This window comes from Curcuma longa, chromosome 3 (assembly GCF_044706935.1).
Source record: "Curcuma longa cultivar G26 ecotype Majalengka, Jawa Barat chromosome 3, ITB_CL_G26_1.1, whole genome shotgun sequence".
NCBI lineage: Eukaryota > Viridiplantae > Streptophyta > Magnoliopsida > Zingiberales > Zingiberaceae > Curcuma > Curcuma longa.
In genome coordinates this window covers 2,560,280-2,619,999 of record NC_133863.1, presented here as the reverse complement: position 1 = coordinate 2,619,999, position 59,720 = coordinate 2,560,280, and the positions used below count along the sequence as shown (strand labels likewise).

At 37.7% G+C, this 59,720-nt stretch overlaps 5 protein-coding genes across 7 annotated transcripts; 2 read left to right on the top strand and 3 right to left on the bottom strand.

Moving 5' to 3' along the window:
• Positions 1 to 2,692: 2,692 nt before the first annotated feature.
• Positions 2,693 to 16,076, bottom strand: LOC141825572 (uncharacterized). Of its 2 annotated transcripts, none has more exons than XM_074712953.1 (27): positions 16,067 to 16,076; positions 9,438 to 9,576; positions 9,255 to 9,326; positions 9,083 to 9,154; positions 8,846 to 8,917; positions 8,680 to 8,751; positions 8,537 to 8,608; positions 8,322 to 8,393; positions 8,168 to 8,239; positions 8,025 to 8,093; positions 7,858 to 7,929; positions 7,625 to 7,696; positions 7,279 to 7,350; positions 7,132 to 7,203; positions 6,969 to 7,040; positions 6,815 to 6,886; positions 5,722 to 5,793; positions 5,551 to 5,622; positions 5,406 to 5,477; positions 5,236 to 5,307; positions 5,067 to 5,135; positions 4,913 to 4,984; positions 4,674 to 4,744; positions 4,370 to 4,498; positions 3,799 to 4,146; positions 3,289 to 3,659; positions 2,693 to 3,206 (listed from the first exon to the last, which is right to left on the bottom strand). In XM_074712953.1, the coding sequence occupies exons 2-27, from the start codon at positions 9,563 to 9,565 to the stop codon at positions 2,850 to 2,852; spliced, it is 2,838 nt and encodes a 945-aa protein (XP_074569054.1). In that variant the 5' UTR covers positions 9,566 to 9,576; positions 16,067 to 16,076; the 3' UTR covers positions 2,693 to 2,849. The 2 variants fall into 2 exon arrangements, with proteins under 2 accessions (XP_074569054.1, XP_074569053.1); XM_074712952.1 differs by lacking the exon at positions 16,067 to 16,076 and adding an exon at positions 10,406 to 10,524.
• LOC141825571 (E3 ubiquitin-protein ligase KEG) lies at positions 15,631 to 35,981 on the top strand. The gene is made up of 16 exons (XM_074712951.1): positions 15,631 to 16,693; positions 20,682 to 21,050; positions 21,121 to 21,351; positions 21,931 to 22,059; positions 22,152 to 22,485; positions 22,572 to 22,729; positions 24,479 to 24,636; positions 26,463 to 26,584; positions 26,692 to 26,826; positions 32,014 to 32,138; positions 32,456 to 32,560; positions 32,710 to 32,952; positions 33,303 to 33,636; positions 33,748 to 33,936; positions 34,029 to 34,334; positions 34,409 to 35,981. The coding sequence occupies exons 1-16, from the start codon at positions 15,903 to 15,905 to the stop codon at positions 35,627 to 35,629; spliced, it is 4,950 nt and encodes a 1,649-aa protein (XP_074569052.1). The 5' UTR covers positions 15,631 to 15,902; the 3' UTR covers positions 35,630 to 35,981.
• A 3,271-nt stretch (positions 35,982 to 39,252) lies between these two features.
• LOC141825568 (leucine-rich repeat receptor-like serine/threonine/tyrosine-protein kinase SOBIR1) lies at positions 39,253 to 40,522 on the top strand. Its single transcript, XM_074712948.1, has one exon. It carries the CDS (start codon positions 39,253 to 39,255, stop codon positions 40,483 to 40,485), a length of 1,233 nt encoding a protein of 410 aa, XP_074569049.1. The 3' UTR covers positions 40,486 to 40,522.
• A 746-nt stretch (positions 40,523 to 41,268) lies between these two features.
• Positions 41,269 to 53,950, bottom strand: LOC141823365 (lysine-specific demethylase JMJ29-like). 2 transcript variants are annotated; one of them, XM_074710641.1, is made up of 12 exons: positions 53,709 to 53,950; positions 53,523 to 53,623; positions 53,332 to 53,431; positions 53,090 to 53,222; positions 52,962 to 53,025; positions 52,144 to 52,843; positions 51,692 to 52,021; positions 49,387 to 49,710; positions 49,229 to 49,301; positions 49,062 to 49,147; positions 48,857 to 48,976; positions 41,269 to 41,631 (listed from the first exon to the last, which is right to left on the bottom strand). In XM_074710641.1, the coding sequence occupies exons 1-12, from the start codon at positions 53,772 to 53,774 to the stop codon at positions 41,566 to 41,568; spliced, it is 2,163 nt and encodes a 720-aa protein (XP_074566742.1). In that variant the 5' UTR covers positions 53,775 to 53,950; the 3' UTR covers positions 41,269 to 41,565. The 2 variants fall into 2 exon arrangements, with proteins under 2 accessions (XP_074566742.1, XP_074566743.1); XM_074710642.1 differs by lacking the exon at positions 41,269 to 41,631 and adding an exon at positions 44,315 to 44,802.
• Positions 53,951 to 56,849: 2,899 nt separating this feature from the next.
• On the bottom strand, positions 56,850 to 58,523 carry LOC141823366 (homeobox-leucine zipper protein HOX11-like). The gene is given in 5 exon segments (XM_074710643.1): positions 56,850 to 57,175; positions 57,177 to 57,396; positions 57,474 to 57,553; positions 57,636 to 57,931; positions 58,064 to 58,523. Coding segments are annotated over 5 exon segments (1,056 nt in total). The 5' UTR covers positions 58,392 to 58,523; the 3' UTR covers positions 56,850 to 57,043.
• Between the last annotated feature and the right edge of the window lie 1,197 nt (positions 58,524 to 59,720).

Below are 59,720 nucleotides of genomic sequence, written 5' to 3'. Positions count from 1 at the left end.
TCGTATGAGTGTGCAAAATGATAAAAGAAATGGGTATTTAGCAGTTTGTATGTGCACCGATGTTGTCTTTGAATTAACTTGTCTTTGAATTACTAACTAGCGTAGTAGAAAGAATTTTAAGTAGGAAGATTTTGCTTTTACCGTTATGAAAATATTGATATTTTTTTCACAATGGGATGATCACTAGAGTGATTCACAACGCAGAGTTGACTTGCGTAGCATATAACAATAGGCCAACTTTAGCTAGACAATGGCATTATTTTGAAGAAAAAGAGAAAGCTAAAAGCAAAAAAATAGAGGAACAAAAGATTCAACAGAGGGTAATCCCACCTAAATTGTTGTTTGGACGAAACATCAGTCTCATTAATCTGCTATATATTTCTCTAGACCAAATATTGACTTCCTCTGTTCTGGAATCAATCTAACATTTGGATTCATACTAGTGTCATTAGGTCAATACTGAATATACTAGCCTCTTTTTGCCTCCCTGTATATTTTCCATGCGAATCTACTTCTGTCGCTTGCAATGGATTATCTCTATATTTCTCAACATCCTCTCCTATTCTGGAAATGCAAGTAAATTTTAAGCTAAATAAATCTTCACTCTACACAGACTCTTTATAACAGTTTGACAAAAGATTGATCACTTGCATTGCCTATTGCCTGTTCAGATAGATAATTAAAATGATATTTTATGCACACCATTTATCTTCTATTTGAATGGTGTCACATTTGCTTACTCAGCTTGTCTTTATATTCAAAAATATCATAGGTGTGCCGGCCCAATATCGTGGATGATCAAGTTATCGACCAACAAATTGCTGACATACACGCTCCTTGAAGATAAGGAGACAAAGGAACCTAAAAAATATTCAAAAAAGAAGAGTTAGAATAACGCCAGGATAGATTCCAGCAAACTACTTCGATGCTCAAGTTAGGGTATTGCGTAAGGAAAAAGTTTAAGGACTTAGAGAAGTTAGGGTTTTGTGTACATACTTGTACCCATAGACATGAGTAATCTTTTTTAGAGTTGTTAATATTAGTTTAAAATATGTTCCAAAACACACGTTCCAATTTAAAAAGGTTCTGAAATATATACTTCTGTTCCGATATACTTGTTCCAATTGTCTATGTCTTCCAGGATATTTTTTTATTTCTTCGAGAGAAACAGTCTTAGAGTTTCCTGATCTTACGACAAATCGGTTCGTTGGACTCAACTTGAGATTGGTACGGAGTCAACGTGAGAGATCAAAGTTGAAACTCGAAGCTAAGATAAGATCGACACCGGAGGCCAAGTAAACGCCTAGGTCGGAACCCAAGGTCGAGAGCCGAGGCTGGGATGAGGTTGCACTTGAGGCCCAGTAAACGCCTAGGTCGGAACCCGAGGTTGAGACCCGAGACTGGGATGAAGTCGACACTTGAGGTCGAGTAAGCCTAGGTCCTAGGTTGGGATGAGGTTGGCACCTGAGAGAGTCGAGACCCAAGGTTAGGATGAGAGGTTGACACCTAAGGTCAAGTAAGCACCTAGGTCGAGTAACTCGAGGTTGAGACTCAAGACTGGAATGAGGTTGGCACGTGAGGCCGAATAAACGCCTGAGTTGGAACTCGAAGTCGAAATCAGAGGCTGAGATGATGTCGGCACTTGAAGTTACGTAAGCGCCTAGGTCAAAATCCGAGGTCGAGATTCGACGTTGAGATGAGATCAGTATTTGAGACCAAGTAAACGGCAAGGTCAAAATCCGAAATCAAGATTCAAGGCTGAAATGAGATCTAACACTTGAGTTGATTGGTGATCGACCCCTTTTATCTAATCTTTCTTGATCTAATTGATCCTATTATTCCTCTTTAGAAGGTCATGTGGTGGTTACATAGCAGCCACGTGGTAGCTCCACAATTCCGCCGTGTCAATGTGATAGATTGTTATGTTCATCATGCGTTTACAATTTGAATGGTACTTCATTCAATTTTTTTTTCTAGTGTATTAATTATTCCAAGTGTTTTACAGGCACATTTTTTATACTGCAGAGGCTAAAGAGATATAGATTTGCAGGAATACTCCCCTAGGAGCTACTTAACACCATATACTACTATCTCACAACATTTTTGTTGGTCTGGTGAGTTTTTCGTTATTTTCATACCCAGACTTGCATACTTTGTAAACTGTGCTTGACAAGTGTGATTTATACACAAGGTAAACGGAGCACGTAGGCTTTTTCCCTCTCTCCTATTCAAAATTCACCGAAACTCCATCATGTTTACTTGTAGCCCGTCGGCAAGACCTTCCAAATCATCGTTTCCTATTGCTTTTCAATTAGCAGCATTCTAGAAAACGGCATCGATGGAAGAGCAGTACAGAACAAGCCAATCAGTCTTCACTGGCGTTTTTGAAGCTAGCGTCGCCTGTCAACATTTTCCCGGCTATCGCATCGCAATCAAGGAGCTGGTCCCCCTGCGCCAGCCGTACACACCCCCCCTAAAGCGCATTGCGCTTCCCGATAAGAGCAGCGGCGGCCATCACGACGCAATAACTCAGAGCTCACGAGAATCCACCGTCTGCAAGGACGCCTGTCATGCCGCCCCGGACCCATACGCCTTGCCACACAGCTCATCCGTCCTCACTTTGCTCAGTGAATGATTAACTTGTTCCTGCGTTGGAACGGCAAGAAGGCCCACATCCCACTCCAGTGTCAGTTATATTTATCTTTATCTAGCATTTTTGGTTCTTCACATCTCCAGAGCTAACAAAACATAGCAGCCATCATCATACAACCTCCTAATTCTGAGCTCTACTCCACTATATTGTGGTCACCTTGTGTCAAAACATAATACATAATGTAACTCTAACATATTCAAATGGAATTTTGCGATATCACCTCGCCAAACTTGAGGAAGAGCTGCGCGTCAGACGTGCTCTGTGAGGTAACACAACTCAGCGCGTTCTGGGTCTTGATGTTAGCATACTGATCGACGTAGCTGGGCACCAGCGGCGGCTGCAGCTGGGCCTGCTTTGGGGTTGGGTCTGGCTGCACGAGGCATCTGAGCACGCGGCTCACCTCGTGCATGGTCGGCCGGTCTGAGGGTTGCCTTTTGGTGCAGAGGAGCGCCAGTTGAAACACCTTTTTCACGTCCCCGAGATCTTTGCATGTTGAGGAAACGTCCGGATCCACCGTCTCCATGACAGCATTACTAGAGGCCTTGCACAATATCTGTTAGAGAAACACAAATGGATGATAAGTTTTAGATTAGATGAATTTAGCGACCATGGACTGACTGTAATAAGATGATTACCAACTGATGAAGATTAGACTCATTGTCGACGGCCTTCCTCCCAGTCAGAAGCTCAAGTAGGACAATGCCAAAGCTATAAACATCAGACTTCTCATTCAATCTAGAAGTCCGAGCATACTCCGGATCAATGTATCCGATTGTGCCCATCACATAGGTGGACGTATGAGTCTTGGAGACACAAAGGCTCTTTGCAATGCCAAAATCTGTGAGATGAGGTTCATAATCTTTGTCCAGGAGTATGTTTGAAGACTTAACATCTCGATGAATGATGCGGGGGCTACAGTCATGGTGGAGGTAAGCCAGACCTTGTGCCGAACCGAGGGCGATATGAAGCCGAGCATCCCAATCCAGCTTTTTCTTTTTTGCAGGACCTGTAAGTTGAAAAAAACAAGACATTGTCATCATCTAGCTTCTCCAATAAGAAAGGAATGCTACAGTTTGTCTGGAAACGGGCATTTCCAAAGAGAATAGCTTTATAATCAAACATGAAATTATAGAAAGAATGCATACCGTGTAGGATATCCCATAGGCTACCATTCTCCATGTAATCATAAAAGAGGAGGTTGCCGAAGGGGGACAAGGAGTATCCTTGGAGGCTGACCAGATTTCTATGCTTGATACTCCCCACGGTCTCGAGTTCGGTTTCGAATTCCTTCAAATTGTGGGGATGCTGAGAATACAATCTCTTGATAGCTACTGGTTTGCAGCTCTTCAGAACACATTTGTATACTGTGCTTGATGCACCATAACCAATAATATATTTCTCACTGAGGTTTTCTGTCATTCTCATAATATCCTCATACACATGAAGGGCCATATTCATGTGAAGGATCACCAGCTTTGGAGAAATAGTATGAACTGCAATATTACAACCAGATTAAATAGCAAGGAGCCAACGATAAAAAAAAAATAGAAAGAAAATTGAGCTCGAAAACACATTGATTTATGTAACAAAAATTCTTCCAACAAAGAAATCAATATGATAACTAAAACGAGGAATTGATATTTAAATCTATCAGGTTTACATAAAAAGACTTTTAGGATAATTGTAGTTTTATGGCACAATCATCCATAAGGCTACCTGGTTTATGTATTGAGCCATCTGAAAATGGAGATTGTTTGTGCGGTCGACAGGCGAGAACCAAGACCGCCAAGAGGATTAACAAAGCACCCAAGGCACTGCCCCAAATGACAGCTTTTGAGAATGAAGCTGCATAGGAAAAAAAACTCTATTAGCTTATTCGATAATCTATGTTCTGTTGCAATCTAATATAATCAATTAAAACAATTTTGTGAAGGAAATTCATAGATTGTCGTACAAAATACAAACAACAAATAGCAGATGCATCTAGGAAATTCCTAGATTATTGTACAAAGAGTTATACCTCTCTGTGGTGGATGGGAGTGGCAAGGAGAGCTTAGCCAATAGCCACAAAGACCAGGATTTCCTACAAAACTGTGCAAAAAGTAGAAAAAGAATTGATTAAAAAATCCTAATGATCAACCTTAGAAATGGGAACATGAGAGATTTACATGCTATGCAATGAGATTGGTTAATATAGTTTCCAACAGAAGGTGGATTCTTGCTAAGGAACTAAATCATGAATAGTCTACAATTCCTCACCTCTCAGGAGAAAATCGAGAGAAGTTGTAATCTGTGGGAACATCACCAACTAAATTATTATTGGACAGATTCCTGTTTGCCGAAACGGAATCAATTAGATGGTCAAATATTTCATTTTCAAAACACAACATGTGATCTTTCTAGAGTCACTTACAGGGCAATGAGACTTGGACAGTTAGTGAGAGTTGTGATACCACCAGACAAATTGTTGTTTTCCAAATTCCTGCAACAAAGTTTAGCATTCATGAGGCAGAATAAAATTTCTCTAATCTGATTTAGTGGTTTCAAAAGTAAACTGCAAATACATCCACAGAGAGGCATACAGTGTGACCAGATTCTGAAGCAGTCCAAGTTCCTCAGGAATCGTATTGGACAAATAGTTTTTTGACAAATCACTGAAATTTACACCAAGAATAATCAAGATTAATAGAGTTGTATGTAGAAACAAATATTGATATCTATAAAATCCCAGCAAAATGGTAATGTATCTTACATCTCTTCAATACTCCTTAAGTTTCCGAATTCAGCAGGTATGTTACCAGAAATTTGATTGTTGCTCAAATTCCTAGAAATTGATAGACAGAAGCATCAGAGGAAGTTTAGAATGATGAAATATATTTTAGAAAAAAAGAACTCACAATTTCAGGAGGTGTTCTAAACCACCAATAGAGGGTGGTATGGGACCATTCATCTCATTGCACGATATGTCTCTGCAGAAGATCAGTCCATCATGTTATGAAGTGAAGAAAAAAAATGTAGCATGATGCCATAGTCGCTTTTAGTGACTTGAACTCAATAAGATTACTCACAGAGTGTCCAAATTACTGATTTTTGACAATTCAATGGGTATAGATCCCTTTAATCTGTTAGATGAGAGGTTCCTGCATTCCCAAAAAGTTTCTTCTTATTAAGCAATCAATTACATGTTGGTAGTTTAAGGTTTACCAATTGTTGTATATGATATTAGCGAAGCACTGAAGCTAAGCAACTGAAGACTCTTTAACCTTTAAAAATTACAGCCAACGATCTAGTAGACTTTGAATTTTAAAGTCATCAAACTAAACACAGGTATATTCAAATATAACATTAACATGCATAAATGAGAATGCATAGGAGCATAAATGAGATTATATAAGAGCATACGACAAAGCATGAGGCTTCCCATACACATTTTAGCTTGGACAAGAATTAAACAAGAGCCCCTGTTCAAAAGGTCAAAGGGGCATCTTTTTTCCATAAGTTCGAAAGGATGCCTCTATTCCAAGTGTTCTATCATAAGTGATCTTAAATCACCATTACCCATCAATCTAAAGAAATCAAACTAGCCACCCAACAATCTAACATGCATGTCTAAGCAACCTCACGTAGTACACTTTGATCAAAAGTCCTATGAGTTATAAATTTAATATTATATTATATTATATGTATTATATATATATATATATATATATATATATATATATTTATAGCTCAATTTATATTACTTCCATCTCTATTCCCTTTTTAATATAACTCATATAAGAGTTTTGATTAAAATTGCTTAAGTGCACACATTAGACCATTTGGATAGCCAATCGAATTTTTTAGATTGGGTAAGAGTCAAATATTTTAGGAGGGTTGATAAAGGTAAATTGTTTAGGAAACCAAGTGAAACAATCGTACTTTTGATTTTTGCCTTTTAGCTTTTATTTCCTTAGTAATGGAAGTTCTGTGAATGATTGCTTTTATGCTCAAGAAGGAAGCAGTAACAGTCATATTTATCCATGGTCAACTACAATCACAAAAACATTCAATTGGAAATTATGAGATAAAGAAACATGAACAAACAGGAAGCTACACTAAAAATATCAAGAGTTAATATTGACGAAACTTCAAAGTATAAACAAAGTAATAACATCTCACAGGTATGTCATGCTCTCCAGTTTCTTAAATGCTCGGGGAATGGTCCCATGTAGTTTATTGCCACGTGCATTTCTGCAATGCAGTCAAGGAATCAGTTGTATTGAAAACAGTTACAGCGAATAAGACATCTGGATCAATAAAAGAATCTGCTTACAAACTATTTAGATTCACACATGAACTCAAATTTTCAGGGATAGGTCCCTCCAGATTGTTGTTTGCAATATTCCTGCAGAGATTAGATTAACAATCATTAGAAATATATTGTGAAAGTACTAACACAATCCTAACGTCAACGAAATGCTTCCAAATGGACATACAAGTCAAACAAATCAGTGAGGTTTCCAAGCTCAGGTGGAATGTAACCAGTGAACTGATTATCATTCAGCTCCCTGCAAAAATGATTCAATTTAGATGATAGAAAACCAAAAATCCACCATTTTTTTGCAGTGAAAATGTCTGCTTACAAGTAGTGAAGCCTTGTCATGTTACCAAGCTCTGGTGGAATAGACCCAGTCAACTTGTTACCTTGCAGATACCTGTTTTAAGAAAAGCCATCAATGTCTTAAACGAAAGATCTTATCTCAGACCACAAACATTATTGAGCACTTGTCAATTTAGTGGCTGCAGAACCATACGCCATTTAGAAAAAAATGCAACATATAGTCAGACATCAATCTAGGTATGATGTGTATGAAGATTTCGAAGATATGGTCTTAGCAAAGCAGGCCAAACAATCATCTTCAAGAATTTAATACTCTATCAACAATGTACTTGCAAAACAAGATTTGCAACCGACTATTTAAGACTTACAGCTTCTCAGTATAGGTCAAATTACCCAAAATAGGAGGAATTGGTCCACTAAGAAGATTGCAACTCAAATCTCTGCAATATAAGAGTAGTAGCAATTAAACATTGGAATCTTACTATGAACAGAGTTTCAATATTGTGACAGCTAAAACCAAAATTTAACCTAGTGCAATCTAAGCATATGGAGCAGAAAGATCAAAGAAAATAAGTAATGATGAATTAGTCATGTATCTTACAGTACGGCAAGAGCTTGCATCAAGCCAATCACAGGAGGAATGGGTCCAGTAAATTTGTTCCCTTGCAAAGATCTAACATGGATTATATCAATAAGAATCTTGCCATGTTTATGATACAAGAATCAGTCGACTATTCTAGACAATAAATAAGATTACTGCCCCCTTACAGTGTAGCAATTTGCAAAAATCCAATATTAAACGGAATTTCTCCAGAAAGCTGATTGTATGACAAGTCCCTACATTGCAAAAGAGAAGTCATTTCTTGCTATGCAAATGTTAACTTCATTCATAAAATGGAAATGATACGTACAAAACCTGAAAACTGGTGCAATTCCCAATGCTCTCCGGGATATTTCCAGTCAAGCTGTTGTTCTTCACATCACTGATAGAGTTCTTTTTGTAAGAAATAATCATAGAACTTGATTTTCCTGTTGGTCATGAATATCTTAACATTGTTAACTTACAAGTACCACAACCCAGTCAATTGACACATATCAGGGGACAAATTTCCTTCCAACCTATTACCGCGGAGCCCCCTGACAAAAAATCATAATTGAAGTTCACCAGTGGAAAATGCATAATTAAAACTAAAAAAAAGAAAATACAAACTAGGCATCTATTAATAATACTACTAGTAATGTAAAATTGTGGCCAATAAAAAATTCCCAGGGCTGCTTACAAGTACTGTAACACTTCATTCCAGTAGATAAGCCTTGGTATTTCGCCACTCAATTTATTTTGAGCAAGGTCCCTGCAGTTTGGTCAATGGTAGAAGAATAAGATCCTTTGATAAATAGATGAATGAGAAAACAAAATACTTACAATATCTTCAAGTTTGGAATTTGCGACAAAGTTGAAGGAATAGGTCCAACCAATTGATTGTTCTTCAATATCCTACAAGATAGGAGGTGATTATCAGCAAATTATAATGCTGAATACTGACTAATGCTTTTTTACAGCACATGTGTATCAACTAATCAGTTCTTACAAGTTCTCCAATTGCTTCAGCTTTGATATTGAAAAAGGTATGTCCCCAAAGATGTTGTTGTAAGACAAGTCTCTGAGAGTCAAAATTTATTAGCAAACTAACCCAACAAAGAAGGTACACTTGGGTTCACCTCAGTTTAGCAGACATTAATAAACATCTAGGAGGTTTAAAGCCATTTAGCAAAACATCATGATCATGATTGTGATTAAGAAAAGGAATTCATGTGATCATACTCACAATGTTTTCAATGAGGAACAAGCACCAATCTCATCTGGGATTTGTCCAGACAATCGATTTGCCTTCAGATCACTTTTCAGAGACACCAGAGAAACAATAAGCACAACTCTTGGGTAGTTGAGCATACATATATATATCATGCAGATAGAGGAGTGGATTTGAGGTATCTTACATAGAAACGAGGCTCTTTAGGTTTCCAATAGCAGAAGATATCTCCCCATCAAGATTCAAGCCAGATAGATTACTGAAATTTCACAGCAAATGAAAAACAAAAAAAAAAAAACATTAGATGATTCAAGTTTTCAAGACATCTCATCATAAGAATAAACAACAGGCTTTGATTTTGTATTCTTACAGTGCCACAACACTAAATGTTACATTGTCACAAGCGACCCCTCGCCACAAACAATAGTCAGAAGATGGAGCATCCGTCCAATCATACAATATATTGCCTACATTACGGAATGACTTCTTGATCTCCATTAATACGGCACCTAAACCAGGAAAAAAATAGTGGATTGCAGAGTATAGTTAAAAATGGTTGCATATTAATACTTATAAATTCTTGATCCCTATGATCAGCAGTGAAAATATTAAAATATGTTTCGACTAGAACCCATGACCATTAATTAAAAAAAAACAAATAAAGCAACTCTTTTAAGCTAACCATATTGCGATCATATAGCTACTAAAAGATCCACGTAGTTGGGCTGTAGCTGAAATCTTTCTTGAATACCCAAAATTGGAGGATATGTTGGATAGTGTAGCGCGCTTAAACTAAAACTGAGAGGAAAACAAAGATAAGGAGTAAAAGAAAAAATAAAAACTTGATACAAGTGTGTTTTAACTTGACAGGATAGTGCTTATAGATTTGTATGAATATATAATATAGGTTGAATATTCATTGAAAGAAGAAACTCTTGTACCACCTACTGAAAAGACCAAGCAAAGCAAGAAAATCTGGCGTCAAATGAAGATAAAATTGCCGAGCTAGGGAAGCTAAACCACTAACAGAGTAGTAGAATAGAAATAGACATGCGGAAGTTTTAAGTCTTTAGGAGACGCCATTAAAGAAAACGATCCCAGACAAAATAAAAAATCATAGTGGATCAAACAAAAGGAGAAGGAAATTACAGAACCAGAAAGTGTACTTCCATCCCGATAAAATATTAAGCGAAGTAATGTGTGCCTCGAACAGATTATTGGAATAGAATAATAAGGTGAAGATCCGAGAGGCAGTCCTTAATATCCCCCATTCATTCTCTCGGGACACAACAAATAAACAAAAAAAAAAAATCCAAACTTGCAGGATTCATAGCTCACCGTCGCTTGCTTCGCCAGGTACCGAGCTCAAAGCCCCAAGCAGGACCAAGACGGCGAGCCCGCCCCACCGCACGGCCATTGCCGGAAGGCACTACGAGGTGGAGATCCAAGATCCGATCTTTCGTGCCAAACGGAATCGTCCACAGCGGAAAGGAGGCAATGGGAGAGAGGAAGAGGAACAGCGCCGTCTTCTTCGGCGACGCAGCTGTCCTACTTACTGCCGCAGCTGCTGCAGCACTAGGAGGATTCGGCGAACGAAAAGGAGGGAGATTTCATAGAGGAGAGCAAGAAAGAGACGGGAATCACATCACGATGAGGTTGCTCGATGGGTCACATCACTCTGCAGCGCCTCTGAATACAGTTCATCGCTCATTCACCCTCTTTTACTTCCCCTCTGCGGCTGCGCTGCCTCGGAGACAGAGAGAGAGAGAAAGAGAGAGAAGAGATAGAGGCTGGTGCAGGCAGCTTATGGCATCGGCATTGGCAGCGTAGAGGTGGCAGATATACGTACTTTTTCTTGCTCAATTTTTTTGGAATTTTTCCATGGACCTTTTTAAGTAGATCGGCAACTACTAACCATTACTCTCTAACTGAGGAGTGATGATGAGTGCTCCCTCCCTCCCTCCCTCCCTCCCTGGGAGTGTGGTAGCGTAGCAGTAGAGTACAGTGCAGCGGGAGGGGAGGAGTGGAGCCTTACTGTGTGGTGCCTTTCGCCTCAACTCAGCTTCATGCAGACAGAGATGTCATGTGAGGTGTGTAATGGGATTGGGTCACTGACAGGATATGGAAAATCACATGGCATGGAAAGCTCTTTGTTTCCTTCCCCTCCGCCATGGCTGGCCTCGGCTCGGCTCGGCTCGGCTCGGCTCGGCTGATTTACGTCTAATTCGATTGCATTGTCGAAAATATATCAAATATATAAACAATTAGTAAATCACTATTAAAAATGCAGGTGGTTTGATCAGCTCACATGACCAATCACGAGTCAGGCATAGGCTTCCTGATACCTGAGTCTAATTCAAAATAAATAAATAAATATAAAGCAGTAGAAACAAATATTAAAAAAAGTATTTTTTTGCTTGGTCGAATAAAACTAAAAATTGTTGAAGTTTTTTGATTGCCGATATAATTTAAAAAAAAAGTTGTACAGATTTTATCTCGAACAACAAGAATATGTCAATAGAGAAACTAACATGATAAAAACTAAAAATTGTTGAAGTTTTACTTTTATTTTTTAAAATAATAATAAAAATGAAAAAGTTATTTGTCATGTAATAATTAAGGTAGATGGTTAAATTGGTATATTACTTTTGATGTAATTTAGTGAGAATTTTTTTTAAAAAAACATCAATAAAACTTTAAATTTGATTTGAAAGTATAAATAAATGTATAATTATAATATAATAATTAATTTAATGCATATCTTATGTAATTACGTTGACAATGCCCAAGTTTGTTCTACACTCGCTCGGTCAAAGTTTCTACTTGTTTGAATAGTACGTTATTTTTAAAAGACAAACAAGGCGGAGGAAAACCGATTGTGATTTCATCATCATGTGCGATCAAAATCGATTAGTACAAGCAAAAGAAAAACCTCGGTCAAATAAATATTATTATTTAATATGACAAAAAGAATAGGGATCATATATTTCTTTTAGTCCTGACGTACAAATCTTAAAATAAAAAACAAAAGAATTTTTTTCACTCCGTATAAAGACCAAATATAACCCCTTCTTAAAACTCATACATAACAGTGTGACAACAGCTTGAGATGTTTTGTTTTTTAGTTTTTCTTTAAAAATTTATTTACATATGAATCTGATGTTATCTGGCTATACAGATGCATATTCTGCCCTTAGACATCCATTATTGGCATATTAAATGAAGTTGGTGTCCAAAGTTAATTCACTCAGATACATGATAAATGGATAATAAAATCTTCAAGAGATTGAGATCTCTCCCATGTCTCTCAGAAAATGAAGGATCGAACACTAGCAGCATCTCATTCATTCCGAGTGACCCACCTTTGATAATTAACATGTGAAGTTCCAAATGAAGAAGTTTTGAGTGTTTTGATGGTGCCCCGACCGATTATCTGTAATCTAGCAAGCTCAAACATGTCAAAAGTTCAAATAAGGCGATGCTCATATACTTACCTTAATCTGGGCACTATCAATGAAGTATGCATGGAGCTTTATCGACAGATCCAAATGTTAATTCCAGATCTACAAGTCTATGATGATGTAAAGAAATTAAATTAATCAAATATCAAAAAAATTATAACCGAAGTCTCTAGTACCAAGTTTGTCAAACCTATACTTTTTGCCAAACAAAACCAGGCCACTTGGGAGCACCATTTTTCTAACACCACCTCCCCTCTTCTTCCTCCAAAACTGGTTTGCATGAATGTACTGATGAGAACTCACTCAGTGTGTCCGCTGGTTGGCACAAAAAATAGCTCCAAGGCAGAAAGGAACCAAGACTAGGACTAGACAGAGACCTCAAACTTGATTGACATAATATTTATTTTTTGAATTAATTAACATTCTTGCATTTTTGTGATCTAATCATACATTAAACCCTTAAACAATGGCCAGAATATGTCAATAGAGGCGCGAGTAACAAAATATGTCACAAGGTTCATACCCACAAACCTTCTTCTCGATAAATGTATTCAGTGGCTTGCAAAATTCCAGAATATTTTGAAGACCTATACTAGTCTCTTTGACATATGACCCATGGAGATGTTGGCTCTAGCTGAACCTGAAATTGACCAGTAAAAACATTTCTTGGATATCGTCAAGTGCAGAAAAAATGTATAAAAATATGAAAGATAATGATTATCCATTAAGTGAAAAAGTAAAAGTGAAAATATTATATATATATACACATATTGAATCATAAATTAGTGTTATTTCATTCCCAGATGAATAAATTCTTCTTCAATGTAACCCACCCTCCCATAAGAACTATTCATTCTCCAAAGGAAGTTAGTGACGAATTTAGGTGTAAATTGATTAACTATAAATCCAGAACAGTTGCAGTTAATAATCTTGGAGAGTTGCAATTAATAATCTTAGTCCTTTAAACCTGAAAAAGAAATACAAAAAACTAAACATCTTACTCATGTTTATCTACACTAATATATGAAAAAACATTGGCTAAATGGAATATGGAGATCACCAGTCAACAAGGATGAGTCAAATGCATAGCAAAATAATCTAGTACCAATATGGATCGAGCAAGTTGGATAGGTATCAAAAAATGCCAATCAAATCTTTACAAAAATAAAGGCTCAAGCTTTAAAGAAATTAACTAAAATGAGTTAATTCCAGGAAAATAGATTAAGGATTAAATGCCCATCAAAAATCTCGAGTTGTGCTGGAGTTCAAAAACTTGATAGTAGACAGATCAGGTTAATCATCTTTTAGGATTTAAAAGTTTTATTCAATTGATATGCATGAAAATCAATTTATTCTTATAAATTGATTGATGATACTGTTGTTCAGTTTGTGATCATATATAGGATAGTTGTATCGATGTTGTATGCCCATTAACATAGATGTATATGTCAGGAATCTAAGGCTTTCAACCATATTTTGATCTCATTATTTAGCTTCCAAGCCTTATTTTGTTAGTAATTGAACTCAACAATGTTTGGGCTATGCAAGTGTTCAGTAGTCTTACATATGCTAGAGAGCACACATGGTACCACCCCTTTGATTGGTGACGAGAGTAAATGAGAGAACCAGTCTAATCCATATTTACTCTATCATTAATCTTAGTGCCATGGTTTTGGGATAGCATTATGTTTGTTCTAACCTAAAAGGTTACACGCATCAATAGATTAATTGTTCAAATGGCATTATGGGTCAAGGTGTAAAGCATTTAGGAAACAATATGCTGAAAAATAAGTTAACCGGAGATGAAAATACTGAGATGGAGATATAGGAATACTAGAAGTGATTCTCTGTAGCTCCATTGGATTATCAAACATAAAAGGAAATAAATTAAGGTGGTATGGGCATATCCAAAGGCGACCAATTCATGCAGTAATTAGATAAATTGAATTGATTAGGGTTTAAGTGGTGAGGCGAACCAATTCATTCAATAGTTAGATAAATTGAATTGATTGGAGTTTAAGTGGTGATGGCCGATGGGTAGTACAGTTACAAAAAATGATTTAAACAGAGTATATAGTCTCACATGGGTTCAATGGTTGAATAAGGCCCGTGTAGATGACACAAATAGTTGGGACTGACATATCTTATTGCCATTGCCATGCTATCAAAGTTCATGCAGGATTCTTTGCCCCTAAACCTGGCCTTTTCATGCCGAAGATGGTGAAATATCACAAAAATTAATATGGTGTAGCTTCACTATCACCTGAGCTACTATCTTTATCTTTCCCTTGTTATAGTATCCATTACAACACTCCAGACCATCTTAGATGTTAAATATCACAAAATTAATATGATGGCATCAGGATAGAAACCGCATGGGGAGAGTGGTCTTTGGGAAAGAGAGAAAAACTACAAGCTGTCCTACGAAACCAACATCTTTTCTAATAATGTTCGAGAGGATATTTGTTCTACCATGTTATTGCCCTCTACATTATCAGAAATAATTTCATGTTATGATAATTCTTCCGCACTTGACTAACTGTGACCCGCTCCCTTATCCACCAACCATCAAAACCGAACATCGTGAATATGTTTCGACAGAGACTGGTCATTAAAAAAAAAAAAGAGAACAAATCTCAAATCAAGAGAAACAAAGATAGGACCTGAAACTTAATCTTGACCACGCCCAAGGGCGATGTCACTGTCCGTGAGATCCCACCAGCGATTGCGCCGGCCAGGTCATCCCCTTTGCTCGTTGCGCACCGTGGTTTTGTGCGGTGTCCGCCGGAAGTCAAACCGTCGGCGGCGAGGAGAGTAAGTCGACCGACGATTCAGAGCATAGGTGATTGTTTTAGGTCACGTGCCTTAAATCAAAACAAAATAATTTCTTTCAAATTTTAACTCCTCGAAACAAAACAAAACAAAACAAATAATAAATTAAAATTAAGTGATTGCTTTAGAATTATTCTAAATTCGTCCATAAATCTTTTTTTAATTAAGTAAAAAAACATTCAACCATATAATTGTACAGTTAGAAAAGAAAGGTAAATGGAAGAAGCAATGAAATAAAAGAGAGACACCCACCGTGGAAAGTTGGGCAAGCTGCAAGGGAAGACCGTAGTCGTGTTTCGGAGGAAAAAGAAAAGTAAGAGGAGGGCAGGAAGATCGACCAGACGCCAACCCTCTCTCTCTCTCTCTCTCTCTCTAATCCGTCTTGCAGAAGAAAAGTGAAGTGATCAGCTAATTAGCGACTCATCTTCACTTGTCGCCTGTTCCGGGAAGTGATCCGCCTTTCCTCCACCCTGAAACCCTTGTTTGGGCGGAGCGATCGGGGAAATTGAGGCGGAGGAGGCGGAGAGAGGGGATCCATCACCATGAGGGTGCCCTGCTGCTCCCTGTGTCATTCGCGGTACGACGAGGAGGAGCGCGCCCCTCTGCTCCTCCACTGCGGCCATGGCTTCTGCAAGGCCTGCCTCTCCAAGATGTTCGCCGCCTCCGCCGATACCTCCCTTTGCTGTCCCCGATGCCGCCTCCCGACCCTCGTCGGCAACAGCGTCCATGCCCTCCGCAAGAACTTCCCTATCCTCTCCCTTCTTGCCTCCTCGACTTCCTCCCCTTCCTTCGACTACGACTTCACCGACGATGACGAAGAGGGGAATGGTCACGGGGACGAAGATTATGACCTCAACGAAGACGATTGCCTTTCCCATGGGGTTGGTCGCCGCGGGAGGACTGGCTTGCCCTCTCACGCCGGTTGCTGCTCCGCTGCCAGCACTAGCGCGGCCTCCACTACGGCTATTGACCTTGGCCTCCACCACGAACTCAAGCTGCTAAAGAGGCTCGGAGAAGGGCGGCGAGTAGGGCAGGAGGTGTGGTCTGCTGTGCTGTCTAAGGATTCCTCTTCCTCGAGTCAAAATGGTGGGAGATGTCGACACCTAGTCGCGGTGAAGCGCATTGTGCTCACGGAGGGCACCGATGTGGTGTGGTTGAAGAGTCGGCTGGAGAACCTGCGCCAAGCTTCCATGTGGTGCAGGAACATTTGTACCTTTCACGGGGTGAAACAGACGGATGGATACTTGTGCCTCGTTATGGACAGGTTCACCAGCTCCATCCAGTCAGAAATGCAGCAGAACAAAGGCCGTCTTACATTGGAGCAGATACTCAGGTTCTTGTCTTCTTAATATACCATGCTTTGAATGAATCAGTAAGATTGATTAATTAATTTGTAAGTAATGGGTACCATTTACTAGGACATTTGCTCTAGCTAAGAAATGCATGGTTATTGAATGTGTAAAAAGACATGGTTTGTGTAGCTAGGAGCCTAGGATATTTGCCCGTTTGCCCTGTTTTTATTCTTCCATTCGTGAATTGCTCTCTAGCCTAGCCAACTAGACAACAAGTGTAAATCTTCTGTTTACAAATCATAATCCTACTGAAAATTCAAGATGTAGTTTTTGCCCCCTGAAAATAGGAAATTAGGAAAGCCCAGGTCATCTATGTTCAAAGAGTTAAAGTTTCTTCATATAACAAAATTTCCCCAAGTTGTTCAAAATGCCTTGTCGATCAGTCTATAAGCTTTCCAAATTAGTGGGAATGAAGGTGATGCAATGATTTTGAAATTTTACATTTATTACAAATTGTAAAACACTACGTAGGAGGAAATAATATGTATGCCTAATGATCAATAGATTCATGATTCAAAGCAATAAAGTTCAATCAATTGCATACAAGAGCTTTGAAGACTAAACAGTTTAAACACTGTAGAATTAAATGTATGAAATATAGCTTTAATAATAAGAAAACTCTCCTTAACTAAACTAAAAAAGATATTTTTAAGAACTGAATATTTCTAGCAAATAGCAATATATCCTCATAAAGTTTAATGGAAGCAAAAGATATATTTAGCCTACCACAGATAGTTAGGACTCATGGCTTGTTGTTGTTATTTAACCATGCTAAATTTCACATTGCTTGTAGCTCCACATAGTCTTGCAAAAAGGATATAACATCCATGCAGCCAAATGTAGTCATTCCTTGATCAAGTTAAGATTTGGGCCAGTCAGTCTACTTTGTAGGCCATCAAAATTTGAAGGTGTATCATGGTCACCACCATCCTTGGTCACAACCGAGGGTTGGTAAAGTCTTGAGTTCCTTTAAGTTGGTATGGAGTTGACATACAATGTTATAGATTTCTCTGAGTGAAGGAAGTTAAAACAGTCTTATCCCTGGTCCATTGGGAGTTAACCCATTTAACCCACTAATCTATCCAAAGTCAAACACAATTTGATTAGGAAGTAATTTGGGATGATGAAATTCAAAATTGTTGCGGGTGCTAGAGGTGCATTTGTCATTGTTCCAGTTACATCTTTCCTTGTCGCCCTACTGGTTAGGAACACTCCACCATATATAACATCTCGGGCTGAGTTTGCAAAGTAGTTTTCATGATTTTCCTGAATTCAATTAAGAAAGGGTGGGGATTCAATCCCCTTATTTGAAGCATACTTTGGCTTTCTTCAATTTTTTATAATAATGCAATAACTTTGTTGTATGTCTTGATGTTGTTTCACATCCTGCAATAATAAGATAAGGAAAGAAATATGATGATTAGGTCCAGTGAAAAAAAATAAAATACATTTAAGAACCATTTGATTGTGTCATAATATGCCAAAGTATCACGAGCAGTTTACTAAAATAAAAAATCATTCACTTATATGCTCATGCAGTACATTGTGCATCCACTTATGACCACATAGAGATTATGTTAACCAAATCGCCTTGGGCTTGTTAAAGTCCTTGCTAATTCCAAGTTATGATGATTCAATTAGACCAATTTCTACCTAGTAAACAAACAAGAGCATATTCTATGGACTGCTGAGGTCAATGTGATATTAGCTGATAGTGTTAATATAATCAATGCCATTTTTCTAAAAGCGCATGGGCCATATACCATGTACATGATGCAGTGGTTTGACTGCATACCATATTTATATGCTTATTTTTTTTGGGTTAGAATCTGTATATGCTTTTTAAACCTTCACAAGATATTTCTTAAGATAAAACTAATCCAAGGGATGGTTGACTGATAACATATATTTATTTACTCCATCTATTTATTCTGAACAAGTGTCATCATAATTTTGAACATGCTAGTTGAGGAACCAATGTTAATATGGTTAATCTCTACTGCAACTCTCAATCATGAAAACAAAGTTCCTCTATAGAAATGTTAGTAGGATATAGATCAAAGTAGGGCCAACTTCCTACTAAGAACACTCAAAAAGAAAGGTGTCAGGGGAAAAAGTTCTCCCAAGGAGGGAAGAAAGAAGCTCGCCCAGCTTCCTCACAAATTGTTCAAGTTTGATTTGGACAAAAGCAATACTGATAACTTTGACCAGTGATTCTAGTCAAAATAAGACCTACCTAGTTTTTTCTGGGACACTATTGTGTTAATCATTTTTTTAATGTTTGTAAACAAACAGCTTTATAAATTAAAATTTTCCTTCCTGTTTCCTTCCTGGGAAGGAAAGACAAACTAGGGAAAACTTTTCCTTATCTGTTTCTCCCACCTAAATTTCTTTGGGTACCTACTGGCTTTCTTTAACTGCTTTCCTTCCATATAGGTAATTGGCCCCTGAAGACATCAATCTAAGATAGGGTAGGAACCTTCGTTTAGTTTGGTGATCCACCAGTTTACTTAGTCAGCATTTAACTTTAGGAACTCTAATTTTTCATTTAGACCCAAGAAGGTTTCGACCTTTTAAATGCTCTCTACATGCTAACAGATAAGAGTAGAAAAGTAGGGAATGTAATTCCACCCATCTTACCTTGTGGATGTCCTTGCTAGATCATTGGTTCTCTGATTCAAAGAAGGGTAACAAAGAGTTCCCTAGAGCAAGATCAATAAAAAAGTAAAAGACAGGAACAGTTGATCTAATTAAAAAAGAGATGAAAATCATGCTGAGGACACTTATAATGCCCTTTGCTATACTGTAATTTTCTAATTGCAACAGACTGACTCAGGAAAGAGATGACAATGCTCTTGAATGATGCAAATGGTGAACTCCTGTGTAGGTGTTCAGAACTACTTTTTGTGGGATCCATTTGTGCCTTTCTAGCTATTAATGGGTTTTGTGGGAGGCAAGATTAGTATGGCAACGCTAGATCCTTAGAACTATTTGAAATTCAAACTCTGTTTAACAACCTCTCTAATATACTAGAGGGCAGTATCCTTATGATTTTCTGGCCACCATTATATCCTTTTGCCAAAACTTATAGCAAGTGAAGGTGGACCTTTTCTTTTTCCATTTTCACATTGATTTGGGCAACATTAGATCCTTTCTCTTAAGTTTATCCTAAGCCATCTATGGAAATTACTTACAAGGTCCTCTTCATTTGATAAATACACTGGGACTAGTGCTGCATATCCTCATGACCTGAATCATCTCTATTGAAGCCCCCTTCGAAGCACACATTCATGTATGGCATGAAATGTGCCAGGTGAACCAAATAGCACAAGGTTCATTTAACCTTTAGGGTGGACCTATCTAAGGGATCTTGGAAGCCTTTTAACTTTAGGAGAGTCGTTGGTAGGACCACACTAGAATACATTTATTGAGAGAAGAAGCAAGTAGTATGGACATAGTTTTACTGAAAAAAAAAGGGCAGCCCGGTGCACGAGGCTCCCGTCTTGCGGGGTCGGGGAAAGGATCCATTGTACGCAGCCTTACCTTGCCTTTGACAAGAGGCTGTTTCCAGGATTTGAACCCGTGACCTCTAGGCCACAAGGCAGCAACCTTACCGTTGCGCCAAGGCTCCCCTTCATGGACATAGTTTTACTTCTCAGAGAAAATTAGTAAGATATATTACACAATAGGTATACAACCTAGCTAATAACAACTAATTATGTTGCATTCTACTTCTTGGAAAAGGCAGCAATGACTACAAAAAAATATGTGCACTATTAGCTTGATGCATCCATCAAATGCAATTCCAACTTCCTGTGACACCTATGTAATAATTTGTTTTCTCAATTGGAATGATCATTAACTTGATGTCTCTTGTACCCTATAGATAAGTCTTTGTTTGTGAATCTCTCTTCCGTGGCAACTTCTTTAGTATGTTAAGCTTGATATATTGTGTGTTATTTGTTGCAGGTATGGGGCGGATATTGCTCGTGGTGTGGCAGAGCTCCATGCTGCTGGTATTGTTTGCATGAGTTTGAAACCATCAAACCTTCTTTTGGATTCAAATTACCGTGCGGTGGTCTCAGATTATGGGCTTCCGGCTATTCTTAAAAGACCTATGTGCCGAAAAGCCCAATCAGTTGCTGAGGAATGCCCATCAAGTTTGCATTCATGCATGGATTGCACAATGCTAAGCCCTCATTACACAGCTCCTGAGGCATGGGAGCCAGTAAAGAAATCACTAAATTTATTTTGGGATGATGCAATTGGTATATCTTCTGAGTCTGATGCTTGGAGTTTTGGCTGTACTCTTGTGGAAATGTGTACTGGATCTGCCCCGTAGGTCGTCTAAACACTTCACTTGCTTCCTTGAATGTTTTATTATAGTACATTTATAATTTCTATGCAGATGGTCTGGACTAAGTACTGAAGAGATTTATCGGTCTGTTGTCAAGGCGCGGAAATTGCCCCCTCAATATGCAAGCATAGTCGGTGTTGGAATTCCTAGAGATCTATGGAAGATGATTGGTGATTGTCTGCAATTCAAACCTTCAAAGAGGCCAACTTTTCATTCAATGCTAGCAATCTTTCTTCGACATCTACAAGAAATTCCTCGGAGTCCTCCTGCTAGTCCAGAAAAGTAAACTGTTGTGTACTTATGATGTTAGTTAAATGAGCTCATACATATAACTTATTTTGTGTTTTGATGCCAAGATCCTTCTTGAAAATGTAGTAGCAAGCAAGTAGAAAGTTAGAATATCGCTAGGCAATATAGGACGTGTAATATGTTTGCTAATTGACCTTTTTCATCTGCTTTCTCCCTTTATTCATATCCAAATCAAGAAATTATGAATTGTGCACTCATTGTTCTTAAGCTGGAAGCATCAGGATTGACTTCTTTTACTTGCAAAGAATTGAATACCTAATGTCTGCCTAATCTAGAATCTATTTAGCTCCAAAACTAATGGTCACTTATATGTTCACGTCTTTGCTGTATGGTTGTCTTGTGCTGTTTTATATATTACAAAAGGTTTTCACAAGGGATTTGCTACCACTGAACATAGTCCGGAGAATTCTTTTTATGTGTTTATTTTGTGCTATGTCACCCATCTCGATGGTTTCGCTGGCCTCCTTGAGGGTTTGTTACCCTTGTTATCTTTATTATGCATGAATTCTTTATTATGCATTAAAATTTTCTTTTTTTATTTGCTTGCCACAGTGAGTTTCTAAGAGCTACTACAACCAATAATACCTCGGACCCTTCTCCTGTATCTGTGTTAGAGGATTTTCAGTGTAACCCAAATATTTTACATCAACTTATATCTGAAGGAAATTTTTGTGGTGTGAGGTATGTCGGAGGAAATGAGAATGCATTACCACATGCCAATTCTTATAAATCAGTTGGCTCATCATGGATTACTTCTTTCTTGTGTTTGGCAGTGACCTGCTTGCAAAGGCAGTTTCAAACAGGAAGAACTCAATTGGTTCTCTTCTAGAAGCACAAAATGCCGAGGGACATACTGCCCTGCATTTAGCTTGTAGGCGAGGTTCAGTGGAGCTTGTGAAGACTATTTTGTCTTTCAAAGAAGCTGATGTGGATATTTTAGACAGAGATGGTGATCCTCCCATTGTGTTTGCTGTGGTTGCTGGTTCTCCAGAGTGTGTTGGTGCTTTGATTAGCAGATCTGCTAATGTTAGTTCCAGGCTGAGAGATGGCCTTGGCCCTTCTTTAACCCATATATGTGCTTTGCATGGCCAACCAGAGTGCATGAAGGTAGGCATATTTGTTATTATTATTTTTAGGACATTGCCTTTTGGTTGTGTTCATTTTCCTAAATTCGTCCATTTGAATTTTCACAGGAATTACTGTTGGCAGGAGCTGATCCAAATGCAGTCGATGATGAGGGCGAATCAGTTTTGCATATAGCCATTTCAAAACGATACTCTGATTGTGCTATTGTTATTCTGGAAAATGGAGGATGTAGATCAATGAGAATACTGAATGCACAGAGAAAAACGTAAGACTATGTAACTGCATTTATTAGTAAACATGTGAATTCAAGACTGATTTTTTGTCCATATCTCTGAACATGCTCAACAATTACTTTGCTTTGTACTGACTCCTTTCTGTTCAGGTTTGTTTGCATCAAGCCATCAGTAGATTTACTCATTTATTTATAGTTAAACTATATTCTGTTAGCTACATGAACCTAAATTTTATTACCCTTATCATAAAGGATGGTATTTTTGCTACATAATAAAGGATGGATGTTACCTAAAATATGTTGTCGAGGCCTTTACGTGTTCTGCTTGGTCATGAAATTATGATAATTGTTTTTTTTTTTAATTATAAAACTAGTAGTTCAAGATGAAAATATGATAAGGACTTGGTCTATATGACCATATTACTTCTAGTCCTTGTACTTGCAGCTATTTAGCTACTGTTTCAGATGATTTATGTGATTGATTATGAAAGTAATACCTATGAGGCTATGACAACAATTTATTAGATGTGGGTCCCTTTCATCATCCATTGTTAGTGCTGATTATAGTTACAGAAACTTGATTATATGTGATGTTAAGCATTCCCTTGCCTCTAGTCTGGAGTTGGAGTTTAAATTTGGTACATTTAAGCGAAAATATCACTGCTTGATCTACCTACTCTCCTGCTTGGCCTGCTCATTGCATATTCAATGCAGTCTCTTGTCTAAAATGCATAATCGTCTGCAGTTGGAGCACTCTTGCTATATACAATACATTGCATAATTGTCCAGTAAGTTCAAATTGCCTTTTCTAGTTGCGTGAATATCTACATTCTCCTCCTCGGATACTATGTGACCAACTAATATGCCATCTTTGTCAAACTATATTTGTTCTAACTGTTTGGGGTGGTCTATATAACTCTTACCCTCCATTGAGCTATGCAAGTCTATAACATTCCCATACAGAAGCTACAACAAACTACCATTTGGTTAACCTTTTCTTTAGGATGCACTTGGTTTTAGAAGGCATGCATGGGTATAAGAATCAATGAGTTCCAATTTAATTGCATTATTGTAGTTGGAATGATTACCTAGAATCTAGTTCCCATCCCTTGCTAAAGAATCAATTTCACATTCCACATTGATTGGTAAGTTCTTCAGAAAAATGACAAGTTTACATACAATGTAGATCTAGTATAGACCAAAAACTACAAAACGCCACCACTTAAAGAATTTGAATAAATTATAATTATTAGCTAATTTCATTTTAAACAATTGATTAGAATTTTTCTTGACATACTTAGATTATTCTAAACAATTAATTAAATTGTGTACAAAACTGTGGTCCTAACTCCACATGTGACAAATCAAATAATACTCGAAATTTGTCTAGCAAAATTCTTTGATATTGCTACTATGGAGTGAGGTTACACAGAACTTGTAATCACATTTTCCCATGTTTTATAAGCTATCATGCATGCTGCATTGGTTCCATGAAACCTTACTTCCATAACAAGATAGCTGAAAGGTCTTGTATTGCACTGCACCACAAGAGAAGATTTGGAATAAGGCACAAGAAGAATCAAATGAAATAGTGAGATTACTAACTCATTAAAGTTTTTTGGCATTGTCAACTTTTACTTATGGCATGAGTTGCTCCGTAGATATATTGATTCTGCTATGATTAACATAAAATGACTTTTTCTTTGAAATTTATTTATTATTATCCTTATCATTATCATGATTTTAAAAAAAAAAACTTTTTGATAACCATTTTGATGAAAGGCCCTTGCATTTATGCATTGAGACATGGAATGTTGAAGTGGTGAAGAAGTGGGTTGAGTTGGCATCACAGGAGGATATTGATGAAGCCATAGACATTCCAAGTTTAAATGGAACAGCATTGTGCATGGCTTCTTCTCTCAAGAAAACACGTGAAATCGGTAGTTTCCCCTTTATGCAAATGTTCACTGTTTTTCTTACCTTTCTACTGCTATTTAGTCTATTTACAATAGAAACATAAACATTTCCATCAGCTCTCAACAATATTCAGAAGCTTGAAGGTATAAATGAAGGGATCACACTGATAATGCTATGATCATGAGATAAATTTAACCTGAACATGCACTGTAATTCTATCTTAATTGTTATTATGTGACGTTGATCACAGTCAACTTTTTCAAAATGAAATGGTTGACTTGTTAGATTTTTGTACCAGCCATATATTTAAAATTCTGTTTAGTGCTAGCCAACATGGGTGATTTGTAACGTTTCTCTTGTGTACCAAAATGAATGACGGTTGGCATGAGAAAAAGATATAGTGAATTAGTTGAGACGGCTGAACATTATTTGTTTTGCTCGTGTCATATATGTATTGCCCCATGTATTGCCTGTACCAAATTACACAATCCTTGTTTTTTTGCAGGGACTGAGTTAACTAAAACCTACTTGAGAGTCATCTAAATCTAAATGAACCTAATTTAGATTCATTATCAATAGTTATTTTGTTCATGGTACATACAATGCAGTTTAATTAATGGTTTAGATGTGACAGATACTATATACTATGAAGTATAATTATATAATATATATAATTACATATGTAATAGATTAAGTAATCAATAAGCCCATCAAAGCTCATTTTAACTATAATTGATATCCATCGTACTCACGACTTCCCTAAGACCCTAACACTATATTTTTTAAGCATCATATGATCACTAATCAAATCATAGCTTCAGCACCTATATGTATCCTTATCTAGTACCTATGTCTGAGCTAATTCCACTTATGCTAGTCTAGCTTCTAATTGTTAACCAAGTAACTGATTGCTGATTGCTAAGTTAAATACCAAATTTTCTAAGAGAAATACTTAATCTTTGTGCTGGAAAATTATGGTGCTGATCTCTTTATACCCCCTACAAGAATCAATGCTTCTGTCTGCATGATGCCCATTCTGGTAGTAGTACTTAGTACAGGATCCTTAATAAGCCATTAGTAGTGATACTTATCCTATTACTAAAAAGGTATGGCATAAGTTCATTATTTTGTTATATTTTTTTTAGTTGTTTCTATAAAAATTTAAAATGTTATTATCTAGGTTTTGGTAGTGAACAAATAAAATAGGCAGGGATCAAAGGGTGGGTCAGTGATGTCCATGCCAGTGTTGGCACCACCTTGACATTGTGATAATACTCTTCTCGGTTGATATCAAAACCAAAACTTATAATGAAATAAACCATATTTGGCTGTTGGTACTAAATTAACCATGTCCTTGGGAACATTCTCTTTGCTTGCCACCTTGTGAGCAGATCTGCCTTTCATGCCATGTAGAGGCCAACAACTACTACAACCCAAAATTCCTAGGCAAGGTGATGGGTCCCCTTGGTGCTTAAATATGCCAATCCTTAAGGCTGTAAATGATCATAGGTGCTTGACCGGATAATATATTATTGTTAGATCCAAAATCTAATGATGTGCTTGTTTCCTGGAGGTCTTGATAAGATAATGTATTATCATTAAATTCAAAATCTTTTAAATGAAACAATATGATGTTTGATCATGTTATTGTTAGAGAACCTTTTGATTTGGAAATGATCTGTAACTTCAATACATTTAAGATAATGCCATGGACTTTGTGTTATTTTATAGGTGCTGGCGAGCTTTTCATTTAGTTACAATTTGTATTTTCCTTCTTTTATCAGAATTCCTTGTTAGTTTTGAAGTGTTTTATAGTATTGAAATTGATTGGCTTGAAACTCTTTGATAGAGGGCCGGGAACTGGTTAGAGTGTTGTTAGCTGCTGGTGCAGATCCCACAGCCCAAGATGAACAGCACTGCCGTACAGCATTGCATACTGCAGCAATGATCAATGATGCAGATTTAGTTAAGGTAGCATTTAAGCATTCTATTTTTTTTCTCTCAACTGCATACGTGTTTCTTTTCCCATTTCTTAGTTTTTTCTTCACATGGAAATTATTTTTGATATTTATGACTAGATCATTCTGGAAGCTGGGGTTGATGTGAACATAAGGAATGCTCAAAATACAATACCTCTCCATGTTGCATTGAATAGAGGTTCAAATTCATGTGTTGGTTTGCTTTTATCTGCTGGAGCAAACTGTAATTTGCAGGTAATATGATAACTTGTTTTTGTAGTTTGAGATGAACGTTCTTCCTAAGCGGTTAAAGTGGGGAGTTAATATCTGTATGAGTATCCTAATCTGTCACTCAATCTACTTCAAAACTGTTAACCTCTTTCAGTACATGTAGTTTTCTTATGGCCTTGTTTGGATACAGTGTGTCTATTGTCCCACTAGATAACATGCAAGAAAAAATTGCTTAGCATCCAAATTTAATAATTTCGAGACTCCAGAACTACAAATGTTTAATAAAAAAATTGCATTTTTTTTCTACTTTAATCTTCAATACATGATAGGAATTCTAGTTGAAGATCTTGTCATTGAACTTCAATTGCAGTAGCAACACAACAAAGAAACGTGGTGTCATTTTCCATTAAATTGAGGGCAGGAAATTGTAAATACCTGGCTTGCTAAGCTTGCCAGTGTTTGAGAGGAAAGGCAATTTAATAAATTAGAAAAGCAAATAGCTAAGCCAAACATAAGACTCTTTCATAGTAATGATCAAATGAGCATTGGGGAGGTAGTAAAATGAGTAACTGAAAGGTTTGATGAAGACATCAGTAAGCAATCAATTCTTTAGATGAGAATAATAGTGTCTTGATTTTCTTGGACATTACATTTCTGTTAAAGGCATAATCTGCTTCGATATGTTCTGGTTTTTTTTTTGTGCATTTTTTTCTCATAATTCATCCTTAAACTAAAGAAATACAGGAATGCAAAGTTTGCAACTGTAAAAGGGAAAATGTGAAAGATTATTGATGGAGAGATTAAGGCTCCTATAACTACAAAACACTAAAAGAGGCAAAAGAGAGAAAAAGGAGAAAATGCTAGCGGAAAGAAAGAGTTAATCCAAACATCTAATTAATTAAATGGGAGAGAATGTCAGAATAGTAGTTATCTACTAACCATCCTTAAAAACAGCCTAGGAGGTCACAGATAAGGGATCACGTGTCGCATAAGTGATATGTAGGCTCAAATAGGTAGCCTAGACGCCTAGGCGAGCACGATAGGTGCTTAGGCAGGCTAAATGAGCTATTTATGCAGTGAAAAGGGGGAAACTAATTAGGTTTGTATGATGATCTAGAACTTTTAAAATGATTTTGTTAAAGAAAAATAGTTCTTGTGATTGTGGAAGTCTATACTAAGCTTTTGAGGTGTTTACTAAAATTTGTTTTGCAAATGGCAAACACTTCAGTTAATCATATGCATGTTATTGACAAATATGACCTATTGTATTGTATGTTGTTCACTGTATGATTGACATGCATTTTTGTCTATGTCAAATTATGAATTGGATGGATTGGTTGGTATACTTTTTTTTTTTTTGAGTAAATGATAGTCATCCTTTGTGTAGTGGGTTGACAACATGCCATTTGGGAACACTTTTTTTAAAACCTTGCATCTACTCAATAAAAAGGGAGAAATGTAGAAAAAAATGCTATTAGAGAGCAATAAAGCTTCAATATCTAATCAACTAAAAAAGAGAGAAGTGGCGAAAATGCTGAAGGAAGAGGGTAGTGATGTTTTGACATACTATAACAACAACAATCAAGTTTTATCCCACTAGGTGGGCTATATGAATATTTCTACTTCATTGGATTTTATCCCCTACTATATTATCATCTATATTTAAATAAATTTTATCTTATTTTATTGTTGCTAATTAAATCTTTTTTTATCTTTCTCTTCCTTGTTTGATGTGCATATTTGTTATAGTTTCACATCGCTTAATTGGAGCATTTATTGGTCATCTAAGTACATATTCATACCATCTTAAACGTATCTCCCAGAGTTTTTACTCAATAAGTGTAACCTTGACTTTCTCTTTGATGTTCTCATTTCTTATCCTATCCATCTTTGTATGTCCGTCATCTACCTTAACATCCTCATTTATATAACTCTCATCTTTTGCTCATGTGTTCAAATCATAGTATAACATTCAACTCCATATAACATAATAAGTTTAACCATCGTTTTGTAAAACTTTTCTTTAAGCCTTAGAGGTACTTTACGATTACAAAGAACATTTGACGCTCTCCTCCATTTCCACTATTCTGCTTATATTTTATGTAAGACATCTCTCAATCCTTCTATCCTATTACAAAAATGATCATAAATACTTAACTCTCAGTAACAAACAATTTGTTATCTCCTATCTTAACAATTGTCTCATTACGTCTAATATTGCTAAACTTAAATTTTATATATTTTATCTTTACTCTATTAAGTTTAAAATCTTTTCATTTCGGTATTTCCTGTCAAAATTCGAGTTTAACATTTACTCTTTTTCACGTGTCTCATCTATCAAAACAATATCATCTGTAAATAACATGCACTATGATACCGTATCTTGGATGTGTCCAAAATTCGTCTATGATTAGTGTAAAAAGATAGAGACTTAAGTTGATCTTTGATATAATCCTATCTTTATGGGAAATATTTCGGTTAATCCGTCTAAAATCTTCATTTTTGTCATTATATTCTTGTATATATCCTTAATTAGTTCAATATACGCTATACTAATACTTCTTTTTTTTAGAATTCTCCATATAATGTCCCTTAGGACTCTATCATAAATTTTTTCTAGATCGACAAATATCATGTATAAGTCTTGTTTCTATTCTCGATAATTTCAATTAGTTTCCTGATAAGATGTATAACTTCTATTATCGACCTTCCAAGTATGAATCCATATTGATTTTTGGTCACCGTGGTCTCCTTCCTTGGTCCTTTTTCTATTACTCTTTCTCAAAATTTCATGAGGATATATTGGAAAACAATAGATAAATAGTTGGATACCATAGAGGATTTGACAATGTAATAGGGAGATATAGTTCAAACTTCAGAAGGCAAGGGCAACAAAGAGATCCATGTTGTTGAATGCAAAGAAGCAAATGTAGACTAGGAAGCTAAATTGACAAAAAGGTCAAAGTTTGAGATGTCTTTTAAAAAAGCTTCAACTACAAAGTTGGGGCTTGATGTTGAACCTGGTTGGCTCAAATTTTACTAGATCACTCTGTTTAGACTGATACAGATATTTGATGCATGATTAAATCATTTGGATGGCCTATGTTCTTTTAATTGATCCTATGGATGCCTTGTAGGAAAGATAAGAGTGCACTTGCTCATGGGCTTTGCTTGGGTGTCCTTGTGTGATTGTGTTTTGTTGAGCTTGTGCCTGCACGTGGGAAAAGTGAGTCCTTGCTTTGGAGAGAGGTGGATGCATGTTCTTTGCCTTACAGAAGGATGATGCTCGGAAAAGGTGACCATAACAATATTGAATTCACATAGCTAAATATTCATGTGCTACTGAAGGAAGCACGAGGAGATGATGAATTATTATGAAATTGATGTTAGTACCCCAGTGGAGTTTTGATGTGTAGTCAAATAAGTCTAAAATTAGGTCTTGTGGTATTTGACGTGTATGTCTAAGTGTACAAGGACTTAGGAGATCACACGTAATATCTAGATGATGAACCTTAGCAGAAGACGTAAGCAAACGAGAAGGATGACACGGGTAAGGAGCCGACGGGCTCAGTGCATTCGAGGTATGAGGAGCTGCAAAAGAATACTCCGGCGGAGCGAGAATGATGCACGGGAGCGAGCTGGAAGGGTTCAGTGCATCCAAGGGACAAGAGGCTGAGAGGAAGAGTATGCAAGGCGACCAAGGCAGAACGGAGAACAGAGGAGGAGGAAAATGGTCAACACAAAGTTGACCATTCCAAGCGCTCAAATCCAATCCGGGTGCCCCAGAGTCCAGGTGCCCGGATCCATTCCGACCGCTCGGATACCCTATCCACATTAGCGCGAGCCATTGCCGAAGCGGATGAGGATGGAGTCCATGTCAGAGGAGTTCAAGCGCCTAGAGAGGTTCCAGGCTCCCGTCATCCAAACTCGTTGGCAGATTGTTGACAGATCGGATTGGGATTGACGAATCCAGGTGCCCGGAAGGCTTCTAGGCGCCCAGAAGTGCCACGTTAGCACAACGGTCAGATTAAGGTGAAAGTTATAAATAGACTGAAGCTCTATGTAGAATACACACACTCAAATTATCTGTTTCATTCAGTTCGTTTAAAGTCTACACTCAACCGTTGTATAAGGTTTCTCCACCTCCAGATCATTTCTGACGAGAAGACTTTGATTAGAGCTTTCATAGTCTTAGACTAATAACCCGAGAGTTGTAACCAAGTAAATTCTGTATCTCATATTTTATTTCATGTTATTTACATTTTAATTAGCGTGTCCTTGCTCAAAACATTAGCAAGAGAAAGAGGTTAATTTTGCAGGTTGATCTTCACTCCTCCCCTCTAGCGATCCACGAAAAGCTCACACTGCACCTTCAATTGAGAGGGTTGCAATGACTTTGCTGCTCTTGACAAGTTACTGGAAAAGGGATTGGTTTAGTAGACAAGGTGTACAACTGTGACTACAGGGTGAGGGGAGGGTTGTGAGTATTATTAGTGCTATACTAGATCAACGACTACAGGGAGACAGTTTGGAAAGTGAATTGAAGACAAAGCAATAGTATAGAGCTTTTGGAAGTGTGCATACTAGTTGTGGCTTAGAATGGTCTGTGGTGATGCAGTAGCAAGTGAGACTGTAAGACATGAGATTGGAAATGCAGTGGTGTCATGCATAAACGAAAGATTGGGAGGGGACAGAAAAAGAGCGGTAGGAGAAATGTGCTAAAGGCAGGAGGAGGGGAGGCTATGGTCAGTTATATCGAGCCCATTGCCCTCCTCCTTGATTGAGGAATACAGAACTTTGAGAGGATAAAAATCAAGAACTGTAATGTTGAGTTGAGAGGAAGAACTATAATTTCCTGTGGAGAGCAAAATTGCAATTGCATAATTAAAAAAATTGAACAGCTATACCATCTACAAAAACTGCCGAGATAATAGCTAATGAAGCTCAATAACCAATACTTATTATTTAACACTGGTTAAGTTTCAACGGTGAAAACAAAAAGTGTACAATCAAGGTAGCATATAGTGTCTTCTGAAACTCAATACCGAAGTTGGTAGAGAAAGCAGTTTGCTTATATCCTTTTGAACTTCATTCATGTTATCTAACTTCGTTCATGTTATCTTGTCATATGTTATTATTTCTGAAATTTATTTGAGGTAGATCAACAGTTATTCCTCAAGTAATTGAACATTTTAAATTTTGCCATGTCAGGATGATGATGGTGACAATGCCTTCCACATAGCAGCTGATGCAGCAAAAATGATTCGTGAAAATCTCAATTGGATTGTTGTTATGTTGCAGTACCCATCTCCTGCTGTTGATGTGCGAAACCACAGGCAAGTACTTGTTTAGGAATTTGTTGAATTATCTTGCTGTTTCATGATTAAATTAATGACTTGATGTTGTGATCTCAGTAAGAAAAAAAATTGAAGCTTGCTTTTCACATGTTTCTTTTACAGGCTACTCTATTTAGGAGATTGATTGTTGACTGCTCCTATCAATATTTTTTGTTATTGTCATGAATCATTCTTCTGGAAGAGTGATAGTTCCACCATCTTGATCTAGTGTTTAGCTTTAGCTTTCTGCAATTGTCTTTTTTTCCCTCTATGGTGAACCAAAATAAACGATGCTGTTGTTGATACCAATGATATAGGGGTTGGACGTTGCGTGATTTTCTTGAGGGCCTGCCTCGAGAATGGATCTCAGAGGAGCTGATGGAAGCACTCATTGACAAAGGAGTTTTTCTTTCTCCAACCATGTATGCTTGAATTTTTTTCTTATAATGTTGCATAGTACTCTCTATGTATTTCTGGACGAATAATCTGAATATCTATCATGAACATAATTGTACTTTTTAATGTAATAATATCTAATTTTATTTAAGAATATTTTACACTATTTTAACAGATATGAAGTTGGAGACTGGGTGAGATTCAAAAGAAGTGTTGAGAACCCAACTTATGGTTGGCAAGGTGCCAATCACAAAAGTATTGGATTTGTCCAAACAGTGCCAAACAATGAAAATTTAATTGTGTCCTTCTGCACCGCGGAGGGCCGAGAGGCACGTGTTTTGGCAAATGAGGTTGTTAAAGTGATTCCTTTAGACAGAGGACAGCATGTCAAGATGAAGTCTGATGTTAAAAAACCAAGGTACTACATCTTAGGCACTACTTATGAATTTACTTGCCGCCTAGCCATGTAATTTTGCATTGGGTTTCTGTCCTATCGGATCATCTATGTCTTAAATATGACTTCAACTTGATGTTTTGGTGCACCATCTTAAGTTAACACTCTGGCATGATTCATAAAATTTTGTGTAAATTCTTATAATTCTGCTTTTCTTTTATATACCTTTTGAATTTTGTTAATCTTCAAATTTAAAAATAATTTTTAGCATTTTGTTCTTCTTCTAATTGTGTTGTTATTGATGATTCCTCACCCCCCACCCCCCACCCCCCTTTCCTAGCCTAAATCAGTAGATGTCTGTTGTTCCTCTGCAGGTTTGGATGGCGTGGTCAATCACAAGACAGTATTGGTACTGTTCTCTGTGTTGATGATGATGGTATCTTACGGGTTGGTTTTCCTGGAGCATCTAGGGGATGGAGAGCTGATCCTGCTGAAATGGAAAGAGTTGAAGAATTTAAGGTAGGTGACTGGGTCCGTGTTCGCCCTGTATTAACAGCTGCTATTCATGGCCTGGAAGCTGTAACTCCTGGAAGCATTGGGATTGTGCATTCCATCAGGCCTGACAGTAGCCTGTTGCTCGGTCTTTGTTACTTAAACACTCCATGGCACTGTGAACCTGAGGAAGTTGAGCCTGTGGAGCCATTCAGGGTAAGTTAGGTAGATGGTTACTAAAACTTTGCCGCCAATTTATCTCTCTCAACAATTTGTTCTCTCCTTTTCTGAAATATTTTTGTTGGTACTATACTAATCTATTTGCAGATTGGTGATCAAGTATGTGTAAAGAGATCTGTTGCAGAACCTAGGTATGCTTGGGGTGGAGAGACACACCATAGCGTAGGAAAGATAATTGAGATAGAGAGTGACGGTTTACTTATAATTGAAATTCCAAACCGTTCAACTGCATGGCAAGCTGATCCTTCTGATATGGAGAAGGTTGAAAATTTTATGGTATGCTTCGTCTCTGAAAACTTATTTCTATACAAGTCAACATGCAGATCTCTCGGGCAAAATACCAAATCTTTGAGACATTTGTCATGCAGGTCGGTGACTGGGTCAGAGTCAAAGCTTCAGTACCGTCTCCCAAATATGGATGGGAAGATGTGACACAGAACAGTATTGGGATTGTCCATAGTCTAGAAGATGATGGTGATATGGGTGTTGCATTCTGCTCTAGGAGTAAGCCTTTTTTATGCTCAGTGGCAGATATGGAGAAAGTACAGCCCTTTGAGCTAGGAGGTAAAATTCATGTGATGCCAACCATATCTCAACCACGATTAGGATGGTCAAATGAAACTGCTGCAACTGTTGGGACAATATCAAGAATAGATATGGATGGAACTTTGAACGTGAGAAAGATAGTGTTATTATGTTCAATATATTATTATTTTTCCAAAGTCTAATGAATTTTTGGTTTATGCAGGTCAAAGTTGCTGGTAGGATTAACTTGTGGAAAGTAGCTCCAGGTGACGCTGAGAGACTTACAGGCTTTGAAGTTGGAGATTGGGTGCGTGTGAAACCACCAACTCTTGGGGCTAGTAGACCCACATACGACCGGAATAGCATTGGAAAAGAAAGTATAGCTGTTGTTCATAGTATACAGGACTCTGGATACTTGGAGGTGGCTGGGTGTTTTAGGAAGGGAAAATTGATTACTCATTTCATGGACATTGAGAAAGTTCCATGTCTTAGAGTAGGAAACTATGTTCGATTTCGGGCTGGAATTGTTGAGCCAAGATGGGGCTGGAGAGGTGCTCGCCCTGACTCTAGAGGCATAATATCTGGCGTGCATGCAGATGGAGAAGTAAGAGTGTCTTTTTTTGGCATGTCAGGACAGTGGAGAGGAGATCCTGCAGACCTTGAGAAGGAGGAAATGTTTGAAGTTGGCGATTGGGTTAGGCTGAAAGATGAATCTGGTTGCTGGAAGTCTCTGAAACCTGGAAGCATAGGTGTGGTTCATGGAATAGGATATGAAAATGATATGTGGGATGGAACTATTCATGTTGCATTTTGCGGTGAGCAAGAAAGGTGGGTTGGACCTGCTACTCATCTAGCAGGAACAACTAGGCTTAATGTGGGGCAACGAGTGAGGATTAAGAAATGTGTGGAGCAACCTAGATTTGGTTGGTCCACACACAGTCATGCAAGTATTGGGACTATTTCATCTATTGATGCGGATGGAAAATTAAGGATATATACGCCTGCAGGATCTAAGGCATGGATGATTGACCCTGCTGAGGTGGACATACTGGAGGAAGAGAAAGTACAAGTTGGAGATTGGGTGAAAGTGAGGGAAGACATTGTTGCGCCAACATATCAATGGGGAGATGTGACCCATGCGAGCATAGGAGTGGTGCACAGGGCAGAGAATGGGGAGTTGAGGATTGCATTCTGTTTTAGAGAGAAACTATGGGTATGCAAAGATGGGGAGGTGGAGAAGGTGACAGCATTCAAGGTGGGGGACAAGATAAAAATAAAACCAGGCTTAGTAATGCCAAGGTGGGGATGGGGAATGGAAACATCCTCAAGTAAGGGTGAGATCATGGGTGTAGATGCTAATGGAAAGTTGAGGATCAGGTTCAAGTGGAGAGATGGAAGATTGTGGAGAGGGGATCCAGCAGATGTTGTTCTTGATGACTCATGAACCATATCTGGTGCCGGTGCAATTGATGACTACTGCTTGTAGGGGGTTTTTCAGCAATTTTATCTTATTCTTTTGTCATTCTACTTTTTCCTTCGGTTTGCTACTGGAACATGAACTCAGCCATGATAGGGGGCCATCTCAACCTGGTCTAAGATACATAAAGTGAAGAACATGGACGAAATCTCTTCAATCATCCTGATCCAGAGAAAAGATTGCCGCTCTTTAATTATGAGGAACTTGAATTTATCAAATTTAGTTTGTATCACCATAAATTATGCTACTGTCTGATGTAACTCTAATACTAGTGTACAGATTTACCTTGGGAAAAAAATCTTAGTCTTTTTTATTGAAACGGCCGTAGGCCACCACCCTGTTGCATGTAATCACAAGTAAAACGAGCAACCTAGCACCACGCTTTGTTTGAGCTGCAATGGATCGTTTAGATCAGTGGCTTCAGATCATATCGACTTCAGGGTAATACTGGATTTGATTCTGTCGGCGTCTTTTGAGGAAGCTTAATGACAAACATGAGCTCCAAGTCAGATAATTTAGTTGCCTTTGTTTGCCTACTTTCTACTGTTTTGGGGTAATGCTTCCTCAAATTTTTGTTAATGTTGTCTAACTTCATGGGCTTTCACTTTAGGAAGTCTCTCCAATTTCCAAACGGTAAGTTGTTTGGACTTCATTGCACGGCGTTCCGGTTGGAAAGAGATTATTTTGTGGGCAACGACCGCAGCTACACTAGATATGATTACTCATTTTATGCTATTTAACTCTGCATCAGCTTATTTCAAGTATTAAGACAGTTCAGAGCAAGGCAACAAAAAGTTAATTCGTTTCATGATTCTAACAAGTCTAAACTAATACAATTGACCTTAATTTCCTATTTTTCATGATGCTGGGTTAATATGTTATGTCTCTCATAGTCAACTCTAAAATTTGGAGTTTGATCTGCAGCTATTCTTATTCTTCATGATTTTGCATTGAATTTAACTAATTTTATATTTAGTTACAAACATAGATTTAGATTAACAAATCTTGTAGGATTATTGTTTCATATGATTCTTGATAATTGATCCTTTTGTCATTCTAGTATTATTACTTTATTCATCCTAAGCATAAAATAGACTAAGAAAAGCAGGTGAATGGAGCAAATTTAAAAAATGCTTTAGATAGAGAGTGAAGAGTATTCTTATTAATTATTAAACATTCCTATAAATCCTTTTACATATATAAAGGGGAAAATGACATCCCAAGTTAAAAATTGTCCAACTTTCGTTTTTCACAAATGATGCTTAAAAACGACTAAGTTGAATGATTGCCCATGCACCAAAGTCATTGAGGTTTGGTTTAATAATTTTAATAGGCCTAACTATATGAAAATGCAATGCAAAATGCAAAGAAAAATTACAATTAGAATCAAAACCAATGTCTGTTAGGAATAAAATTTTAGATGTCATTTTAACTTTTTTTATAAAAAAAAATATCAATTCAATAACACTCTTATTTGCCATAAATAATAATATGTAGACTTTTACAAAAAAAAAAGAAATAAAAAATATTATAACATTAAGAATATTTAATGAATTTAAAAATATGCCTGATTTTTTTTAAAAAAAAAATCCAATAAGGAATTCCTAACTTTATATTCACAAGGAAAATGCATTTTTCACTTCCTCGCACAATAGGCACATAAGGGCAAAAAATTGGTAAGGCATTTTATAGATCAAACTCACCATTCATTCATTAAGATTAGACGAAAGTTTGTGGATTTTTTAAGTTTTCCCAAAGGCTAAGGAAAAGTAATAGCAACACATTGTAGTAAAAATTGATTACATTCATCACATTCCTTGCAGTTCATCTTTAATTATGTGAAAGAAGATAAATTATGAAATTAATTTATAGTCGATCATCAAGTTACTAAAGGGTGGGAGAAATTTTTTTCTTCAAAGACTTGCGCTCGTAGAAATTTGATCTCTTGCCCCCATTGATAAGATTACAATTAAATGACAATAACTCATCTTTGACAATTCCACGCGTCAGTGGAAAGACTAACAAGACAAGTCCACGCTAGACTTTGACTTGGAAATTCCAAGTCCACCACGCAGAATGTCACGCCACGAAATTAAATTAAATGATATAACATATATTTTTAGTTTAAAATCAATGATTTATTTTGATTTTAGTTTAATATCTGAAATAATATAAATATTTATTTATTTCTCTGATAATGACATATAGTTCTAGTTTAAAATCAATGATTTATTTGTTTTTACATTGGTTTACGAAATGAAATAAATATATATTTTTTATTTCTCTATTTATTTTTCAGGAATACTGCAAGTAAAAAATAAAAAAAACATCCGTACACTATTAAAATTCCCCTGTATTAGATAAGCAATATATTTTGTTGGCTCACTTGATTGAATGGCCTCGTTCACCCAATTCATCCTTGACATAAACTAAATCCCCACGGGTTCACTCACATGTTTCGATTTTCAACTAGTACAGAATGCTTCATTAGTTACTTCACTCTATCGTGCAGTGGGTCACTGGGCTAGAGGTAAATCTCCCATGACTTACCTCTTTTCCAAATCACTTGGGACAATACCGAAGGAGTCCTCGGGATAAGGGCAGAGTCACTCTTTAATCTACCCAGGCTTTAGTTCGGGAGCCAACCATGATCGACAACATTGAGAAAGAGAATGTCAAGTGAGTCGGCGACGAGCGATAGATAGGCAATTCTGACTCTATCATTGTCTTAGAGTGAAGGTATCACCTTCTGCCATAATCTTTAACATAATCTTTAACATAAACTAATTTAATAATCGAATCCGACTAATAATGAAGGTGATCGGTCCAACTCCATATAAATTTTTCATTAATCCCGAAGAGTAAATTAAGAAGTGCAATGGCAAGACATCGACAGCCAACCCCTGCGATATTCATCATTCTTGTAAAATCGTCAAATCTCGAATCGATACTCGTGAATATAAAGTCTTGGACTTTTTCCGTCCCTAGATACTCGGTCAACGATTGCCAACTTCATTAAATTCAACATCATTGCATTACGTCTTGGCAATTGCACCAAACCGGAAGGCGAATCCGACTCCATTTAATCCATATTGTTTGCGACTGAAATTAAAAATAGTAAATCTAACAGCTAAATCGTGGGCTAGTGAATCATTAAAATTGAAAAGAAACAAAAAAAAACTAAATCTTAACTCCCCATATTTCCTTAATTCCTCTGTTCTTACTTGTCCTCCCTTGTCATTGTTTTTTAACCTCCAAATGATTAAATTTTTTATTTATTAACTATATAATTAATATGTTTTAATTAATATATTGATATGTAAAAAACACAATAAAAACGCAGAATATATCATGTTTTGTTCGCAGCGACGATTGTGCGTCAACGAAAACAGAGTCAACTGTACAAGTCCATCTCTATTAATGCATCTTTGACTCTTCCACATCGTAAAATTTTCAATATAAATTTATAGCAATTATATATCATGACGAAATTGAAGATATGAACACATTGAGAGGCGCGTAAGATCGTGGATTTGATCTTCTTTTTTCCCTGCTCCATTACTTTCGATATATATCGTAAACTAACGAGCATGAGACCATTCAAAGGCAACGCAGAAACAGCTCCTGGAAAGCTGCCGCCTCCGGCGAGACACTTCTTCCTCCAACACCCTCTTTATCTGGACGCCATCATTGCCTTCTTCGTTGGTTTCGCCGTTGGGATCCTCCTCTTCCTCCTTTGGCGCTCCCTGCTCCTCCTCCGGAGCTTCTTTTTCACCCGCTGCACTACCCTCGTCAGTAGAGTCGCTGTCCTGGACGGAGAGGAGCCCGCGGGACACGCCCCGATGGTCTTCAGTCCGATGCTCCGTGGGCCGGAGTTCGACCTCTTCATCCAGCAGCTCCAGCAGGTCGGCGTTCCCCTCCCCATGCAAGTCATCGGCCGCGGTGGCTGCGGCGAGGTCTACAAAGCCTCGCTCCTTCTCCACGACCAGACGCTGCGCGTCGCCATCAAAAAGATCGATCTGCCCACCGACGGCCAAGAGGAGCCCGAGAGGTTCCACTGCCGCATGCGGCAAGTGCGGTCGGAGATCCGGACAGTGGGGCACATGCGCCACCCCAACCTCCTCCGCCTGCTAGCGCACGTTCCGAGCCCGCCCCACTGCCACTACCTTGTCTACGACTACATGCCGTATGGTTCTCTGCACGACCTCCTCCGGCGGCGCGGGGCGGCACTCGAGTGGCCGCGCCGCCTAAGGATCGCGCTGGGCATCGCCGCCGGCCTAGAGTACCTCCACGCAGTGCACTGGCCGCGGATCATCCACCGCGATCTGAAGCCAGCCAACATCCTACTCGACCGGCACTTCGTCCCGCGCATCGCCGACTTCGGGCTCGCCAAACTGATGAGCGGCGGAGCCGGAGGCGGGAGCGGACTGGTCTCGCAGTCCAACAACCTGGTGGGCACGTTGGGATACATCGCGCCGGAGTACTACCAGACGCTGGTCTGTACGGACAAGTGCGACGTGTACAGCTTCGGGGTGATTCTGGCGGTGCTGGTGACGGGGAGGTTCCCGAGCGACAAGTTCTTGGAGGAGACGGAGGAAATGGGCCTAGTGAGTTGGGTGCGGCGGTTGGTGGCGAGCTCCGATGAGTTTGCGCTGGCGATCGACGAAAAGTTGCAGGGGAAGGGGTTCGAGGAGCAGATGCTTCTGGTGCTGAAGGTCGCTTGTTTCTGTACCTACGATGACCCCAACCAGCGGCCCAACAGTACGGACATTCACCGCATGCTGTCGCAGATTCAACGTCACGATCGAATTCACTCGCAATAGCAGTAACCATACAAGGATCACATTTACGAGGGCAAAATGGTAATTTCGTCACTCAAGAATAAATTTTGAAGCGATTTCGATATGGACGATTTCCTCTAAATGATAAATCTCAATCAGTCTCATGGACTCAATCCCTGGAGATGACCGATCCGATCCTACAGAAGTTTTCCACTAACCACCAAGGTAAATCGGAAAGCGCATACGGTCGTCAATCTAGATGCCCAACATCCTTTGATTGCGTTCTCCATTTGAAAAAAAATTCTTATAAATACGTCGTAGCTAAGGATCGAATCGCAGGATCCCTGAATCACAACCCGAATATTACTATTGCACCATTGCCCCGGGACAGATGATTTCCTCCTAGTAACTCAACACAAGTGTCAAGAGTAGGAGAGGATTTTAATAACTTTTTTAAACAATGCCAAAGCATTGTTTTGTATTAAATGATTTGATGGTTTTTTATTTTATTTCCAAAAAATATCTCATAAATAAAAATGTCATGGTTATTTACTTATTTTATCATTAAAAAATCTTGACAGCATTTTTAAAAGTTGTTAATTTTTATGAAATTTTTTATTTAAACTATTAAAAAAAACTAAGTCAATAAACTCAATCATTACACCTAGTCAAAACCCAATCAGATTTTGTTTGATCCAATATTAACAGAACCTTAAAACTTTTAATTCTAATCAGCTTTAAATTTTCATTTAACCATAGTCAATCAACCATAAATCAAGAACAGTTAGATTATCTTTCAAACTACTTAATTCAACACTAAAGGCATAGAAACCGAGGATATATCCCTGTTTTATACTCATGAATTCTAGTTTTAACTATGTTAATTTAAGTCCCTCCGAAGATATAATTATAAACATGTGAAAGAAAATCTATTCTAATGTCAATGCAAAAGTTTATAAAAAAATTAATCCCTGTTGCTGTAGGTGAAGGTAATAATGTTTTGCTCGTCTCAAACCGTAGCCCTTCCTTTCAGTCCTCAACTTGTGTATCTGCTCTTAACTTCTATCAGGCTTCCATCAGATTCTTGAAGAAAAAATGCAAATGTCAAAAATCTCATGTTGGCTAAGGCAACAGTTCTTGCAAAGTGCGCACAGCTTTCTCAGTCGCATAAACTATCATCTTTTTCACCTGTTCATCAGAGAATTCACAGAAAAAAACAATGTTGTTATTCAAAATAAATAATATGAACCGGTCATGCAAGTGTTTGAACGAGAGTTCATTTGGTTTCAGAATGAAAAGGTGGCAGGTAAACCTAGCCTTTTCCTCAAAAAATGGGCACATAGCAAAATGTCATCAATATATGCAGTTAAATAAGACTCCATTGCATATCCTTTGTCAAAAATATCAGACAGAAAATAGAAAAAAAAAAGAATAACATGCATCATGATATTGCATGGGCAAAGCCTGATTTCATTTCTTAAGATTTCAAATGATTCAGATGAAAAGGGAAAAATTCCCTATCCGTGTCCCTTGTGGCTGACAAAAACCTACCACGGAAAAGATATCTAAAACTAAATGATATGGTGCCCGGCTGATGAACCACAGCATTGTTAAACTACACAAATAAGGTCTTTTGCAAGTACAAGAATTGTAAAAAAGAAAAACCAAGGTCGTATTGAAAACACACAAACAAGTTTAAAGACAAAGACCTTAAGCTCTAAAATAAAAGACTAAAAACTACAATAAGGAACATGCGAAATTGTATAATGGTGGCTTTTTCGCTATAGTTGTTGTTTAACAAGCTCCATTTGCCCTTCCTTTTATATCCTCAAAATGGTCTTGGATAATCTTTACAATTGTTTTGCAATCAACTCAAACTATTCTTAGTCAAACAAAAAGATTGATCACGGGATGCCAGCTGTTTGCTGTCTTTAGTTAACTCATCAACAATCCAATTAATTTAATCCCATCGGTCTACTATAGCAGATAAGATTCTCTTCAAATGATCTTATTTTCAAATTTAGCTTGAATTGAGTTGATTGCCAAGGCGATTCAATCCCCAATAATCGATTGAAATTCTTGTTCATCAACTCGAAAGAAAACTTTTCTATTTTGCCAGCAGAGTGTCTTGAGTCAACTCGTAGTTGACTCAACTAACCTCAGTCAACTAAGTTCGTGTTTAGTTGACTCAATTTGAAACAAAATATTTTTATTTACAAACAGAACATCTTAGGTTGAATACTTAGTCAACTGAACATCCTAGTCAATTAGTTGATATTGGACCCGGGCTGGACCCGTAATCGGGTCAACGGGCAGATTACCCATTGAGCCGATTCAATGAGCCAATTACCCATTAACCAGGTTCAACGGGCTCAACCTGTAATCAGTCCGTCTCTAGATGGGCCGATTACAAGTTGGGCCCCTAATGAATTGACGAACAAGTTCAACCATCAATTCAGTTGTTGGCTTGAACCAGTGGTACAATCAGAGGTTAAACAACGGTTCAGCTAGTGGTTAACTGTTGGTTCATGTTTAATTTTATTTAGATTTTTTAATTATAATTTTTTATTTAATAATATTTTAGTAATATTAATGATTTGATTCAATATTAATTAACATATTCTACCTTTCTATTAATGCTAAATTTTCAATTTATTTACTTTGAATTATCTGAAGTGGGACTATTCTACCTTTCTATTAAAGCTAATTTTTCAATTTTTTTCTTTGAATTTTTTAATTTGAAACTATTCTAATTTTTTATTAAATCTAATTTTACAACCTATTTGCCCTGAATTCTTTGACACGAGACTATTCTACCTTTAACTCATTAAATTTATTAATTTTATTTAACTCTCTTAAATACACAATGATCTTATTTTATTCATTTAATATATTCAATAATAAATTTATCAAGGCCCCCATGGGCAGACAATTCCTGCAAGAGTGTTGCTACCAATAAGCTTGGGTTCGAATCCCAACGAGTGTGGAATGTCCCGCTAATTGCCTCACCCTCCCTTATACTATTGCTAAGGGCGAAACCCCCTTGTGATTTACGCCCTTCTAGGTAGTTTAACAATTACTATATTACCCTTGATTCAATTTATTTTTATAATAAATTAAATTAATAATATTAATGAGGATAATAAATTGATAATATATAAAAATAAATAAATATAATTTTTAAAATTAAAAAAAATAAATTTATATTCATTTTAATAAAATAATTTTTAAATTATCTCTTTTAATAAAGTTTATTGAATTAATTAACTCAGTTTCAATTAAGTTTCACTGCACATTTCAATTAACTCAATTTTAAAATCGGAGGGTAATCATGAAAAAAAATTTCGTAAATCTCCGAAATTGCAGAAAACCTTAGGTTGCTGAGGTAATCGCATTTCGGATTTATAATCCATTTGCTAACGTTTTGCTGATGTGGCAATGATGCTACATTACCTGAGATTCGATTGTAGAATCAAGTTGGACCAGCTAGAGGGGGGTGAATAGACGGTCAAGAGAATAACACTCGTCTTAAAAAAAACTTGGTTGCAACTGGATCGTTACTTCCAAGACAGTTAGCGCTCAATCAAAAACTCCTTTAGGCGGAGAAGCCTTTACAGTTGAAGCACAGAGACTTAGAGAAAAGATTACAAAAGTAATTGATGATTTTACTTCTAGAACTCTAAGTCTTATTTATAACCTAAGAGAATAGATCTGGATCATTGATCGTAGATGAACTTCCTCTTGGTCGTTGATCCGTTGATGCGATCCTAATCATTGATCGGACATAACCTTAAATCTCGAACATTGATTTAATAAAAGGATAAACTTTATCCTTTTTTCTTTAATAAAAGATAAAGAGTCTCCAATGTTAATCTCTCCAACGTTGTTTATTTTATCTCCAATTAAGCCATGCAACATTGTTTAGCCATGCAACTTTGTTTATCTCCAATTAAGCCATGCAATGTTGTTTATCTCCAATCATGCAAAAAGTTTCCAATGCACCTGCAAACTTCCAACTTGGTCAAGCTTGGTCCAAGTCAAATGTTGACTTGGTCAAAGTCAACTCAGTTGACTTGGTCAAAGTCAACTCGGTTGACTTTTTGTAGGTAGATCTTTTGAGTGATTTCTGGCCAACCGAAGTTAGGCTCACCCGAATCCGACTCTGGCCTTTCGCCCCTCAAGCGTGCTTCCTTCCGGCTTCTCGTCCCTCGGACATCGCGCACGTCCTTCTCGCTCCACCGGTGTACTCGTCCATAGCTTCCGCGTCCCTCGGATTACACCGAGCCCGTCGGCTCACTTCCCTGCGCAACCCTTCTCGTCCGCTATGTCTTACGCTCGACTTCCTCCGTACCTAAGTTCCTGTACACTTAGCAAAGGGATTAGAACAACACAGGATCTAACTTAATCTAGTTGATCACATCAAAATTGACCGGGGCACCAACATCGATTATAACCTAAACCAAACAAAATTATCATTCATAAACTTGGACAGATAATCAAGGTTATCGACGATAACCCTAAACCAATGCACCATTAAATGCTTAAATGTGCAATAAAATTCATACTTTCTATCATGAGCTAAAGACACCATTTAAGTGCCTAAATGTGCAATTAAAGCAAATCACAAGAACTGACATATCTTCTTCTTATTAGAAGGAATAGAAATCATATTTGGAATAAAATTCCAAAATAATTGGAAAAGTAGGACTTAAGTAACACACAAAGGGCTAAGTGGCATCCATGTTTAACAATCAAACTAAATGTGCAACCAGGTTTTGGTTTGATAAGTTCAGTTGCCACAATGCAAAAAAGACTTAAGGTAGTTTTTAAAATAGGGCAGGTTATTGATATACAAAGTAACTATATATGGGATTAGGGATGACAAATTTTCTTGCCTGTAAATAAATGGAACCAAGAAGGGGATGAAACGAGTTACGCAGCAAGAAGAAGTATGAGATTAAATTTTTATTTCCTGCAATGCTTGTACCACATGAAATATAGGTTGTAATGTATAAATTTTGTGATATTCATATATTTTATTTTACATTTGTTGCCTTGCCCCCAATCCACCTCACATGGGAAGTGTGGCGTGGGAGAGATGGGAAAGAAGAATTCCTCCCATAACTCACACTGTTATATATGGGACAAGCACAAAAACTTAAAACCACCCACCCCATTCTCGTCCTTACACGGGGCTATTTAAAGTGAAATCTATATGTTGGGCTTTATAGTAAGCAAGTGTGATATTTAAACAGCCTTAATGTTGGATAAAAGATGGAGAAGAAGAATTAAAGAAAAAGTATACATCTGAAGCAAAGAGAAATGATAAATTGAAACTCAATGAAGGCTACTAACTTCATAAATCAAATCAATCCAAACATTTTACAATAACATAGATTCTGCAAACGAGACTTAAGTAACCCCGCTAGAACTAATCCAATCCAAGAAAAAAGAGATGGACATCAAGAATGTTGAGTGAGTGATTTTCAATCCTAGAAAATATGAATTAACATCAACAATGTTGGTGTTTATCAAATTATAGGAAATAGAAATTAAAATCAACGGCAACAAAAAATTAAGATTAACATCAAAATCACCCAGCAATTAGTTCTGTCATTACCAACTCAGCCTTCAATTATTTGGTGAGGGTTTATCCAATGCTTTAGTTTCAACAAGGGCATCAAGCTTCAATAGTTTGGTGAAAATAAGATCAAATTGGTCTTCCTACTTGATGCCGATTCGGGGTGTAATAAATATATGATATTACAATTCAACATCCCTTTAGTCAAATTGATCTTTGAGGATATGGAAGCACTTTTTATCCTTGTTTCTTCCAAGCTGATTAGTTTTATTGGTCAAATTGATTGCAGAACATTAACAACAAAAACCAACATAGAGCCATTGGTTGGGATATAAATATGATTCATCAAATTGTAAAAGCTAGATTGCTTGACATACACTTGAAGCTAAAACTACATGCTCCGCTTCACACATTAAAAGTGCAACTATTTGTTCTCAAGCATGAACAGTTTGAAATCAAAATGATAAACAAAATATTACAATTTTTCTGATCTGTGCCTAATCACTACAAAGTAAGCCTACAATGACAGAATTATCTGTTGAAGAATAACTAGGCGAAGAATAACTAGACCTTGATCATGTGTCATTTAATATATATCATGCATCTTTTGGTAACTTGCATACACGGTTGTCATGGAAAACTCAAAAACTTGCAAATCAATAATACTCGATGCATGACAGATGTTGTCAGGCCTTGTGCATGTAAGATATCTCAAACTTTCAACAATTTGATTGAAATAGGCAGGATCAAAAAATGGCTCATCAGCCTCTATGGACAATTTTATTTCAACTTAAGAAATCCATGCATTGCACTTTTGACATATAAAAATATCATATTCTCTTTAAACTACAATTATGACCCCAAAAAACTACAATATTAGATAAGGTTGTTTCAAATCATGCACCTTAGACCTCTTATATACTTCAATCAACATAAGATTATTATATGTATGCCTCCTAGGTGACCAAGAACTTTCATGTATGAACTGACCATGTGCATACAGGTTTGCAACCCTATCAGAACTAGTTTTTTGTCTTAACAGCTGTAAACATTGCCGACTTCAATTAGACCTTTGTTTAGTTCGTGGGAAATCACCAACAACGAAAGTGTCTTCCTCTAATCTCAAAGGTGTTTGATTTTGGTGTCTAGGTAACAAACCTAAACTCATTAGAATTTTGGTTTTAAATTCCAGTCTTTCTTACATAACATAGATTTGAATTGAACCATAACAATAAATAATCTTCTAGATGTCAAGATATGTTATTAAGGCAATGGCGAAGAATGTAAAAGATAGGAATTGCCATATATTTTTCTTTTTTTCCCTGCCAACTGATGTTTGATTGAATATGTATAAAAATAAATAGAAACAAAAAATTATCTAGATAAACGAGTCTGTAAAATAATATACTCGTCTTTCAGCCTAAATAGAGGTGATTCAGTCCTAAGAAATAGTCCATTATCTATGAGCACACGACAGTTTAAGATCAGTATCACACTGCTACAGTTGTCAGTTGACCAATGAGATACTGCCAAATGGACTGGGTTGGAGTGTTGTTAGAGGGATAGAGGCCTTTACCTAGTGGTCACACATATGGTGATTTTCCTGTGTCACAACCTTTAGTCATGAGATAACGTAAATCATAATCAGATTTGATAGTGATCAAGCAAGTCTGATCAAATAAAATCAAGTGGGGCCTGTTGGGCCAAGATGAGAATGTTCAATTACAAAAATTAATTTTTTATAATTCAAATATCTCATTACAAGATCTTGATAATTAACATACCAACACAAATTAATTTAATGGAACATATAAAGAATTGAGGTTACCCTTGAAGTGTGCTTTCAACGTCGGATCTACGCTCCAAACCTCCAAGGCTTCTTTGGTATTCTCTCACGACTCAATTGTATAGTATATTTGTATGTGTGGACACACTCTATATATATATAAAATTATTCTATATAATAATAATATAGAATAATTATCTTCTTATCATAGTTGGGCTTGATCAAATCATATCTTATCTAGAATATTATGATAAGTTTTTGTAAAAATTTTATTTAGATAAAGATTTGACAATTTTTTGCCATCACTATCAACAAAAAAAATGATAATCCCAGTCAGTCTCATGGACTCAATCCCTGGGGGTGGCCGGCCCGGTCCCACGGAAGTTTCCCACCGACCACCAGGGTAAATCGGGAAGCGCATACGACGGCCAATCCAGATGCCCAGCATCCTTTGATTGCGTTCCCCATTTGGAAGAAAATTCTTGCAAATACGCCGTAGCTGGGGATCGAACCGCGGATCTCTGGGTCACAATCCGGATGTCCTACCGTTGCACCATTGCCCCGGGGACTTGCCATCACTATCAAGTATCTTGTCATGTGTACAATACACATGCCAATATTAGTCCAATACATTTTATTTTCTACTACAATTTTGATAAATTATAACTCTTATAATTTATCAAATCTCACTCGAGCCACCATAGGGAGCTGATTGAACCCAATTAGATTAAGCTTCAATAAATTAATTGTGACCTAGTCAACTTTCAACTAGTCAAAATAATTTATTAATCTCATTCTATTCCACTAAAAGAATGAAATTGCACACTTAATCCAATTGGAATTACTAAAGCTTATAATCAATAAAACTCTCCTCTGATTGATCGAACTAGCAGGGCCTACTTCTCTACAATCAAATAGAGAATAAACTAAGGACCAATGAAAAGATGCTAAAATCAACTTAAAAGTGAAGAGTGGTTGTTATATGTAGAGGTAAATGATTCAAAAATCCACTTGTAGAGTAAGATGCTATTAACAAAAGGGCAAACCTCGAGTTTGTCTTCTTTGGCTCTGTGATTTTTAGGAAGCAATCTGAAGTCCTCAGTTAAATGGATGCACTGATCAATATTTTCTGGTGAAACAAAGTCTATTGCAATCTTGGTACAGGACTACAAAGAGGAAATTTTGGATTAGTGAAATATTTACTAGACAAAAACATGGATCCCAGATATCTAAATAGCCAAACCCATGTACCTTCAAATTTCTCACTTGGTGAGGACATCCAGCAGGAATAAAAACAGCTTCACCAAGTTGTTGTATGAAAGTCCATGGTTCAATTCCTATATCATTTCAATTATTAGGATACAATTATTGAAGAAAATGTAGAAATCTAGAATGTCATATCACTTAAAACTACTAACCAAATTCCTCCTTGAGCTTCCTTTTGTGTTTTCTAGTCAGGTAAAATGTTTCATCATGGATGGGATTAAATACCTGATCACAATAAGAGAAAGATAAGTTCTTATCTCACTGTTGGAAGCACTAACTATTAATGATACCACTTGGGAGAATAACCAACCCGTTCAACAGGAGAACAATAAACATGTCGGAATTCTTTTGAATGCTTCTTAAGGTAAGCTTGTAAAGCAGGAACATCTTCTCTCCTAAAGATATCCCATAAAGCTCCTGCATTTTCTATTGAACCATTTAAATCATCTGTCAGCTCTGGAACTATACAGTCTATCTCTTCTCTCCCATCTTGATTCATTTCAGCCTCATCAACATTAACATCTTGAAGTTGATCCATTAAATCTTGAGCTTTGTGCTTTCTCTTTAGAACTTTTATTGCAGCTTTTTGCTCCCGAGAAAGTACTACTTCACTAGTGTGCATTAATATATTTACCTGGCAAAAAGAAATGTAACCTCCACTTACAAGAGTATCTCATTATGAAGCAACTGTTGTTGTGCATTATTAGGGGAGATAAGGAGAATCCTTATATGCAGATAAGACAGTTTAATCAATTGAAGCAGGCTAATTTTAAAAATTCCCAGAAATAAAAGGGTTCCGAATTAACAATGACACTGAAGAGATGGTAATTTATACTGATTTGCAGCTGGCACAAACAAAGAACAAGAAAAGAAGCCCAAGTTCTGAAGAATGATTTACATTCACTAATTCCCTTGAAGCATGTTACTGGGAAAAAAATAAAAAGAAAAACAGGTAGCAGGCTTTTATATACAAAGGAATTCCAAGTTCTATGATGTTTTGCAATCAGTACAAAAAAATAGAAACATTTTATGAAATGAGGATCTTAAACCAGCAATGGTAGCAGTTTTAGAAAGAAGATTCAAGAAAAACAATTTATCCAAAAAAAATAGCTCTGAAAGCTATTTTCAGTTGAAATCTTTTGCCTTTTCAGTCGATGTATCACATGCATGATTTATCCTTTTTTTTAGAAAAAAAGGTCACACGAATGATTCTAATTGCTTACATGTTTGACTATTGTCATGCAGGGTTTTTACATTAGATAGGAGACATTGAGCCAAAATGTCCATGAAACAAAAAAAAAAGAGTAAAAGTTCTGCAGCTTCTAAAATTGTGAAATATTGAAGTATATAACAGATAATAATAGGGAATAAACATATCAGCTATGATACTCGTATTCAGAATTCCCTCTCTTCAACCTGTGTAGACATACATGGCATACGCACAAGTATAAAATGAGTCCAACAAACCAGACTTGTCTATTTTCAAAGCTGTATCAAGCAGAGAATGTTCACAACATTTCTAGTAAGCCGCCCATAAAAAATTTTAAAAGATGATGAAGATCTAGCCACCTTAGTTAGAAATCAGATAGCAACCTTAAATTGAGAAGCAAAAGCTTGAAAAGTCTTTTGCTAGCCAATCACTATGAAGAAGCAAAAGGAAGTGACACTAGATCAAGCCCTTTCTCTACTTTGGAATGTTGTAAATCGAGATGCCAAGCTCTACGAAATCCAACACCTCTACGAGTCTACCATGATAGAGAAGCGAAGAAGAGAGGCATTATAGAGAAGCAAGAAGAGTACTTCGAAGTTGGAAGAGGAGAGATGGGAAGGAATACAAAGAGGTGAAAGAAAGGAGAAGACAGAACTGTGTTGTGTGTATAAGAATGGGGGGAAAATGTAATGAATAGAAGTGCAATCAATGTATTTAATAATTATATGACTCCGTAAAAGAAAGTAATTAATGATCAGATAATACACAAATTAATTCATTTTACTACATTGACTAATGTTTGTTTTATCTCCCTCTACCCTTATAGCTTGCAGTCTAATAGATAAATATCTTGTAATTGATATATTGATATTCTATTAAATTATTTTCCTGATTAAAAATTAATAATGATTGCAAATACAAAAAGTACCCAAAACTATTCATTTTAAGCTTTGTCACGCCCTGTATCAGTGTCCAAATTTGAACTTGTTTATGCTGAGTCACCATCTTCCTACTTTGAAAGATCACGTGAAACATCTAGTTCCATATCCATGTTGGACACTCATATCCAAGTCCAAGTAACATAGCCTTTTAGAATTCAATTGTAACCGCACTTATAAAGGTCCCAAAGAGAGTGTCCATGTTCAGCAACTTTAAAGATAATTATAAATGAAATATAACATATCAAAGAAAGAAAATGATGCATTAAGATCACTAATGTTTGTTTATCCAATTGTTATCCCTTTCTCCAATCTAGAGGATGGATATGGAATCCAAATTTGAGAGATTTGTTTTATCTCAATCTTAGCAATCATGTTCCTGAGATTTTTGTTAATCCATCATTTGTATGCAGAAAAACATGTTAGCACTATGAATACAAACATAGAAGCAAAAACTGTTAGCTTACTGCATCAGAGACATCACAGTGAATCTTGGTTACTGAATCTCCCCTCTCAAGCTCTTCTTCAATTCCATATGCAATGTATGATTTTGGTCCCAAATCCAACTTTAATACATCTTTGGGAAGTGCAGCAGCAACATTCAATGGACCATTATGTGGATTTGTATATTCTTGAAGAGGCAACAGATTAATATACTCAATCCCATGGCTTGGTAACAAATCCTCCAACTTGCTGGAAGTTGGCCAATCCTTCAATTTGAGCATCTCAGGCCACATATTACTGTACACCCTTCCTTCCGTGTATCCTTTGAAAAATAGCTGAGGATCTATTTCTACCTGAAAAACAAACAATAATCAAGTCAATTGAATATGAAGCCTACAGAGTACAGAAACGATTTGGCAAATGCATCATACGAAGTAGAATATATCAATGTGTTCCTTATGATTTAAGAGCTAACCTCACAGCAAGCTAAACAATCAGTAGCCCGTACACTTGATAATTCAGTTGGAATTTTGCTCTTTGTTCTCCACATATGTGATGGCTCCCAGATCAAACGTGATTCCTCAAGCACTCCCCTAATTATGACTGGCTCTCCGTTGAGCCAATGCATCCGGAAGTGCTTTTGATCATCATTCTTAATATCACTTGCCAATGGACAATATAAGTAATTATCCATATCATTCCTTCTAAAAGAAGCTCTCCTTGAATTTTTTGTTGTGGAACATGCACACGCTCTCTCGACTTTTTCCATAGAATTATGTGTCTGGGTTAGACCAAAGATTTTGATTGATTCCTCTGCTTGCACTTCCAAATCAACCAAGAAATTCTTAGGAAACATGTATTTCAATTCAAGATGAGAAGCACCACATCCACCAACCAATGCATGAGGGCACGGAATGATTCCATTTGCTTTCACTTTCCAGCCAGTAAAATGATCAGAATCATTGAGCAAGCTATCCTCTTTTTTATTAGTGAATTGTTGTGGCTGTCCACCATGCATGTAATCTTGACCTCTGTTAAGAAAATTGAATGTCATTTGCTCACCCGATGCTTGAAGGTTATTATCACGAATCTCGCGACAGCATCCGAGACACAAGTCATATGAACAACTTGAACAACTTCTGTGAAGGTCGATGATGGAAGTTCTACAATTGTCGCTTATCATATTGAAAAAAAAAAAGCGAAACAAGGGTCAATTCCACAAACAATTGAATTCATAGGGAAAATAAGCAAGACACAAGGCCAAATCAAACTAATGGCGGAAGAGTCAAGTACCAGAAAATCCGTTCATCCCTTGCACAAATTGCATAATCTGCTTGCAGGTCACACATTTGAATTCCTGTTGAAAAAAGTAATGAGCATATATTTCAAAATTATGGATGTGAAGTTCTGAGATTCACCACCTCTGATCTCGGCCTCTATCTTCATCTCCACAAACTGTTCTTGGTTCAATCGTTTTAGACCGGGCAGTAGATAGTTCAACATGTAACCAGCATATTTAATCTTGTCAGATTTGCCCACATCATTGGTTAAAACCTGTTCATCATTTCACAAAAAGACACAAGTTTCTTACAGAATACTCAAAATAATGAACCGAAGTAAACTATAGGAAATATAAAATCTACTCGAGAAAAGAAGTCCAGACCAAAGACGTGCTACTCTCCCTCAAGCAAATAAGACAATTGCATCTTTCACGACAGAAAGGGCAAGCCTTTGCTACCATATCATTGGGCATATGCGGATACCTAAACCCCCAAAAAATGAAACCTTCATTGTAATGCCATGATCTAAGAGCAAAAGAACATAGCAAAATAGTAGCAGCAGAGATATGTGTACCAGAGCCGGATGCAAGGGGCACAGTAGCTTCTGCTGCAACTGGAGCACAGAATGGTGGAAACGCGTGCCTTCCTGCATTGGTGGCACATTCTTCTTCCGAACTTTTCAATTCATATTCCAAAAAAAGGGATTTAGAAAAAAATGGCAGATAGACGAGGGACGAAATAGATGTGTTAGAAAAATAACCTTCCTAATCCTAGGGCTCCCCGTCGAGGTCGTTCTTTTCCTCTTCATCACCTCCACTGAGACCATTGTTCGCTGAAGCAGCGGTAGCAATTGAGGGGGAAGCACCTTGCGGCGGCTAATTAATCCCCGATTCGGGAACGATTCAGGGCTCCTAGCTGCTTTCCACTCTGGCGTCGCACATCACCATCGACATCAGCTGTGTCCTTGCGCTTGCTTTCCGGTCCCTGGACGATCGGGTGAATAAAGCGATTGCTAGGGTTGTGCAATAAAGAGGGTTCGATGCCTGAATTTATTGAAGCATCGCAATCTCAATCCGTGAACGGCGTCCCTGATTGACAGATCCCGTTCCCAGATTGACAAATCTTTCCTTCTTTCCTTTCTTGTAGCCCACGTGATCCTCGTTTCATTTACTTGGTAATTCGGCTTTCTGTTTATTCCGTTGCCTCGTTTCATTTACCTGGTAATTCGGCTTTCTGTTTATTCCGTTACCCGAGTTAATAAATTAATATTATAAAATTGTTTAGAGTTAAGTTTGATAAAAAACAAATTATTGATAAAAGTAATTCATAAAATTTATTCATATTATTATTTATGAATATTATCCATAAATAATTTATAAATTTTAATATATTCCTATTGAAGTTTTTATTTAATTAAATAAATTATTCGAATTTATTTATTTATTTATTTGATCTTTTATATATTAAATAAATATAAATAATTTTTATTACATCGAATTTTTATTTTATTTTATTTGCATGCTAGTAAAATTTTAACTTTATTGTTTGCCTCTAAAAATCTTAAATTAACATGGAAATCTTCCGCAATTAACTGAAAGATTCCAACACAGATAAATGGCGCATTATAATTTATCATTTACCTTTGTATCATGATCCAAATCAATTAATTTTAAGAGAATTTTTGTCACTTTTTATAAAATTATAAAATTGATTTTTAAAAAATTACCTATAAATATCCAAATTCCACTTGTCGTCATCTCATCCAAACAACTTTGAAGTCTCACTTGCTGTAATTGCTTGTTCGAGGGTTGCTGAAATTGCTGTATTGGTGAAAAACAATAAAAAAAAAAATAGACAACCGTGAAACTTAACTTTGTTTGGAAAGGAGTGAGGGAAGAAGAGGGAAGGTTAAAAAAGGGTAAGTTTTAACCTCCTTTATCAGAAAAAAGAAGATTTGCTTATATTCTAATTTGGGATATAAGTAAAAGGAAAACGACTTTAAATATTATTTATTTCAATTTTATCCATGTTTTAAAATATTAATTCCTAAATAACTTATTTAATTTATTTAATCTAAATTTTTGAAATTTCTATTGTTGAGTTAGTGACAACTGTGAAAGGGTGTGAAGGCGACAAAGAAATGTTCATACTTTTTGATCCTTTTAGTATTCATCACAGGTAAAGAACAGGCCTATCCTTGCATTTATAAAGACTTTAAGTTTATGACTCCAGTAAATTTATCGTTCAGAGTTTAAGGAACTGTCTTAATCTTGGCAGTTTGCCCCATTGTTGTGATTAGAATAGGCCTGGAACATCATCTGCTTCAAATTTCATAAACCAGCGTCACACCCCGTTCATTATGCGAAGCTACTGCCATTTTCGTACCATCTTGTATTCGTGGATGGCAAAAGAAATGCTTGCATCAGCTTTAATCAACACAACGGATCCTCTGATTTATTGTAGTCTGGGGACTTGAATTTGAGCAATTTCACCATGATGCCTTCCGAAGTTGGGATGATCTCGTTGTGTCTTTCTCCTGTGTATTGTCCTCTTACTTTACATGTGGCTGCTTCCCTGATCCACAGCGTGGTTTTTTCTAGTTTTGACTTGATATATTTGGCCAAGGACTCGAGTAGTTTTTGGAAGAAAGGTCCAGGTATTGCAGCCTGTAAAGGAACAGTGTAATGCATGGCCCCTTCAATTTCCAGAACTATTTAACCTCACTTTTCAATGTTTCTGAAACGTAGTGGGATTGGAAGCTTGTCTAAATTGGTGATGCATTTAGTCAGCGAAAGATATCATGTTCTTGAAAGCAGACACTGTTGTTTTCCAGAGAATCTTTCAACCTTGAGAGTGGTCTTGTATCAAGGGCAATTCTTTGATAGATATTACAGTTATCTCTGCTAATCTTTAAATTAGTTCAACTCTTTTCCCTTGTTCGAAATTAAGAGGATATGAACATATTTGACTGGATATTGTAGAATTCTCTACTTCTTTTTTCTGGAACAGGTATCTGATTTTTTACCTCTCAAATTTATGCAATGTATAACATACATTTTTTGCCTTTCAATATGAACTCCAATGAGGCCAATTCAATGCTCGATCTCCTTTATTTATTTGGTCGTTGAATCCATCCACAACAACCAAATAAATATGACAGACTGAGTTTATTTTATAAAAAAAGAAATAAATAATGAATATTACTATTTCCCTTAATTATATTCCTTTTAGGCTAGCATCTCTAAAAAAGAAACAAAATCTATTATAAATTACAAAAAACAAAACAAAACAAAAGCCTTTCAACTTTGGTTCAATCAACTTTTCAAAACAGTGACTGTGACTTTTATGTGATTTGACCTTGACTTAATACCTATAAACATCCAAAGTATGAACGAATTTCAAAATAAGAATGAGTAGTATGATTTTGAATTTGCAAAGGAGAAAATCAACCTTATCACATTCTGCTTTTTGACCGGCTTTGATCGAGTTTAAAACTTTTAAAGTCAAATTATGAATTATTGACCTTATTATGACTAGCAACAGAAGCACTCAAATCTGATTAATTTCGTATTTAATCGAAATCTAATTGCACCTGAAAGATTTGTCTTTGTCCTGTCGAAACTGCCCAGGAAGATTTCTGGACACGCTCACGCAGGCTGACAGGCGGCCATTTTGGCCACATCGATGAGGGCAAAAACGACATAATGGCGGCTGACCACCCAAGCGGCTCCCAATCAAATCTATTATCATACCGCCACTTATTGATGAAGAGAGAGAGAGAGAGAGAGAGAGAGATTTTCTCGTCCTTTTATTGAAGATTTGTTATTAAATGAGCCAATAAGTTGAATTAATTAGCAGCACTGCAGCAGGAGGATTGAAGTAAAGGCAGAGGCAGAAGTAATTAAGACTTAAAAAAGCAATTTTTCTCCTTTTTAAAATCCAATTGAGAAAAGCCAAGAAAATCCCTCCAAGCTCCAAAAATACGCTAAAAGCAGAAGAAGGAAGAAGGAAAAAAAAGGAGCCAAGTGGCGTGAACGCCCTTCAAAACAGTGCTTTTTACAAGAATTGCCACTCGGCGACGGTGGCCGGAGTTTTTCACTTCTTAGGAGACCGGCGAGGGGTGGCGAGGGGAGGCAGAGGAAGCCTGAGCGGCGGAGCCCAGCGGTAAGGGTCGGGGCATCGAGAAGAGAGCGGCGAAGGAGTTCGGCCGCCGCTCGGAGGTGTTGGCGTTGGTGGCGGCGGCGGTGGTGGTGGTGGTGGAAGCGACGCGCTCGCAGGAAGGGCACATGGAGAGAGTGGTAGCTGGGAGATGCATGTAGAAAGGGTGGGAAGTCTTGAGGGCCCTCAGCTCCGCCACCTCCTTTTGGAGCCGCCGGTTCTCTTCCGTCAGCGTCTGGCAGCAGCGCTTCAGGTACTCGCAGTCCACCTCCGTCTGCTTCAGCTTCGTCCTGCCATCACCAATGGGAGTTGGCTCCGGATGGAAGAAATAACTGAGGTGAATTAGGGCTTTCAGAAGAAAGAATACCTGGCTCTCCTGTTCTGAAACCAGACCTCCACTTGGCGAGGCCGCAGGTTGAGCTGCTTCGCCAGAGCAAGCTTTTGCTTCTGAAACAGTAGAAATAAAGAGTCAAGCGTTCGCTGCAAAAGGTAAAGGTCCGCTCCTTTTTGTATGTATTTGGATTCTTACGGGGTTGAGGGTGTTGTGCTCCTTGAAGCTCTCCTCCAGAAAGGCGGACTGCTCCTTGGAGAGGCGGAGCTTCTTCCTCCCGAGGCCGTTCTCTTCTTCGTCGCTCGCTCTCGAACAGGCCCTTTCCACTGGCGGCGCTCCGGCGCCGCCCTCGCCTCTCCCGGCGGAAAACTCCATCGGGAAGGAAGAGACAGTGCTGTTGGGCGACGACGACGCCGCCGCTGCCACCTCCTCGGCTTCCCCGGCAGACGGCGCCCGGTTCACATCGAAGCCTCTCATCGACAGTTCCATGTTCCCTGCAGCACGAAAAAAGGAGTCAAGAATCCATCACCATTTCTTGCAGTAGAGATGTTGATAGACAAAGATATTTCAGATCTCAAAACCCTCGTTCGGAAAACGATCGAGAAGACAACGTATCTGTCCCTTACCGTTCTCGGTCGCCCACGGGAACCGCAGCTGGGAAAACGAAGGCTGCGCAGAAAGAGGCAAGAGGGGAAGGAGGTTAAGCTGCGGCGGCGGCGGCGGCGGCGGCTCGGCGGAACCCCTCTCCTCTTCCTCCTCTTCTTCCTCCTCCTCCCCTTCCATCTCTTTCTCCTCCACTGCGTCCTCTTTTTCCCCTACCTCCCCCTCGTCCGCGCTGCGGCCGACCCCTAATCTCATCCCAAACACAATCCCCAGACTCCCTCTCTTCCCCGTCTCCGCCGCCCAGAACGGCCTACCCGGCGGCGCCTCCCCCAGCCTCAGCCCCAGTTCCATCAACGACAGATATTCAGTCCTGGAAAGAGAGAAAGAGAGAGAGAGGTAGAAGAAGGAGCAAAAGGAAGCAGGCAGCGAGCGAAGGAATGAAGGAAGCCTTTTGGTTGGGTGGATTTATAGAGCGTCAGGCACTGCAGCAGCACAGAGGAAGGTAGAAGGCAAAGCGAGCAGAGGCAGAGCAGCCATGGCTTTGACCGACAAAACCTTCGGTTGACAAACACTGACACACGTGAGACCCACCCCACCCCAAAAGCCAAAACACCATCCAGTTTAGCCATCAAAACATGTTCCCATAATTCCATTTCAACGCCATAATAATTGCACTAATCATCATTTCCTCTCATCATCCACACCCCAGCAGTCCCCACGCTTCCGCCAGCCAGCCACAACGCAAAGCAGCCATGCCCAACGCCATGATTGCCACTGTAGTTTCCGTGGGCGGACGGGATCATGGCGCATCATCATATCCTTCGTTCCTCTCTCAATTGTTTATTCTTCCTTGTTTCTTTCGGGGCAAATGAGCGAGCGAATGAATGCGCCCACATGGCGGAAGGCGAGGCAGGCAACTTTTGGCTCGCGAACCCCCTTTCTCCAACACTGCCTCGCGCGGTAAATAATGGTCGATCGCCTACGCGTCGTCCATAAAACCTCATTAAGCTAGCGGAGAGGAGACGCAGCAGCGGGGGAGCTTTTCATGGCGACCTCGCCGATCGAGCGATAGCGCGTGACATAATGGTGCACCGAGGGCGTGACGAAGAAGTTCACGTGCCATGCCGCAGAAGTTTTATGGCGCACCAGACGAAGCCGTGTGTTGCATTTACGTCGAACACCATCTCGTGGTCTCCCATCTGGCCCCTCCTCCAGTTGTTTTTTACTTCTTCTTTTTTTTCCCCTACTCTAGATTTGATAAACAAAATGTTCTTGATTGTTCAAATCGGACTCGACAGCGAATGCTATAAACAATTTAAAAGAATAGGGGGACAAATGGAAGGAACAGACGAAGCAGCAGATAATGGAAAAAACAAAAACAAACAAAACAAAAGAGAGAGAAAGAGACTTGAGTTAGGTGAGTCGCCACATCGGAGGCGATGATCATGATTGAAGCAGCATAGAAATCCACCAGCGATCGGAGTTTTGGCGTGGGTTCACACTAAAATTTCGACGAGAACTGGAACGAGACGATCACATTACTATCAAAGAAAATACACTCAAAAATTAAAAAACCATCTCGTATAAAATAATTATATTCATTTTATAGATAATTAGTGCGGCTCGGAAAATGTTGTGAGCACTTGTTTCGAGGGCTTTTACTGGCGAAATCTTTTGTTG

Excerpts from the sequence above, each read along its gene's own strand:
- LOC141825571 (XM_074712951.1), top strand. The coding sequence starts at position 15,903 with ATGAGGGTGCCCTGCTGCTCCCTGTGTCATTCGCGGTACGACGAGGAG. Across the intron at positions 22,060-22,151 it reads GGAAATTTTTGTGGTGTGAG|TGACCTGCTTGCAAAGGCAG; the intron begins GTATGTCGGAGG and ends TGTGTTTGGCAG. Across the intron at positions 33,637-33,747 it reads AGCCTGTGGAGCCATTCAGG|ATTGGTGATCAAGTATGTGT; the intron begins GTAAGTTAGGTA and ends ATCTATTTGCAG.
- LOC141823365 (XM_074710641.1), bottom strand. The coding sequence starts at position 53,774 with ATGGTCTCAGTGGAGGTGATGAAGAGGAAAAGAACGACCTCGACGGGG. Across the intron at positions 53,223-53,331 it reads GGGAGAGTAGCACGTCTTTG|GTTTTAACCAATGATGTGGG; the intron begins GTCTGGACTTCT and ends AATGATGAACAG. Across the intron at positions 48,977-49,061 it reads ACCAAGTGAGAAATTTGAAG|TCCTGTACCAAGATTGCAAT; the intron begins GTACATGGGTTT and ends TCCTCTTTGTAG.
- LOC141825572 (XM_074712952.1), bottom strand. The coding sequence starts at position 10,484 with ATGGCCGTGCGGTGGGGCGGGCTCGCCGTCTTGGTCCTGCTTGGGGCT. Across the intron at positions 7,041-7,131 it reads CTCACTGATTTGTTTGACTT|GAATATTGCAAACAACAATC; the intron begins GTATGTCCATTT and ends TAATCTCTGCAG. Across the intron at positions 4,745-4,912 it reads TCTCGATTTTCTCCTGAGAG|TTTTGTAGGAAATCCTGGTC; the intron begins GTGAGGAATTGT and ends CTTTTTGCACAG.
- LOC141825568 (XM_074712948.1), top strand. The coding sequence starts at position 39,253 with ATGAGACCATTCAAAGGCAACGCAGAAACAGCTCCTGGAAAGCTGCCG.